Below are 70,122 nucleotides of genomic sequence, written 5' to 3'. Positions count from 1 at the left end.
AGTTGCAACCATGCAAATATATATTGTGGCAAAATTAGATGTTTGGATATTGAGATCATCTATATCTATAACATCTATAATTATAACAATAGATAAAGTGGATATTACTTATGGTAACCACTTTTGATTAATTTGTTTTTCAGACAATTATGTTCTTTAATTATTCTGTACTTCCTTTTTCTCTCTTTCAAGTAAAAGGTGAGCTTCAGTTTTATTAAAAATTAGCCTTTACCAAAGTATTTTATGTTAGAAACTGCTTCCACGTTGCTAATCTCCCTTATTCTTTTTCCCCTTGCGATGTGTGTGCAGTTATTACTCCTATCTTTTCCAAAACTTACCTCTCTCTCTCATTGTGTGCCTTCAAATCATGTTTATCTGCCCATCATCCATGGATTTCTTCTAACTCAATACACCACACTACAACAATACATTCTCAATCTCAATCTCAGGTATGATTCTTATCTTTTTTTCCTTCTTCCATTTATCCACACTCTCTTTCTACGTACACCTATTATCTATGACTACTTTCTTGAAACTCGTTTCTCATTTCCATGTACTGCGTGTAACCTTTTACTTTTGTCTTTCTCATCTCAATAAAGAAGGCATTTTCATTTTTCACATTACCGACGTGCTACTCCAAATTAGTCAAATTTCAGATCAGGTACTTGTTTTTCCTTAAAATTTAATCTCACTTTGTAAAATTTGAGTTATTTTTAATTTTTTCTCTCATACATTATACGTTTGCACTCATTAATTCATATTGCAATCAGGTTTTAAGTTTTAATTATTTTATCATTATTTTTAAACTAATGATTATAGTTTTTTTCCCCTTAGTACGTATATATAGTTGAATTGGGAAAGAGGATTCACATAAAAATTTAACCTGAAGAGCATGGATTGGTAAAATAGTGACAAGGAAAGGCTGCATATCCATGCAAAATGAAAGGCCCGAGAATACCTTTTTTGTTTTACAAATCCTTCCCCTTAAATTTTGCAAGTGCTAAACAATCAAAAGGGTGCGATTACTTATTGTAGTTTTACCATGGAATTTCAAAGTTGTCAACTGAATGATAAAATAATTCATTATTTATCAAATGAGTGACAAAAGAACTTCTACAGTTTTATAGGAACAGAGGCCTATTTTGTTTGGAAGAATTAAACTTTGTTTTTCCTATGAAATGATGTGGTTTCTCTCTTATGTAACATCCTTATCTCTGGAATGAATAATGTTTTTTTTTTCTTTTTTTGCTTAGTTATTTGTCTTTGCAGAGGAAGTGGATTGTGCACTTGATGTTACTTTTGGTTCCTTTCTACCTTTCTATCTTTGAAAAGAACTTCAGCACCAAGATTATTGTAGTTTTTCTATGGTCAATTAATTTTTTTTATGTGAGTTTTTCAGTTTTGTGTTCTCCAGTTTTTCCAATTTTTGTAGATTAACGATAATGATTTTTATATATTTGTGTGTTGTTCTTATAATCTAGTTTTGTAGTATTTTCTATCTATGGTTTGTCATTCATTGAGCAGAATGCAAAAAAGGGGTTTAAAGTTGTTAAGTTTTTCCCTGACTTTGAAAAATGGTTATTCATCCAGATATCTTTTGTTGGTAGGATCTTAATCATGTTATATTTTTAACGTATTATATTCATTAATTCCTAGATGTTGTAAGTTGTAACAATGTTGAATTTTGTCCTCACAGATAAATTTGGTATTGTTAATGTGATAGTTGTTAAATTAACCTTTTATTTTATTTTTATTTTTTCTTATTATTTTGTCTTTCTGTAAAAAAAATTGGAATATTTTTAAATTTTTTTATTTCTCCTCTTATTTTTCTATTATTATTAAAAAAATACTGTTTCATATTTTTCTATTTTATTTTCTCCTCTCATTTTTTAATTAAAAACTAAAAAATAATAATACAAATATATACAATTACCTGGACAATTTTGTTACATGTGTTGTAACATCAAAAATTAATTTATCAATTGTTAATGTCTTTTTCCTATCTTTTTTTAATTTTATATGCTACGATAAACATGTTTAATTATATGCTTTCTTTCCTTTTCTAACCATATTATTAATTAAAATATTTGATTATAAATATTTTAGTTTATTTTGTTTAAGCTCTGTATTAAATTATTTGAAATAATAAAAAAATTGGCATTTCATTTATTTTCATTCTCACTCTTTCAAAATTAGTTCTTAATTAAATATACTAAAAGTAAAAACATAAATGAATTATAGAGGCATAAGATTAGAAAATATTAAACTAAAATTAATATACACAATAATCAATACATAATAAAAATAATCATTACATTATATTAATTTTAATGAAATAAAAATATTATAACACAACAGAAATGCAATTACACAAGTGCTGTGGCGCATGTATTTCCGTTAGTAGGTTATAATGTTCAAATAAAAGACAATTTAATCACTTCTTGATTAAGAAATCCTTATAGAGTAAAATTGTAGACTGAGAGGCAGTTAGCATTTTCTCCATTTTTTGCCTTTTCAATATGCCAGGGACCCGAATGGTCCTGCAAGTAATTTTTAACTATGGGCAAGCACAAAATGATATAAGTTGAAAGAAAGGGGTTAGGATTATCCTTTAAAGTGGTCTTCCTTAATGCCATCAGTTTGAGAAAGAAATAAGTAGATTGCTTACTGAATGCATTGCATTGAAATATAAACCTTCTCTTTCTCTTAACTCTCCAAAGTTACAGGAAAGGGGTTAGTAATACTTGTTCCATGATATTCCCTACAGCTCTCTGGTTATAGAATATGGGCAACGTCATTGAATCATTTGCTTCGGGCTTAGGAAATGCTGTTGGCAAACTCTTTAATGCTCCAATTGAATATCTTTCCGGAAAGTCTTGCAGGTAAGAACATGCAGTGGTTATCAATAGTTCAATATCGCATGACTATGATATATCCATTCTAGTATACTGTATAGTCTTTTAGAATTTAGACGTTGCGGTTAAATATTGCTATTTCCACAACTAATAGAGCAGAGCCTCAACCGTATATTCTAGAGTAGTTGTGAAATGTTGTGTAGGTAGTTTTATAATTAAAATTCTTGTGGTTTGTGCTCCTTGTGCTTAAGAATAGTCTTTCTTCACTTTCCCACTTCATGCTTGATACATGTATATGTCTTTGGATATGTTTCAGCTCAGTGTGTGGACCAACATGGGATGTCATGTGCTATATCGAAAACTTTTGCGTTACCAATCTCCTGAAGCTAGCCATGGTATTTATGTTATTGTACATTGGTGAGTTCAACTGCTTGGTAGATTGCAACATGATCTTTTTTATTACTTAACATGAACATAGCCCCTATTATTTAATTTGACACGTCTGAAATTGGGTATGTGTGTTCTGTTTTCTTGCAGTTCTGTTGTTTCTCTATCTGGTGCATAAATTGGGCATATGTGGATGTCTTTGCCGGTCTTCTTGCAAAATGATATGGGTATGTTTCTCTTCTTGCTTCCATGCTTGGGAGTATTCTTGCTCTTTCTTGTGTCTTACGCTACACAAGCTCAAGAGAAGGAGAAGAAGAAGAAGGAGGTTCCGAGTGGACATGAATCAAGAGTTCTACTTTAAGAATGGAGAAGATTACACAGATGAAAGCCTTTCATACCATTTTCCAACGTCTGCAAAAACAAGCAGCTCAATTTCTCGTAGAAGGAGAGACTATAAAGGCTCCCACTTAAGGAGATCTTTGCAGCCTAGGAAACATCATGCTCGAGTTGAAATTGGTAGAGATCTTAGATATAAAATTAAAAGAAATCATAGTCACGGAGATCCCAGTTACACAAGCATTGTCACTAAGCATGGCAATTACATAGGCACAGTCCATGACATCAAGGTAACCCGTACATCTAAGTTTGCAAGAAAAGGAATAACTAAAAGGAAAAGAGTTCTTCCAAGGCAGAGAAGGTAGAATATTTTAGTAGAGGGTACACATACAACCACTTTGTATCAATGCATCTTTGTGATTTGGTAGGATGAAAAAGATTTTTTTTTTTAATTTCCTTGTTAGATATTCTTTCATAACAGGGAAAAAGGCATCAAGTAAAGATAAAGAAGATGACTTTGACAGCTGCACATTCAAAACACTTCTTATTGAAGTTTTCTTTTATCTTTTTTGGTTTTTTCCCTCTTGTGAAATAACTAGGAGAAAGGTTCTACAAAGCATTTTTGTTTCTTTGATTTTGATTTCTGTATCAAGAAATTGACAAATACTACTAAATAATGTAATACATAAATAAATGTTAAGAGCTGAGTATGCTAATTGATAGCTTCTTCTGTGGAATAAGGTATATTGCAGCTTAAGGAGAATGTTTTACTATTGCTTTGTATAAAGGTTGCCTTATCCAAAAAGAAAGTTCAAAGTTTATTATCGTTATATTTGGTAATGCCACGGTGGGATACCTTGGAATAGACAAGAATCAGGAATGTTAGGAATCCATGATAAAGGGTTACCATTACTTTACATTGAAGTTTGTTCATCTCCCAAAGAAATCTCAAAATTCATCCACTCAAATACCCCAATTGCATTTATCTGTTCTCAATCCACCAACTGCATTGGAACACCCTTTTCTCCTTCAATGGAAGGTGAGGAGGGGAAACAGTCTTCCCAAAAAAACCCTTACGTTGAACTAGAAGAAGTTGACTTTGATTTTATTCTAGCAATGAGCATGCAAGAACAAGAGAGAGAGTTCACAATGCTTTCAACTATTGAAAGTGAAAGTGATGAATATCTAAGTGACTCCTCTATAGATAATGATGATGATGGTGATCCTGACTTTATAGCGAGTCAAGAGTTTGAAACCGACCTTCGGTTTCTTGAAGGTGAAGGAAGCGACGATGATGATGAAGACATGGAAATGGAAGAAGATGAGATTGATCCAGACGAATTATCTTATGAAGAATTGATGGAGTTGGAAGAGTTTATAGGAGAAGAAACAAGAGGGTTATCAGCAAATGAAATCTCTTTGTGCTTGTACCCTTATACCTGCCAATGTGCTGAAAGCAAAAGTGGCATTGATCGTTGTGTGATTTGTCAGGTTGAATATGAAGAAGGTGAAGCACTAGTGGCACTTCAATGTGAGCACCCTTATCATTCAGATTGCATAAGAAAGTGGCTTCAAATTAAGAAGGTTTGTCCAATTTGTGGAAATGAAGTTTCAACTCCCAACTTGGCTTCGAACCCTTAGTTATTTAGTTTGGATTGAAAAATTAATGTGTGTACACTAATTATTGTAATCTGGATTTGCATGAAACTGTAGTTGAGAAAATAAACAAAGCATGGAAGCTTAACCATTACAAATAATCGCCCAAAATTAAATTCCTCATTGTTACCAATCCCTCTGGTTTATAACTTTCATCCCTGGAATTTCCTTGTAAAATTAATCTGCGAGTGCGTGGTACTGGAATATTAATGCTTAATTGGTGGTTGGTAGTGTAGATATGTTCCTAGTTTTAAATCCATTTAAATAGTACTGTATTCTCTAAATTGAAACGAAAGCATGAGTGCATATTTTGTAACTACTTATTTGCAGGAAATAATTATTCTTTTAAAAAAAATCTCAAACAAAAAAGCTTATTGTTTAAATGGATTTGGTCTCTAAAACAATCATTCATTCATTCCAAATTTAGTAGTTAAAGAAAGAAATAGTCATCAAATAATCTTTCAAGACCGTTAATGTTAATTATTTAGTCCTTCACCAATTTCAATTAAAATTTTAGGAAAAAAATTTAGTCGTTAATTATTTTATTGACGACTAAATTAGTATAATTTCATTTTTCAAAGACTAATTATATTCTAAAATTTGAAGTAAAGTGACTCAAGAACTTATTAAGTTCTTCATATTTATAATTTCAGTGATTATTTAATGACTGTTTTTCTTCAAAGATTAAATTGGGTAGACTGATTTTATACGTACCGAGATCAAATTGAATTCTTAATTAGAGAAACTCTAATAAAGCTGATTAAGTGAATCCTTTACATTAAGGAACTGTTCTTTCTTTTTCTTCTTCGTCTTCTTTTCTCTTCAAGGTGATTTATATTTTATAGCATGTTTTAATAATTATCGTTCCAAAGTATTCAAAAGTATGTTTGAAACAAAAGATATACAAAGACTGTTTAAAAGTACGTTTAGTGACTGAGAACATTAATTCAAATTAAACATGTGTGATTTAGTGTTTAGTTGACAAGGTGAGCAGTTTACGAATATAAAACAATTATTTATTACTTAAAAGGCTAATACTTTAATAATTTAATGGAGAAACAAAATTAAGTGCAAATAAAAAAAATGGATTGGTTAAGAATAGTATTATTAAAGTATAATGTAGGTCTTTATTACCTTTGGAGGATAATCTAAAAAAAAAAAGGAAAGAGAGATTAAAATATAGGTGAATTACTTAAATTTAATGTGCCATAGTGGGACTCACTTAAAAATCTAAAAGTGAATTATTTTAAATGAACACCATTGAAAATGATTTTACTCGTGTTTCTAAAGTTAATAATTGTTTCTTACGCCATTTTCTTTCCTTTTGTTTAGAGTTAATTATATATTATGATGGCACCCATTCAGGAATTTAAAAAATAAAAAAATAAAAAATCAACATTGCTTTAAGTTCAAATAAAATATCAATTATCAAATGTAAAATGACAACTCAGTGAGATCGTAATCTGTTCTTTTGTGGATCAAACAACCTCAAAGATTTGAAACAGTATCTCAATCTACGCTGAGAGTACTGTTATCAGAAAAATCCAAAATTTGTTTAAAAAAACATAATGCTTTTCCATTATCATGTAACATGCATGTTCGATGGAACATGTAGGAGGGGGGGTTCTCTATGTTCCTTTGGAGTCTGTCGGGCTGCAACTAGCAAAAGGCTAGATATATCAAGGCACTTTTTTGTCCAGTGCATTATAGGTGTTACAATGCACTTCAAATGTGTAAAAGAGATAAGATAATATTGAAAATTCACAGCACAATGCAAGAAAGAAAGAAAGAATTTGACAAACGTACAGATAAAATAAGGTTAGACTGTTGGAACCTGGAAGCATACCCATAATATAGTTGAAAATTGAGAAGAAGGAAAAAATATCATCCCCTAAAAAGTCGCCTCAAAGGTTACCTTAATAGGAAAACTATAATAAACAATCAATTAACAAATTTATCCATGCGTGGAAGCAGTAATTACTTTGTAAGTGTCCCAGAACAAATTGTCAATTTCTAATCATGACAAGACGACAAAAACAGATTGAATATGTAAAATGGAAAACTTACGGCATAAGCATTAAGCATGCATATATGCATCCAAATAGACGACTGAAATTTTGAGAGTAATTAAATGACCCCTGTCGTTGTAAAGGGATTAAATTACTAATTACACATGAAGGAATTAATGATATTAGTATTATATACTAGTACATAATATTTGTAAGTTATTAAAAGTAGTTTAAATTTTAGAATAATTTTCTCAATTTAAATTGTTCACATATATTACATATATAAGAACTTATTTTTCTTCGTGAATTACAATGTAGATTGGATCTAACTCATGTGATAGAGGTGCATGAAAATTGATAAATTAAAACCAGTGTGGAATGCAGTGAGAAATTGAGGCTTTTTTTATGACGGCCATCATTAGCATCTTTTGATATATCCTTTAAAATTTTGCGTGTTGTTTTATGAACATAAAAGGACTGGCGGCAAATAAAAGTCCAAATTTTGCCGCCCCTGGCGTGACTCGTTTTGTCAACAAGTTTCTCATCAAATATGGAAGGCGAGTGAGTAGAAACGAAGAAACAAAACGTGTTCAATTCATGTCGACTATAGCTGTTACTGTTTTACAACTGTATCACTCTCATGGGCTTTAATTTTCTGTAGGGAGAAAAAGTATATTATTATCGTTTCAAGAATCTAAAAGTAAGGGGAAATAGTAAGCATAGACCTCTAGTTTGAAAGGTCAAGCCAACCCACAATCCATCCAAGCCCTACTTGATTGAACCTAATTATGTTGCCTTTTCATGCTTCTGATAAAGTTAGGTGAATGTTTGGATTCACGTTATTAATATAAAAATCTCATTAAATTGGTGAATAACATGAAAGTTACATAGCATATTTGGAAGTCACTTTGGTCATTAATTAACTTTTTATCTCAATAAATTTGATTTGATGTCATATTTGGTTGTTCCTCAAAATACTTTTCTCAGTTAAGTTTGCTAGTAACTTGGTTTCAACCTAAAGCAACATCAAGGTTGCAAAAGCAAAAATTTTAAGAAAAAGTATTTTTACTTTAAATGAAAGAGTTATATTGGACCTTTACATATATGTGTGTGAAAGAGATTTTTTTTTTCACTTTATAAAAACTAAAAATAAATAATATATTTGTTGGTAAACCTGAATTTTAGTTATTTTATCTTTAGATTTAGATTGATCCTGAAAATTACTTTGAAAGTAAAAATATTATTGATTTGTATTTTTACTAGAGAAACTTGAAGTGAAAATACTTTTGATTATTATTATAAAAAAAATCATTTTGTTAACATACTTTTGAATAAAAAATATTTAAATATAAATCATATTATAATAATTTTTATTCGAATTTATGTTTGTAAACTTTATTTTAAGCATATAAATAATTGATAGTTTCTCTGTGTATGCAGAAAACTACAGCACCAACGTATGATCAAATGGACACTAAGCAAATAAAATAATGTTATAATGAGGCTAATTACAAGGTTTATTCTAAGAACAAATGTGGTTAAAGATGTTCCCCACTAATTGTTAAGGTGAGAAAGCATTTGCTGTAAAACATAAAATTAAGTTTGCTATAAACATTGCCTCAACAAAAATAGAAGTGGATATGCCACCATCTACAAATCCCCATGATTTGTGTCCTCAATATTCTTCAAGATTGTCGTTGTCATGAACTTGTTCATTGCGTTGAAATCTTGTGTGGAATAATTCGGGGACTTAAAGGGGACGACGACTTGTTCCTCGGATATCACGTTTTATTAAACTATATAATAAGAGAGTTGAATATTAATTAAAACAATTTAAGTTCTAAGCTATTATAATTGATTGCAAAGCATTATCTGCGTATTAGAATTTCTTAATGTTTGCTGTTGAATTGATTATTAAAGTTCTTAATTTAATTTTAATATATTATTGTCAATGCAAACTAAATTTATTTCATTATCAAATAATATGTTCCTACTTGTTACATTGTTTAATGAGACATATATTTCTCATTCTTGAAATTATTAATATGGTTAAGTTTTTCAAATAATTGCTAAAAAAATATTATAATGTCGATATACCCCAGTTATTCTTTCATTGATGTAAATTTATGTTTAAGTTTTTATTAATTCTTCTAAAAAGTTATTGAAATTCAATTTAGATATCGAAAAAAAATCGGTAGATTGAAATTTGAAAGAGGTAAATATTTAAAAATATATATAAAATCTAATTAAGATGATGAGAAGTTTTTTTTTAAAAAAAAAAAACTCAATGTTACTAAAGTAGCATATGAGAAGTCCTTTGGAACAATGTTTCAACCGATTGGATTTATGATCATTAGTTATTAATTTTATTGTTGTTGTTGCTGTGTAAAAAAAAAAAAAAAAGAGTGAAATGTGATCCTGGAATGTGGACCCAAGCATGGCATGACCAATTGAGCATAAAGACAGGAAGGTTGCAGTGAGCAAGACGCAGACCACCGAACACCGAAAGTGCATGAAATACATCCACCACTCACCCCACCTAAGCCCGTACGCCTCACATCACATGCTTATCTCTCTTCTTCGTTTCAACACAGAAACAAAATTATAGTTGAAATGACGCAAAATACAGAGAAATAAAACTGGGGCGCCGAATACTATCCATAAAAATAAGGACTCGGGTGCTTGCCAGGTAACTTCCTCTGCTCCACACGTGTAATCAATTTTCAAACTTCAAACTGCATACTTTCGAGCATTTAATGCTACTCAAATTTACCATTGTGAATGAAGCGGAAAACAATGACTATACAGCAGCAGAGAAATAAATAAAAATAGCCACTGTACAAGATTGTGATTCAAGTACGTGTATTTTCCTTTTTATAAATTGGATCGTATTCCAATCCATGTATATTTAGTTTTTATTCTTTTAACCTCGCTATTTTTGCTTCAGGTTAGAGATTTATGTATGTATTCCACTAGATTAGATCGTGTCGTAATCTTATCGAGTCTTCACCTAATTCAATCATTTTTTAGGGTGATCTCATCATAAAGTATCATGAATACAATTATATATCGAGATTATTGAGATACAATGAAACATTTTAATACGCATAGTACTATGACTCATGAATACAATTTTTTTATGATTTCAATCTCAAAAAAATAACATAGGTATCAATAATAATGACATAAAATCTATCTAGCTACCATTTGCCCATCCTTTGTATGCAATAAGGATCCTTTTTTTTTTCTTCTTCCCTTTGCCGTCATTCTTTTATGTTTTTTTTTCTCTCTCTCTCTAATTGTGCAAAGCACGAGTTCATCCCTGATTATAATTATAGATTATAATATGCCATCCTCTACTGAAAATTAATCTTATAATTGATTTAAAGGGAATACTCAAAATCTTACCACAAAGTCTAAAATATTAATCATAGTTACTAAAAAAAATTACAATACGTAAAAGCTAAACGATAAATGAAAAGGAAAAAAGAATGTGCAAGAGGATCTGCGCTAGAGATTACGCGGTGAGGTGGGGCCATATGTGGTAGAAGAAAAGCTACAAATCATAAATCACGCGAGATGATGATCCAACGCGAGTGCACATTCGTAACCCACGTGTACCTTCCATCCACTGTTCAATTTCTGCTACAAAAAGTCAAATCTCATGCTAACACCATGGACGCCGTGGGCCCCACACTTCCCTCCAAAACCAGTGTCGTAAGCAGTGACCTCCACACGCGCGCACCATAGTTGCTAGTGCGACACGTGTCCTCTTACCTATCACCCAACTCCTTTTCTTTCTTTTTCTAAAAACCTGCCATTGAAATAAAAGGAAATGTAAAAGGAATCAGAACACGATACAAAATAATAAGGAAATATACATTTCACAACTATATAATAGAGAATGACGGCCATTTTTTTAATTTTTTTTTACTTTAACCTTCTGTTAGCTTATTTAATATTAGTATTTATTAAATTCTAAAATTGTCACCTTAACTAATTAACCGTGGAATCATCAATTACACTAATACTAGACGATGTAGAATAAAAGACAAAAAAAAGGAAGATAAATGATCCAAGGGTAATGTAATAAAACTTTGAAAAAGTGAATAATAAAAAAGAAGCCAGCAGTGGCTAAACATGTGTATTCTAGAAACTAGTGGCTCCTGGCGGCACGTGTGGCGGTATCGGCTATAAATAAAGGGGTCTCTCTTATGTTCTAAGTTTGAAGCGGCGCCACCATAGTTGGTGTAGCTAGCGAGGGAGGGATATAGGGGGAAGCGTTTATTCATTCATTAAGATGGCATCGGAGCTTCAATTGCCCCCAGGCTTCAGATTCCATCCAACGGACCAGGAGCTGGTGTTGCACTATCTCTGCCGTAAATGCGCATCGCAGCCTATCGCCGTTCCCATCATCGCCGAAATCGACCTCTACAAATACGACCCCTGGGACCTACCCGGTAACATTATCTTCAACTTCTGATATATTCTTATTCTTAATTCTTAATTCATTCATTTTTTGAATTGTTATTGTACAGGATTGGCTTCCTACGGAGAGAAAGAGTGGTACTTCTTTTCACCACGGGACCGGAAATACCCGAACGGTTCCAGGCCGAACCGGGCGGCGGGAACCGGTTACTGGAAGGCAACCGGGGCGGATAAGCCCATTGGCCACCCCAAACCGGTTGGGATAAAAAAAGCTTTGGTGTTTTACGCAGGGAAAGCTCCGAAAGGGGACAAGAGCAATTGGATCATGCACGAGTATCGTCTCGCCGATGTAGATCGCTCCGTTCGTAAAAAGAACAGCCTAAGGGTACATACATACATGAATGATGATGCATGCCCTTTCTAGTTCAAGATTATTAGGATAGGATAATTGCATGAAATTACGACTTTGTCCTCACGTTGAAGCTGAGGATGATAATCATTTTCCATGCAAATTGCAAAATCTATGGCCGTAATATCTTAAATGTTATCTCACCGCGCAGAACCTTCACCAGTTGAAGACTTAGCCATCGCATTAAAAACAATAATTGATGTGGAAAGAGAAAAAATTAAAAATATAAAATCTTCTGCCAAATCGCAATTATCACTTTCTATTTTTAGAAATTATTCCTTCTTATCACTCTCACCTGCCACCGCCTGCGAGATTAAATTAATCTTACGTTGGTTTCCGATTATGCAGTTAGATGATTGGGTGCTTTGCCGTATTTACAACAAGAAGGGCACGATCGAGAAGTTCCAACCAAGCAGCGATGTTGTTGTTAGCCGAAAAATGGAATCATCGGAGATCGAAGACAGGAAGCCGGAGATTCTGAAAAGCGGAGGAGGTTGTCTTCTGCCGCCGGTTCCGCCGCCGCAATCGAAGGCGGCGGCGAAGACGGATTACATGTACTTCGACCCGTCGGATTCAATCCCGAAGCTGCACACGGACTCGAGCTGTTCGGAGCACGTGGTATCGCCGGAATTCGCGAGCGAGGTGCAGAGCGAGCCAAAGTGGAAGGAGTGGGAGAAAAGCCTCGAGTTTCCGTTTAATTACGTGGATGCCACTCTGAACAACAGCAACAGCTTCACGACGCAATTCCAGGGCAATAATCAGATGATGTCGCCGCTGCAGGACATGTTCATGTACTGGCCCAACAAGCCCTTCTGAACAAACCGATCCACGCCGCCCATTCGCATTTGCACGGTAGCACGAGACTCAAGGTCTATGAGTGTGCCTGTGCGACCACACACAGACGATTATTTATCAAGTTAGCTTAGCTAGGGCAAAGAAAGATAAAAACATTGAAGCTGGAAACGCATGTGTTTGTTGGGTCCACCGTCTGCACCGGTTCTTTTTGGTGTTTTGCTATGTGACGACGACGACGACGACGATGACGATCCAACGGTGCATGTTTGTTGACCTGTCCCTAGTAGTAGTAGCATGTGTACAGCTATTGTATGTAGAATGTAGATAGGTACACTACTACACGTTGTTGTCATGTGATCATAGAAGCTCTCTTACCGGGAAAAATAAAAATTGATAGAAGGATGGAAGGTGTATTTGGACCTTCCCTAATTAATATTTGTTGAATTATTATCATTAGTATGTGTTACATCTAATTTAGTAGGTGCTCCTTTCTCTTGTTTTTTAGGTCCTTTTTAATCGAGTATCGTGATATCCTACTGTGTGTTTACTTTTTTATTTTCTATCTTTAGTTTAATTTATTATGTAATAATGTAATTAATAGTCTAAAACAAGTTTAGCTTTTTTTTTCTTTTACGTCTTTCAAATATACTAATCCACTTTCGATCTCCTGGTTCGGGTTATTGATTTTGACAACTAATAGTTTTTTCTACTTGAATAAAAGAATCTAAGATGATGAAGATGGCCATTGTGTTTATTTCGATAAGTTGCACTTACGTAATTTTGCACAAATTCCGGAGTTTTTATGGACTGGAAAGAAAACATTTTATTAAAGGGAATCAAAATATTCAATATGGTCAAGCTATATTAAAGAAAATTCGTCACAATCTGAATTTTTAAAAGCAAAATGGGTTATAATCCATGTGCCGGAGTTCGTTTTGAAGAAGTGAAGGTGACAATTATTACTCATATTTCCATGTTCCGGACCGACAAAAGTTAACATTCTATTAATTTAAAATCCACAGAGCATGCATTATCCTTACCTACTACACAGGTAAAGAAATTTGATTAAAACTTATATCAAACTCAGAGGATCTCGAAACTAGCTAGCCTTACTTTGTATTAATTGGGTTGAAGAAATTTAAAACTTTAGAAACAAAAATATTCAGCTACAATTAGCTTTTAGTTGCTAAAAACTATAAATTATTTCTCAAGTCAAATTTTAAGATGACATGCATGATCTTGTCTAAATTGTGTTTATTTCTCTCGTATTAAATAATAAATAAGGGTTAAATATCAAATATTTATTAGGAGAAATATATACACAAAATTTATAAATCGTTGTTTATTACTATTTTCCTACACAAGTTGAATCTTTTTTTTTCAGTTTTAACAAATGATAATGGTCAGTCAATTTCTTTAGTTAATATCTCAGGCACGATTATCAATTTCCTCTATTTTTTTTCCCACTTGATATAGAAACTTGCTACGGAGATTGTTAAGGCTTTATTTGTAGGGAAAAGAAATAGACTAGAAATAGAATAGAATGGATAAAAATAAGAAAGGTAAATAAAAATAGGTGAAAATATAATGTACATAAAATCATGTAAAACGAATACTAGAAATTATCTTTCTGTTAAAAAATTTAACTGATTGTCTTTAGTGAGATATTTTCTTTCAATTATGTTTTATTTTTCATTCATGAGATTTAAATTCGATATCTTGCTTAGATGAATTGAATCCGATATTATTTTAACCAACGAATTGTTGATTAATGTTGCCATTTATAAAAATATAACTTTTTCTAATCATCCTTGATATGTATTAGTTGTAAAATTGTGTGTGTGCCTGCGTTAATTTTGCAAAGAATGCCTTAATCCACAAAGGAAGACATCTCCTTTTCTTTAAGTGGAAGACATCTCCTTTAAGTGTATGATTAGATTGGCCGTCGTGAGTTTAATAAAAATTGGGGTCTGTAAGCCCATTGTTTCCAATTCTGTTGAATGTAATTTCAAGACAAAAACCAAGTGGGAATGGGTTCCATTTGTTAGCTGATAGCTTTGCTCTTTCCACCTTTTAGGTTTAGAGTCTTATTTTTAATTATTATCCCCCCAAAACAGTATTTGACTATCCTTAAAAAAATGACTATATGAAAATAAAACACTTGGCCATAGTTAATTATCTAACTAAAAAAACGTAAAAGCACGAGGAAATTGACCAATCCATTAAACAACTCGAAGATAAGTGATGGACAAGCAAGCAATCTTACATCAATACCTATTAGCCGAATCAAGTGGACAAATGATAATTAGTCTACTGAGACGGATTAGTAATAACAAATAAAGTTGAACTGGACTTTAGATGTAAAATATACATATTGACTAGCTTATAAGATGTATTAAGATTGGTTTACGTAATATAATAAAGCAATAATTCTTTTCAATAAAAATAGTCAAGATGTCTGCTCAGAAACCAAACCAACATGCAGCATGGTAGATTCCTACAGATCCAAATATTCCAGTGCCAAAACATGTTCTCAGCGATCAACATGTTTATGTCCTTTTCTCCGGTACCATCCAAATTAAATCAATTCCTCCCTCCCCTGTTTGTCATTATAACATAACATTTGCTGCCTCGAATTGTCATGTGTTATGCTGAATTGTAATTTGTAGGGTCCATACGTTAGTAGAGGATACTTATAGATCAAGGGAAAAAAAATGGTCTAAGGCCTACTCTTTTATTAACGAAATACTAAAAAATTACCATAGCTCATCTTGGTGGTGCTCTCGTAACGAATTATTTTAAAAAATGGTCTTTCTAACTTCTAAGCTTCTGAATTTGGAACTTTCTATTTTTTGCACCTGCTCATTTGATCCCATTTTGGCCCTTCTTTCAACTAAAGTCTAACAACTTTTTCGTTTCTTTTAAGAAACTAGACCAAAAATGGGGGTGAATTGAGGTGATACTGTGCTTTGGGCAGAGAATGTTTAAGGAGTTGTTCGATATTTGTATTGAGTTTTGACACGGTAACTTCTTTTAAGTGCGGCTTAAATTTTCGTAAATGGTCCTTCACAATGATATTTATATAAATTACCATTTGTGCTCCCTCAACCTTTAAAATTTTAAGACAATAATTTCCTAATATTAAAAATCAAATGATTCGTTAACCCTTTTTTTTTAAAAAAAAAAAAATAGCACAAGGCAGTATGCCAAAAAATTATATACAATCCATGTCCAATGAAGCATGTAGCCTTTAATTTATGAGTGCGAGATCATATTACGTAATGCGTTATATCAACATCGATGGAGCTAGAAAATTATGTACTACTGCTTCTATTCACTTCTGAAACAACCTTAAATAAGACATGTAGAATTTAACTCTTTTTTTTTGTTAAATCGTTAGTTGGAAATTGGTTTACAATTGATAACCAGCTTCGGGTTACTACGCGCTTGCTGCCTCTATGTGGAAACACCTCACCTTTTCCATGCAAAATTTAATGCATTCCAAGGGTTTTCATTGTATTGATATCAAAATGGCTAATTGATCTTAACTTTCAAACCTAATGGTGTCATCTAAACTAGCAGCAGTAAATTTTAAAACGGAAGATGTCCCTACTTCAGAATTTTGTAAAGGTACTTGAAAGTTTAAAATTCATCTTAAGTTAAAAAAGATTAACACAGTTACTATCTTTACACAAACTGAGATCCTCTCAATCCCATTCTCAGTAGTGACAAGCCAGGCCTAGTAGTATGTGAAAGCAAATTTTCAGAAGTAGGCTATGTAGCAGCCGCAACCAGTGCAGATCTAGCACGTGAAAAAGAAGCAATAACCGATCCGAGCTGAAGCTTATCGTTGCACCCAAAACTTAATCTGTACCTGGAAGAGATGAAATTTTCATTCCCACTATCATAAGGGCCAATATAATTCCAAGATGAATGTAGCATCTTGCTAAACCGCTAAAGCATCATAATGTGTCTGGTACAGATAATAGAAGATGTGTGTAATATATATAAGTAAAATATTTTTTTCTGCTATTTTAAGATGTGTGTAATATATAAAAGAGGAATGCTAGCAAGTAGCAACACACATTAACATTTTTTACTATTAACACTCATATATATAAAGTGTCAACAGAATAAAACTGCTTATGTTATGTTCTCTATTAAAAGATCAGATAACCAACAGCCCATGATATGGGGAAGAAGAGATAGAGAAACTTTTTTCTTCTATCCAAGCCAAATTATTTTTCCTCTTTCATTATTGTGCTTGTTCACAACCACATACATAATTAGAGTTAGAAATAGGTTGGTTAGACCAAGTTAGACTTCACCTGAAAAGGCCAGTTTTTTTTTGTTGTTGTTAGACTGACTTGTGACCTATAATAGCTTTTTTAAAGCTCGGCCAAGCCTTTTATTAAGCATAAAAGCTTGACCTGCCCTAAAATCCTATTTAAAGGCCTTTCAAATAGTTGTACATATATATTTTATGTCTAAAGAAATGTTTGATGTAACCAACACATCTGTTCATTAGGCAAGGCAGAAGGACAATAGCATGTAAATAGTAGGGCAGAAATACATACTCTATATCCGCTAAATCATTCATCAACTGTACTCGAACAGCTGAAGGCATCTTAATCTTAAAAACAAACCTGCAATAACAATAAAATAAAAATAAGATGAAAAAAAAGTTGCCAGGAAGTTGGACAGTCAGTATGATGCATAAGACTCACAATGTCACTTCTCTGACAATATCAACCAGGGCCAACCCTTTCCTTGTCTTCATTTCATCTATTCCTATTTGAAATTAAAGCCAAATAAAAATCATAAATTGCTTATATATATTAAACACAAATAAAGGGTGACAGGTCACTCAATACTTTTAAAGCTATCTGCAAATTGTTCATTTAGAAGCCAGTAAGATATTTGCTCAATGTCTTTGGGCAATGGATTTCCAGTGCACAGGTAAACAGTTTCTTCTGTTATCTGCTGAGAAGCCATATGTGTTGACTGCACAAATATTAAAGCAACAGAATATGTCATTTGTGATCCATTGATACAAAAGAAACAAAACAATTCAGGATATAAATACAATTCATAACAATTTTCCCATGGTTAAAAATTGCAATTTGGTAGTGAAAGAAAATCACAGCAGTCAAAATCAAAGTTTAAGAACACTAATCACTAACCAGCATTTGGATCCAAAAATATATTGGAAAATTACTTAAGAAAAAAAGTTTCCTATATACTCATTCAGTCTAGTCACAAATCTTTATACAGTACATGTTCATAAAAAGGCAAGATGTCGTCTAGAAGCATTCCTAAATATCACATGCAACGAAATTGCATATGATATCAGCATCCTTGGCTACGATGGATTAAGGCCATAATATCTGGTATAAACCATGCTTCACCAAAAAAGAAATTATCATTTGGTAAATTTAGTTGACACAAACAGAAACACAAATTTACATGGTACACACAAATAATCAGTACATTGCACGTACATATTTACTAAAAATTATCTATCCCTAAATGCATTTTTTTGCAGATGAAATTGAGGAATCAAGGGATGAGGTTAGCTCTATACTTGAGCTTTGGAGAAAGACTTTGAATCAAAAGGTTTTCGCTTGAGTAAGAGCATGACAAAGTATATACATTGCAATTTTAGCAATAAACAAGAGGAAAACAATTTTGAGGTAAAAATTGGAGGTGTCAAACTACCAATTTCAAAGTTTAAGTATTTGGGATCAATATTACAAAATGATAGGAAAATTAATAAAGATTTCACACACATTATACAAGTCGGGTGGTTAAAAAGCCAAAAAACATCACGAGTTATTTGTGACTGTAAAATACCTACTAAGTTCAAAGAAAAGTTTACTTATAAATATATACGACTAGTTATACTCTAATATAGTCAGTATTAGACTTTAAAGAGTCAACAAAGGAGAAAAATAGGAGTAACAAAAATGAGAATGTTGACATAGATGCAGTGACATGAGAATGGACATTAGGACAAGATTCAAAATGATTGCATATAAGGAGATATTGGTGTAGCACTTATCAAGGGTAAGACAAAAATTTGGTTAAGGTGACTTGGGCATATGCAAAGAATGTCACTAGGCCCCCAGTGATAGAGTATATCACATGGTTTCTAACCCTATGAAAAGGGATAGAGGGAGACCAAGAACAGTGAAAACAATTATTAAAAGGGATCTCATGGTGAATAATATCCTTGAGAATTTGGTTGTTGACTGAGCCCAATGGTGTCTTGCAATCCAGTACTGACCTCACCTAATGGAATAAGGATATTGCTGTTGTAATGTATATTGCTAGCCAATAAATTAAAGTTGAAAGTTGTCAAGCAAGAATCTGCAACACAGAAGTCATTCAAGAGTTTTATATTTTCAGATCATGTAACATGCATAGTCATCTCTAAGTGAAAATACCGAAATTAATACTTGCTATCTCAAGTGTGTGATTCCATGTATACAAGTGTGTGATTCCATGTATACAAGTGTTGTATGATTCCATGTATACAAGTGTGTGATTCTAAACACATCTCAATATGTGCGTCCATCTAAGCAGCAGAAGGGCAGATGCTGAAACAGTATAGTACTCGTTTCCAAAATGGTGTTTGATTAATTACTTCTTCATTTGAAAAAAATAAACATCAAAATAAAAAGGACTAGCTGAGATAGATTTGTATATAAGAAAACTGAAGGCTATCAGCAAACTACCTGAAGAATATTCAAAGCCTTTCTCATATCACCATTGCTAAGCCGAACAAGAGCTGCTAAGCCACTGTCTTCAACATCAAGCCTAGTCAAATTACAAAATCACAATCATCATATTGCAAGTTATTAAGTCAAAAAATTGAACCATGTTACAAATGTTTAGAACAAATTAATAATATAGTGGAGTGATTATCCAATAGCAAGGGACCAGATGTGAGATGCATTAGAGGAAGGGGATTGGCATGTACAATTAATATGTTTCACATGAATTAGCACCTTTCAATATTATAACTTCCTTTCCACATTCAAAGACAGAGTATCTGATTAAAGCGGTGAGTTTTACTGCATGATTACCTTAATGGTTTCCTCAAAAAACTTTATCTACAGGACTCCTCAATAAGTTCAAAATCTAAGTGAACCATAGTTTGTGTTAAACAATTTAATCACTCTGGTTGACTAAAAAGAATTTATAAGATTCAAGGATTTATAACACTTGCAGTTGAACTGTACAAGCAGTACAGAGAGATGCACACACAAGTCAGGTCTTACTATTTTTAAAACCGTGGGATCTGCATGCGCTCTCTATATCTCTGACTGTACCTATGATTCAATTATCAGTATTAACTAGAGAATATAATATCCCTTTTCATGGAGTATTTCATAATACATATACAAATCAATGTAAGCACCAAAACTTTTATTCACATATACAACCAACATTCGTTAATCTTTTTCTTAATATCAAATGAAAGTTAAAGCTAAATTGCTCAAACCATGTTTTTCATTTGGCATTATAATTTTGTTTTGAATATTCAGATCTTTTACATAAAAAACTGGAGAAAAAAAGGTGCAGCGAAGAAACTTTTTCGAATAGGGTAATTACTATAATCAAATAAGAACGTGCTATAATTCTATGATGTACTGAATCTGAATGCAAATAAATGTGTATGCTAAGGTGAATGGAGTCAGGAGAGACAGAAAGCACATTTTCTCCCCTCCAAGCCCCTTCCCTCTGAATGACCTGCTTACCCAATAGAAACTGAATTTTACTTTGCACATGAAATCTTGTTTATGCACATTGCATTAGAAAAAGGTCAACAGTCAGAAAAAGACCAATCAGCAGCTTTCAGCAGATAAAATATTTAAAAGTGTTAAAATATTAATAAAATAAATTCAAACTTTTGAGATAAGCAATGAGAACTTCATTTGCTTCATTATCATTATATTGGCACTCAATATGCACAAATGTCTAGCTCGGAAATAGATTACAACAGAAATTCTCATAAAAAAGATTCCAGATAACGTAAAGTAACATGGCAAAAGACATTATCTGACTCAAACTACCACAAGCAGACTAGATAACAGAGAACTGGAAGCATACCCTTCAGCCTTAATAACATGTTTCAGTCTTTCAGTGACATGGACGGCATCAAGAGGGGCAAACCGAAACCGAGTGCATCTTGATTGAAGTGCAGGAATAATCTTGTTTACATGATTACAGATAAGTGCAAACCTAGTGCTTTTTGTATATTTCTCAATCACTGCATCAAAAGAAGATGAAGGATATTACAACTCAAGAAACTTGATTGATGCTGCATACTTAAGTTAGAGTATAAAAATGGGCACATACCTCTACGTAATGCAAATTGGGCATCCTTTGTCATGGCATCTGCTTCATCCAACAATACAAGTTTTACAGAGGACTTGACACTGAACAGAGAGTTTTAGATAGTCAGTTAAGGCAAAACTTGCAGTTCCAGTACACTTTCAGAACAACAAAAACCCAAAGGAAATGTTCAACTCTGGTTACACTTTCATCAATTAGCTTACAAACAAATGCACATCAGCACATTCAAGCAAAAGACAAAAAGGAAAGCAAGAAAAGAAAAGAATATAACAATAAAATAACCGAGGTTTTTGAAAATCAGAACCATCACAACTGAAAATTAAAATGAACAAAAAGGAATTATATAAATGTCCTCTTATCACCTATAATGTTTTATGTGTTAATATCTGTGTCAGGGGGTGAAACTGTTTACAATATAACTATCCTAGTTATCTAGCATTCAGCGGGGAAATTATACTAAAAAATGTGTCAAAATCTGCAAAGCTTATTTCACTAAATTACTCCAAGATTAGCAAGACACCGAACACCTTGCAGAATAGAGAATAAACCCAAATTTTATCACCTAAACTAAATTTCTGAATTGACCAATGGACTGGTATAGGAAGAGGGAACACCCAAATAAGTGCAGAACACTGAAAATAAGCAACACTGAACAGGAAACATGGGGAGCATATTAAAACTAAAAAATTCTGAAGCTTTAAAGTCCAATTATAATGAATTATATTGATGGCCACTATAGCTAAGGCAATCACCACATAAAAACAAAGTAACTCAAAGAATATCAATTTGACAGCCAAGTTAAAATTAGACAAACCAACAACACAAACTACAAAGAACTATTTACTGCAGTCATAAAAAAAGTAAACACAACTATATGGTAAAAATTATAAGTAGAGGAATAAAAGGCAGAGAAGACAACCCAAATGATAAGCTCTGAGTGCTAGCAAAATCTTGAATCTGCTGTCGCACGACATCAATTCCTCTATCATCTGATGCATTGAGCTCCAAAATCATATTTTGGTACTGTGAACCATATAGTTTGCGTGCCACAGCGAGAATCGTTGATGTTTTGCCCGTGCCAGGAGGGCCATACAACAGAAGATGGGGCAATCTGTTCTCAGTGGTCAGCCGATCAACTACAGAGAAATTTAAAACAAAGAACGATGAGCAATCTAAGTAACACCAACAATACTCAAATTGCAAATGGACATTGATTAAAAAAAATCACAAGATGTACAACTACAAGTCCCTTTTCATTTCCTAATTTTCACTAGACCAAACTAAAAATGAAACCGAAAAATAAAATAAAATAAAAATATGTAGCTCCCTCGCTAACCAAGTTTTACAATCCAACAACTATAATTCCACCACTTACACATACATAAAACGCTATGACGAGGATAGGTGGGAAAATTATTTTAAAAACAAAGTAATAAAAGTAACCCTATATCGAGCTTCTGATGAGCTGTTTCTGTGAGCAGCGAAAGAAGGAAGGTAAAGAAAAACCTCAATCATAAACCCTAGAGAGATAAAAGGCGGAGATAGAGTCTTACTGGTATCGACAATGTCACGATGAGCGGCGACGTCGTCGAGGGACAGAGGGCGATATTTTTCGACCCACGGAATGGCCTTGCCGGCGGCGGGAGGGTTGCTGGCGACGACGACACTTTTAGCTTTGTCGGGCCTCGCGGTGTAAGTGTGGTCGTCGCTGTCGATGTCCATATGATGGTTCGTCTCCGCCATTGTTAGGTCACGGTGATAATACGCACTTTCTTCGTTCAGTGCGTTGTTGAGAACTGAAATTTGCATTCACCGCTCACAAGTGACAGCAGAGGCTAGTGGCGCCAAACACATACTCTAGTTCTAGCGGATTAAAGACCTGGTGCAGTTCGCAATTTCCGGTTCCTACGGTTTTCTTCCTTTTCCTTTTTTTTTTTTAACTCTTTTAACATAGGGCAAATGTTATTTGATCTATGTAAATCGGCAACATTTTAATATTTGATTGAACAAAATTTTGATTTGACCTCTGTATGCGTATAAATGTGATAATTAATTTAAAAGAATAATAACTGTATTATATTCCGTCGAATAACTTAACTAACCAGTTAAATTAATTCTTAAATATTATAATTTATCAGATAAAATAATTCCACAAAATTTAATGGCACAACAAAACATAATTGTCTTATTTATTTTACATGTTATATATATATATATATATATATATATATATATTTTGAATTAGTGGAAATAATTTATTTTTTAAAATAAAGATACTCAAATATATTTTAATCCTTATAAAACGAGCATATTTTGATTTTAATTATGATAGAAAGTATTTTCTTCATTTATTATCTCTTTAAATTTTAAAATTATTGATTTTATAGAAAATGTTTCTAATCATTTTTTTAATTATTGAATTTTTGAAAAAAAATCTATTTATCTACTTTTATCAATTATTCTTTTGTCAATTATACCCTTACTTTCCACCTACTAGCTTTTAATTAATTTTATACATGTGCATTTGTTATAAAGTAGAATAAAAAAAAGATAGGATACTTAATAAAGAAGGGGAAGGAGTATTTTTTTTTTATACACAATTATCAAATTTTGGTCTCTTAAATTTCAATTACATTAGTTAAGTCTCATTGTTTCATTAAAAAAACAATAAATTTTGTTGGGATTAGAATCCTCTAATGTGAGTCTTATCATTTTAGAGTGCATGTAAAGTGAATTTATCTCCACCATTTGATAATTTTAGGTTTAAAATAAAAACAAGTTGCTTATTTGTTGCCAATAGCGCTCTTCTTAGGAGTTGAATGTAATTTGAAAGTGTACGAAACATTATCTGAATGGAAACGCAAACCCAATTTTGCATTCTAACATGCCATGCCTACAACTCGTTGACAATCCATAACATCATAAGTTGCACGACACCGGTTCGTTGGGCTTGTTTACTTGTATGTTGTTTTTTGTTTTGTGTTTTCCCTACTAAAATAAAATGCCATATCGTGAGTATCGACTGTCTCAACCCTCAACTAAAATCACAATTGATTGTTTTGACTTGGGAGGTCTGTGGTATATCACAATTGGCAGAGCTGTTTCTCGTTGTCATATATCACCATCTTGTCTTGTAAAGAAATGTCTGTTCAATGTTAAGAGTAAAAGAAAATGTATTACAATCAAGTCATCACTCATCAAATTAAATAAGAGAAAGGAAAACCATATTTTATACTTTTATTAGTATCGGACACTACTCACCTCCAATTATGTTAGTATTTCCTAGTCCTATTTCAGTGCCATCTAGAATCCCCAAGCAGACATTGCCATATTTCTGGAAAAGGGCAGCATGTTAGACAATAGACACATGGTAAATTCTTTTGTTCCTTTCATTTAGTCTTGAAAGGTGCTCAGAGTGACAATTAGATAAGCTTCTGGTGGTAGTTGCAGCAGGGAATTCTTTGATTTTGTGAACCTCAGTGCTATTGGCTTAAAATAGTTAGTGACATCATGGAGAGATTTGAAAGTCTTTGGATTCTTCCAACAAATTGGGAGCGATGGATCCTCAGTTGCTCTACTAAACGACTTTCCCTTTATATCATTAGTTATCTGAATCATAGATCAAGGATTTACTCATTGAAGATGGGAGATGATTAATTATCATAAGCCAAACAATACAATAACGAGGCTCCTTGGATTCCATATCTGACCAGATCAACAAGAGCTTTATGAGCATGGGAATTGAATTATGTGTAGGAGCTCCCACTATCACAGGTAAGTTCAAGACCCTTCACAGAAGTAGCCTTTCCATTGAAAAACATGTCTGCTGGACCTGTTTTGTAGTGTGGCCGTGTGTAAGTTCTCATTAGTAGCAATGTCTCATAATTTAACACTTACACTGAGGAATTCTGCAATAAGGGTGTCCAAACAACTCCAGATTGGGGAATGAGTTGATCTCCAAAGAATAAAAAGCCTCCTCCTCTCCGACTTAAGCAGTGGCCTACCACATTGCGAATTAGGCCAAGAGAGTGAAGCTGAGACAGAATGCTTGTCTTACCTGTTGCGAATCCCACATCGAGTGGTTAACCAACATGATTGCATTAATAAATCATGTAATCATGGCTTGGTTTGGGAATTGGGGAGTTATAACAAAATCTGTCCCCTATGTATTGGAATTTGGTATCTTATGACTTGATCATTTTTTTATTATAAATTATCCCTTTTTTTTTCTCGGCACATGAACTATCCTAATCTTTTTTATCCCACCCTGCCTTTGTTTCCCAGACAGAACATTAGAGAAGAGGGTTGAAATGGGAAAGTTTACAAATAATAAATTCATAAGTTCCTTTTTGAATTATACTCTCTATGGGTCATAGGAGCAAGTTAAAACAAAAATAAGATAGAACATTCCAATCCTCCTCATTTCTAGAAGAAAAAATTCGGGTTAAAAGGAGCGGATCCCCTATGCTGCTGTTTAGTCCCATAAATTAACCAAAAATTTAATGAAGAAAACTTCTCGCCAAGGTCACTAGCAATTGATGAAAAGATGGTTTGGCAAAAAGTAAGACACTCAGGATATTTGTAAACTCCTCAATATCTCAGCTGACCTATTATGCTACTACTTAAATGTGGACCACTACTAAGTAGATGATGAAGTTAAATTCATTGGAGGCTGAATGACCTTTGTTATTTGTTCCCTCTGATAAATTTCTCTACAGACATAATAAAGTAAATACATGTTTAAGCCTTACAAATATGTCAGGATTATCGATGATCAATTTGAAATTAGTAAAAGCACTGTGAAATAGATGGAGAGAAAACACTCACCGGCCAGAATTGGGCGTGCTAAAGATCCGCTAGTGAATTTAAGTGCAATATTATCTAGGACTAACACACCTAGAGAAGATCCTTGGTCTGCATACTCAACCTCATAGTCACATTGCTCATCTGGGTCAGCACAGGGTTCTGAGTGGATTGCAGCACACAAGCGATCTCCACATTTCACAAGTTTGCAATGGGGTTTATTAAGTTTATCACGAGGCTTAAAAAACACCCCAATTAAGGAAATCAACATCATCTTAAGATGACTGGTTAGTAATAAATAACTAGTTGATAATGTTTGTAAAGTGAAACTTACCAGGGTGCAACCTTGGCATGGTGCATCCCACTGAAACCAAGTGAGATCACTACCTGTGTCAATGTCAAGTTCATAAAGCTTTGGTGAGGTTCACCGAGTAATACCTGCACCCGGAGCACGTTACAATTAATTAGCACAGCTAAAATCATGACACAACCACAAGTTCAAAAGTATCTAAAAAAGATCCAAGCCCATAAAACCTTGAAAGTTTTAGAGAATAATAATGAGAGAGTTTATGTGACTTTTAGAAGAAGTTTGTGGAAAGGAACAGAGGAAGCATGGGACAAAACGGGCATGGCAGAAAGAGCAAAATTCCCCTGCCCCTCCTTTTCACGCTCATCTTCAGAAAAAGGGATTGATATTTTTTATATGCACTATAGAGAACAGTGAACTCAGAAAAGATGAGCAATGTGCTCGTCAGGATTATGATCAACCAACTTAACTGAAGCAAGAAAGGTTACAAACAGGTTTTATTATACAATTAGATGTTCTTACAGAAAACTGACTTAACCATCTACTCAACTAATATAACTGCCCAACTAACTTCTGATGAAGATGTTATCGTGATACTCATGGACACTTAAGAGGGCTCTTACTAAAGCGTGCTTAATAGGGAGAGACTAACATGGAATTTCTCACTTAGTCACTCCTAAGTCCTAACATTGAAATCACCTACCCTGTCGTTAAAGTTAATAAAATAAATATAAATGACTCTTATCTTCTTTATTGACAGCTTCTTTGTTGGATTTCTTAATAAGTGAATTTAATAGAATAAATTTTATATCTTAAAGCATTAAAAAAATAATTCAAAATCGTATTGCAAAATAAAATAAAAGGTCACTATTTTGAAAAGACTAAATTGACAGAAATCGAAAAACATAAATGACCAAATTATATTTTGTTACGATAAGAGACCAAATCAAATTAAAAAAAAAAAATAGGATAAAGGGTTAAATGTGTAAATTATTTTTTTTACAGCATGTGTAATTTATCCTTAATTACAAAGTGTTTACTTTTTATGTTAGTTGTTCTCATGAACACATTTTAAAAGGAGAGAAAACTTATAAACTCAAATCTCTCACGTAATAATATATCATCTAATAAAATTACATTAAAAAAGTGGTCTTTTATATAAATATATTAAATAAATAAGTATCACTAAAATTTCCGGTTATACACATTGTATTTGAGTTTTGTTTCCATAAAAAGAAAATGATTTTATATTTCATTGGAAACATTACAAAAGAAACTCAAGATAAAGGGATTCATTAGTTACAAAGTCTCAAGGATTGGATCAGGAGAATTCCAAACAGACAAAGATTGAACTTGAAAATGATTTTTTTTTTTCCATCAATAAGTAAGGTATTGCTAATATTTTCTAATTTTTTCGGCTGTAGTGGTTGGTTTCGGCGATCAATAAAATACTAACTAATGAATGTTTAACAATTTATCGGAATATTATTACCTTTGAAAATTGATCTCTTTATAAATATGGGTTTGAAACTTTTGAGAAGTTGGAAGTTTCCTGGGTTGGACTTTTGAGTGTAGAAAACTATTGGGTTGAAAATGCGTAAATGCTGATAGGTCTCTGCCACTTTCCAAGCTGATGATGACCAAATGATATTGAACCTCGTCATGATTTTCAATACTTACTTTGCAAGGTAATTTTATCTTAGGAATGGATTGAAAATCAACGTGTTCGGTTCCTAAATTAGAGAAATGCTAGATAAACTGTCACTAGAGAGGTGTTTATATGATAAAATTTGAGCATCGATAAAAAAAAATTATATAGAAACTTAACCCGACCTTGTATTAATTAAGAGAGAAAAATGTTATGTATTGAGTGGGTAAAATTTTATACAGTCATCTAATTATAATTATAATTATAATTTATTATATACAATAAATTTATTAATTTTTAAAGTAATTTACATCATGATTTCTGATTAAATAATAATATAAAATAATTTTATAGTGTATAAGCATTAAATTCATTAATTAAAGGGTAATGACTTTTTTTGGTAAGGTAATTAAAGGGTAATGGCTAGTTTAATTTCATAAATTGACGCGTTTGTAATCTAAAGAAATGTTATGTCAACAATGACTTGTGTATTTCGCGCATAGGTATTTTTTAATTAAAATTAAATTTACAAAAAAAAAGTGTGTAATTAATTTAAATAAGTGAGTAAAAAATATAAGTAACTTGAATTTATGAGAAAAAGAGCAAATACTAAAAAATTGTTTTTGAGGGTATAAATGATAAATATTTTTTTCATATAAAAATAAAACTAAAAGTAATTAAACTGGGATTTGAGGGGGGAAATCCAACTGTGAAATAGAAATTTGAACATAGTTAGAAAGTTGATAATTTTGTACAAAAATACAGATAAGTAATATAATAAAAAAGGTGTTTACGTTTAAGGATGGTAATTATATTTTTATTCTTATGAATAAGATATTTAACTAATAAATAAAATAATAGATTTTTGTAAGTGAATTCAAATTTATGATCCATCATAGATTTAAAAGAAAAAATTATCTATGTTACTTTAATTTATATAAAATAATATATTAATGAAGAACTCTTTATCGTCAATCATAAAATAAAAAATCTTTATCCTATAGAGTCTAGTTATAGCAAAATCAAACTTCACCATAACTGAACTTTATTTACAAGGGTGCATTTAGTATAAGGAAATTATTTTCATGTCTAGAAATATGGTCATGAGAAATCATGAATATCAGGAATTAGAACTATTTAAAATTTAATTTAAATTTAATTATATTAGATTTAAAATTTATTTCAATCACATTTTTTCTTACGTTCTTTTGTTTAATTTTGTTTTTTCGTCTCATTTTTCACAACTAATCGACCTAAGAATATCCATAGTCCATAGACATACTATTGTGTATATTCATTCATCTATCTCAACGTAATGTAGAGCATCCCTTTTCAGCCAATGTTAATGTTTACATCTGTAAATGCGTATGTTGTAGCTTATGAAAAACAAAATTATAGTTTGGACAAAAAAAATATAGTAAAATGTAAAAAAATAAAGTTTATATATAGATTATGTTGTACCATATATATGGGATTATATATGCTATCCCAACCATTTTACATCCTAACATTCCTTGCCTAACAACTCATTGACAATCTATAACATCATAAGTTGCAGGGCATTATTTTGCTAGGATTTCCTTATGAGAAAGCCCTATCAGCCATGTCAAGTCAACTTAAGAAAAAATTACATTAGAGAAGACCTATCACAATTGGCAGAGGCCCATCCAATCTGCTGTTTCTCGTTGTCATAAATCACTAACTTATCTTGTAAAGAGATGTCTGTCAAGAGAAAAACAAAATGCATTAAAATCAAATTATCAAATTAAAAAAGAGAAAGAAAAATAAGATTTCTTTGTATTTTATATTTTTATTGGTATCTGATACAGCTCACCTCCAATTATGTTAGTATTTCCTAGTCCAATTTCAGTGCCATCTAGAATCCCCAAGCAGACATTGCCATGTTTCTGGAAAAGGGCAGCATGTTAGACAATAGACACATATTTTCTTTTGTTCCTTTCATTTAAGAGAATGAAATATGTTGCTTATAGATTCATAGACTTAGAAGGTTCTCACAGTGACAATTAGATAAGCTTCTGGTGGTACTTGAAACAACGAATTCTTTGATTTTGTGAAGCTCAGTACTAGGGGCTTAAAATTGCTAGTGACGTCATGTAGAGATTTGAAAGGCTTTGGACCCTTCCAACAAATTGGTAGTGATGGATCCTCAGTTGCTCTACTCAAAGGCTTCCCCTTTATATCATTAGTTATCTGAATCACAAATCAATGATTACTAATTGGAGATGGGAGATGATTAATTATCATAAGCCAAACAATACAATAACAAGGCTCCTTGGATTCCATATCTGACCAGATCAACAAGAGCTTTATGAGCAAGGGAATTGAAGTATGTGTAGGAGCTCCCACTATCAAAGGTAAGTTCAAGACCCTTCACAGAAGTAGCCTTCCCATTAAAAAACATGTCTGCTGGACCTGTTTTGTAGTGTTTTCTGAAACAAAGACTATGTGTAAGTTCTCAATTTTCATGAGTAGAAATGTCTAGTAAGGAAACAAATAATGTATTTTAACACTTACAGCAAGGAAGAGGAACTCTGCAATATGGGTGTCCAAACAACTCCAGACTGTGGAATGAGTTGATCTCCAAAGAATAAAAAGCCCCCTCCTGTCCCACTTAAGCAGTGGCCAACGACATTACGAATTAGGCCTTTAGAATTAAGCTGAGACAAAATGCTTGCTCTGCCATTTCCAAGGCCAAGAACCCCTGCTGCGGAAGGTGGTGGATTATGACCAACATGAGTTTGATCATATCCACACCTACCATGCAACACATAAAAAAAAAAAAAAAAGAAGATGATTTATTTGGAAGAGATTAAAAACAAACATTGTCTTACTGGAACAAAAACAGAAAAACAGATTTGAACCTTACAAATATTTCACTAGCATATTATGATGAATGATCAAATTGAAAATATATAGTAAAAGCAATCAGCCAATGTATGTGAAATAGATGGGAGAGAAAACACTCACCCGAAGGCGAGCATGGAATGTGTTAAAGTTCCGTTGGTGAGTTTAAGTGGAATAATATCTCGAACTAAGACACCGAGAGAAGATCCTTGGTCTGCATACTCAACCTCATAGTCACATTGCTCATTTGGGTTAACACAGGGAGGGTTTGGTGCTGATTGGATTGCAGCACACAAGGGATCCACACATTTCACAAGGTTGCCATGTGGTTTATATTGTCGATCGCGAGGCTGAAAAAAAAAACACCCCAATTAAGGTAATGTACATCATCATTCATAATAAAAAGTAAGTAAAAGTTGTTGAGAATGTTGTATAGTGAAACTTACTAGGGTGCAACCTTTGCATGGCGCATCACACTGAACCCAAGTGAGATCACTACCTGTGTCAATGTCAAGTTCATAAGCCTTAGGGGGATTGCCAATGGCGAGGTTCACCGTGTAATACCTGCACCACAGGCCACAGCTCAAGTCATGACATATATATATATAAATCCAAGTCCAGCAAAACTTGAAAATTTTAGAGAATGATAAATTAAGAATTGTGGAGAGTTGATGTGGTATGACTTTTAGAACAAGTCAGAGGATGCATGAACATGAACATAAACATACCCAAGTGGATACACATTTCCTTTAATCTGAAAAGCAATAGAGGAAGCATGGGACAAAACAGAGATGGCAGAAAGGAGAAGAAGAAAGAGATAAAAGGTCATGAATGGAATTCCCCTGCCACTGTTTTTCACATCCATCTTCAGAATAGAGAATTGCTATGAACACAAAGAGATACTTGAGTTGAAGCAGACACTAACATGGCTTTATAGTAGTAGGGAGAGAAATAGCCCACACACTGGAATGGAATCTCCCACGTCATTACTAAGATTGAAATCACCAACTCTCTCCCGGGTGACAACCCATTTTTTAAAAAATAAGAATTAAATTGTTTATAAGAATTAAATTGTTTATAAGAATTAAATTTCAAAATAAATAAATTGTAGTGAAATTTATTTTTATTTTTAATGAAAATTATATTTTTTTATAGAATAATGAAAATTATCTAGTATTACTAGTTGGATAATAACATTCATAAATAATTTATTATAACATTTTCTTGCACGTAAATTAAGTTAAATTTTAAAATTAATTCGATCAACTATAATTTGGATAAGTTTTGTTATAAAATAAAATTTTTCATGAATTTAAAAATTACAAAAAGGTTTATATGATTTTTCATATTTCTATTTAATTTTAACATCACAAAATTTATCATTTGCTCTATGTTAGATTTTTTTTTTTTACATTTTCTAAAAAATATTTCCATGATGTTTCTGCAATAATATTCTTAAAACGATAAGAAACATGCTAAGAATTTTTATTAGTATTTCTTATTCTTAAATTTATTTATTTATTTATCACTTTTAGTAAGAAACTAATTCAAAATTTTATATAATTTTATTAAATGAGTTAATAAGGGTTATTTGGTATTTTGATAGCATTAAAACATTTCCCTCATGAGAAAAAATTTGTAAGAAATATTCTCAAAAACAATGTTTCCTAAGTTAAAAATTATACTAATAGTTATCTTGAATGAGAATGTTTTTAGAATCTAATTTTTAATGAGAGTTTTTCTTCAATCATGATGTTTTTAGAAATTTTTCTTAATCTTTTTTATCTTTTCTAATATATTATTTTCATATTGAATTTTAAAATATTTCAAAAAGAATTTACCTATAGTTAAAAATAAATTTGTATCATGATATAAATATTTATTACAATTTTAAAATATAACTTATATGTTATAAAATATTTATTTATTATGAATTTTAATTCAAATATATTTTACATATTACTAACTAATGAATGTTTAGCAATTAAATAAAATATCTATATATATTTAAAAATTGATCTCTCTCTCTATCCTTCAAAAAGAAAAGAAAAAATTGATCTCTTTATAAATTTGGGTTTGAAAGTTGCAAAGTTGAAAGCGACCAACGGAGAATTTGGAAGTTTCATGCGTAAAGCAAAATAGTGGCATGAAAATGCGTCAATGCGGATTAGTATGTCTCTTTCCGAATGATATTGAACATCGTCACGATTTTTAATATTTACTTCAAAAAGTAAATTTTATCTCAAGGATGAGTTGAAAATGAATGTGTTTGGTTCCTAATTTAAACAAATGCCAGTGTGTCTTTAGAGAAGTGTTTATATAGTAACTTTTTTACGTGAAAACTTAACGCGACCTTACCTTGTATTAGTTAAAGGGTAATGACTAGAAATCGACGCGTTCGTGATTTAAAGAAATGTTATGTAAAGAATGTACTTGTATGTATTTTGTGCGTCAGTCATTTTTAAATAAAATAAAATTACCAAAATTGAAATTCATAAAAAAATAGTTTATAATTAATTTAAATAAATAAGTCAAAAAAATAAGTAACTTTAATTTATTAGAAAAATAGAAAATACGAAAAAACGTTTTTGAATGTATAAATGAAAAATATGTTTTTAATATAACAATAAAACTTTAAAAGTAATTAAACTGGGATTTTAGAAGAAAAAAAATCAAAATCTAAAATAAAAAATTGAGAATTTTGTAACGAAATAAGAATAAGTAAATATAATATAAAAAATCATGTCAATGAATGATGATTTAGTTTCTTAGTATATTGATTTATTTTTATGAATAAGATATTGAATTAATATCTAAATTTATATATAAGAAATTAATGTAATATTATATAAAATAATAGATTCTTTTAGTGAACCAACTACTCAAGATGCTTTTAGTCAGAAACTATTAATTTAATATACTGATATTTATTTAAGAAATTAATATTTTTAATATTTTTTAAAACACATGAAAATATAAATCGAACATTTGACGCTCATATTTAAGAAGCAAAGAAGCAAAGTCTATGTAAGTTATATAAAATAATAGATTAATCAGAAAACTCTTTACCTATTAGAGGTTAATTATAGTGAAATCAAACTTTGCCTTATATCTATAAGAAATTCGAACCTTTGAGCAACTATTTTGGGAAAGATTGACCTAACCATTCCATTTTATCCTGACTGGAACATTAATTTGACAACTGTAATCTATAGCTAAAGTTTTTGCACCTCAAATATAATTTAAAAATAAATAAATTCATAAAGTATGGTTTTTTTAATGAAAATTATGTTTATTTTATTGTTGAACTTTTTTTTTACTTAATTACTTAATTTATAAGTTTTTTCAAACCTTTATTTTAATCAATTTGAATTTTATAGTAGAAATAAAAAGAATGAGCATTTTGTAGCCATTCAATTATCAACGGATAAAGAAGTTAAAAAAGGCTTAACTACTAATCAAATAGGTTATTTAATTTGAGACTTAAAAAGAACTAGAAAAATTTAGGTTAATTAATCAAGTTAAGTTGAACTAAGAAAAATGTAGGTTAACTAATCAAGTTAAATTTAACTAATAAATCTGTAGTTAATATAAAAAGTGGATCAACTTGACTCATCTTATTTTTCATGTCTTGATTTGTCAGGTTAGATTAGTTGAATCAAGTGATCCATTTCATTTTATCACAAATTAAAGATTAATTCTGTTCATGATACATAATTATTATTGATCCAAGAGTATGTTATAAATAATGAGAATCAAACACTAGTTCTCTCACTAAATAAATTATTTTCACTCATGTGAACACAATAAAGTCTTACACCGCTGTATCAATCCTTTGATGACAATTCCAATTAAGATTCACTCTCAATATATAAGTAATTAGATCTAATTTATACTTAAAATTCCTACTTTTATGAGTGATTAAAATAAATTTTAATATTATATTAAAAATTAACTTGAGTGCTTTTAGAATTTAAAACTTCAGAGTAAATGTCTAGATTAATTCTTTCAGCCGATGTTTAAATTTGTAAATGCGTATATTGTAGCTTGTGGAAGACAAAATTATAATTTGGACAAAAAAAAAAAAAAGAAGAAACAAAGTTATTATAGTAAATGAAAATCTGTATAGTAAATCATATATGCTATCCCAACCATTTTACATCCTAACCCTCCTTGCCTTGACAACTCATTGATAATCTATAACATAAGTTGCAGGGCACCAGTTTGCTAAGATTTCCTGCTGATAAAGCCCTATCGACAGTCTCAGCTAACGAAAAAAATTACATTAGATTGATTTATGACTTGGAAGATCTATCACAATTGGCAGAGGCCCATCCAATCTGTTGTTTCTCGTTGTCATAAATCACTAACTTATCTTGTAAAGAGATATCTGTCAAGAGCAAAACAAAATGTATTACAATCAATTATCAAATAAAAAAGAGAGAAAAACAAGACTTCCTCAAAATTTATTGGTGTTTGAAATTTTCTCACCTCCAATTATGTTAGTATTTCCTAGTCCTATTTCAGTGCCATCTAGAATTCCCAAGCAGACATTGCCATGTTTCTGAAAAAGGGTAGCATGTTAGACAATAGACACATAATTTCTTTTGTTCCTTTCACTAAAGAGAGGGAGAGATGTAGCTCGTAGATTCATAGTCTTAAAAAGGTGCTCACAGTGACAATTAGATAAGCTTCTGGTGGTAGCTGCAGCGGAGAATTCTTTGATTTTGTGAAGCTCAGTAGTAGTGGCTTAAAATTGCTAGTGACATCATGTAGAGATTTGAAAGGCTTTGGACCCTTCCAACAAATTGGTAGTGATGGATCCCCAGTTGCTCTACTCAATGGCTTTCCCCTTAAATCATTAGCTATCTGAATCACAGATCAAAAATTACTAACTGAAGATGGGAGGTAATTATCATTGGCCATACAATACAATAACAAGGCTCCTTGGATTCCATATCTCACCAGATTAACAAGAGCTTTATGAGCTTGGGAATTGAAGTATGTGTAGGAGCTCCCACTATCAAAGATAAGTTCAAGACCCTTCACAGAAGTAGTCTTTCTATCGAAAAACAGATCAGCTGGACCTGTTTTATAGTGTTGTCTGAAACAAAAGACTGTGTGTAAGTTCTCATGAGTAGCAATATCTCATAAGGAAACAAAATAGTCAAATCGTATCTATTTTAATTTTTAACACTTACGCGGAGGAACTCTGCAATAAGGGTGTCCAAACAACTCCAGATGGGGGAATGAGTTGATCTCCAAAGAATAAAAAGCCTCCTCCTCTCCCACTTAAGCAGTGGCCTACAACATTGCGAATTAGGCCAAGAGAGTGAAGCTGAGACAAAATGCTTGTTCTGCCATTTCCAAGGCCAAGAACCCCAGCTGTGGAAGGTGGGGGATTTTGACCATGATGCGTTTGATCATATCCACACCTAGCATTCAACAGAATAAGGAAATCTTGATTATTTAGGAAGGTGAATAGTTGTGGTTTTAAACAAAAGACAAGATAATAATATGTTTATGAAAAATGAAATTATAAATATTTTTTGTCTATCCCAAAAAATTAAATCATTTTCTTTTGGTTCCCCATTTATGAAAAAAGTGTCATAAAATGAGGGCTAATTTTATTTTTTTTTGAGAAGGACAACGACATATCTGACACATTTTATAAATGAATTAGTAAAAGAGACCATTATATTCTAAGAGATTTAAAACAAATATTGTCCTATGGAATCAAAAGCATAATCAAGCTTTACAAATGTTTCAGCATCATGAATGATCAATTTGAAATTAGTAAACCAAGCACTGTGAAATAGATGGAGAGTAAACACTCACCCGAAGGCCAGCATAGGGCGTGCTAAAGACCCGTTAGTGAATTTAAGGGGAATATTATCTCGGAGTAGCACACCGAGAGATGATCCTTGGTCTGCATACTCAACCTCATAGTCACATTGTTCATTTGGTCCAGCACAGTGATGGTTTGGTGCTGACTGGATTGCAGCACACAAGGGATCCACACATTTCACAAGGTCGCCATGGGGTTTATAAAGTCGATTGCGAGGCTAAAAAAAATCAATTAAGGAAATGAACATCATCATTCATCATAAGATGATTGGTTAGTAATTAGTAATAGTAAGTAAAAGTAGTTGAGAATGTTGTAAAGTGAAACTTACTAGGGTGCAACCTTTGCATGGTGCATCACACTGAACCCAAGTGAGATCACTACCGGTGTCAATGTCAAGATCATAAACCTTAGGGGGATTGCCAATGGCGAGGCTCACCGTGTAATACCTGCACATGAAGGATGAATTCATTCATTAACTTTTACAAAACAAACCATCATGTTACTATTACCTTTTTCTTGTTAGAAAGCCACTATGAGCAAGGATGATCATGGGGGGGGGGGGGGGAATAACACAAAAATGGGGGTGGAGGTGGGGTCTGGCAAAGTCAGACTACTTTTTTGTTTGATTCTTCTTTCTCTAAAAAATATATTCAGAAATTCATTGGTAGGATCATTGAATGAAAATCAAATTAGTTCGATATAAACGAGGATGATTCTGAAACTTCCTACGAAATTAGAAGAACTAGTCAGAGGAAAATGTTTGAGAGGAGTATTCAAAGGTCTAAAAGGGGAAAAGGGGATACAGAATCAGCATCCAAATCAGAAAAAAAAATAAAAAATACACCCTTTATTTATTTTTATTTAATGTAGGGATACAAAGAAAACTTTACAAACAATTAGCACAGTTCAAATCATAACAGAACCGCAAGTTCAAAACTTTCCGGAAAAAAATCCATGCCCAGAAAAAAATAAAAATCTTTAAAGTTTTGGAGAACAATAAAAAGAGAGTTTGTATGACTTTCAGAAGAAGATTGTTGAACAAGTCAGAGAATACATAACATATCATAACATAAGATAACATACCCAAGTGGATATACATTTCCTTTAATCTGAAAAGCAACAGAGGAACCAAGGGAAGAAGCAGAGCTTGAAGGTATTGGTTTCTTGGAGTTGAGAACCTGATTCGAGAAAGATGTTGGGAAAATGGCAGAAAGGAACAAAATGAGTAAAAGCGTCGCCAATGGAATTCCCTTACTTTTCACAACCATCTTCAGAGAAAAAAAAATGGATTGGTTTCTCAAAAATCAGAATTGAGAATTGTGATGAAAAACAAAGAGACGAGAAGGAAAAGGGGGAAAATTTGGAAACTTGAAGCAGAGAGAGAGAGGGCTCTGACTAAAGCGTGTCTGCGTGTTCATGACAGATTTCAATTTATAGGGAGAGAAAAAACACGCACACTGGAATGGAATCTTCTCACGTCATTACTATGACTTATTAAGGTTACGAGGAAAATTTGTCTGTCTTTTTCCTCTAAAATTTTAAAATAAAAAAGCCTAGTTAAATTTTTTGAGTAATCATAAAAGATAAAAACGAATCCTTTAAGTAACAAAAATTATAAAAAAATGTTACGAATTTAATTTCTTAAATATTTTTATTAGATACAATATATTAAATAAAAAAAGAGTTGCACGAACTTCATTTAATAATAAAAATGTTGAAATATATTGCTAATATTTTTATATGAGAATCTAACATTTTTTATCGTTGAACAAGTAAATTAACTGATATAATATTATATTAATTTAATAATCAATAGTCTTAAATTTAAACATTAAATATATAATTATGTTAAATATTTTAGAAAAAATATTGTCCATACATTTCTTATAAAAATCACCAGTGTCCTCATAAGAAAATCTAACGAATTTTCTCTACAAACATTATATTTAGGTATTGAATAGTAATTTTCGTCTCCTATGTTATGGACTTTTAAAAGTGCTAAACTATTGTTAGATGTTTGGGTTTTACTTCTATAAAAGAAATTCTTTTAAAAATTTGACCTTTTTTTTTAAAGAAAGAGAATAAATTACAGACAGTCAATACTTTTATTTATATTACAGATGGACAGTTGCTGTTGAATATATGTTCTTGGACAAACTGTTGTATTTTTGTCTCCTTCTAGCGTAGTAGCGTTTACAACTTAAGCAGCACGATTTAGACCCTCCTATTTGTAACACTAATATAATCAAGTACGTATGTAACATTTTAGACAAATGCTGTGGTGCAAATGTGCAATCCACAGATAGAAAGTCACCAAAGAAATAAGATACATATCACGTAACTTCATTTTGACTTGGAAACGTGTGGGAGAATATACATATACGAGTTCAGTTCAGGTTAATAAAATTAAGGCCGGTAGTTTTATAAATTTTCTTGATCAAATATTGGTAGATTTTGAAATTCAACAACAACTTTGGAAATACCACGTTTAAGTCCAATAAAAAATAATAATAAAGTTCACAAAAGCTATATATATATATATATATATACATATAAAAAACAGTGACTACGTTTCCTAATAACAGACGATGCTAATAAAAGGCTCTGTTCCAAATTTGGGACCATGCATTCAACCTGTTTGACATTGTGACTGTTGTTGCATCGATCTGATCTTCCCCGTTCCTTGATTTTTTTTCTCTCTCATGGTGGGCATTACCTGCGTGTTTGGCAAAAACTCTATTCGTGACCTTTGCAAACCATACAAATCCTTTATCAGAAGATGGTTTCGTCGTAACAAGAAATCATCATCCTCTAGCAGACATAACCCGCAACGCCAGAAACAAACACAACAGGTATATCCAATCTAGAAACACTCTTTTATTAATTCTTCATGGAAAATTAACGTTTCTAATTCGGTTCATCAAAAGTCAAAAGTCAAAGCAGTTTAGTATTTTGACTACTAGGTTGTTACATATATGATTATCCAATACAGTAAATCACGGTTGATTTTGTTAACAAAAAGTGGTTATAAATCAATTTTGAGAATGGCCTTTTCCATTTAATCATTGAGAATGGCTTTTTTCCTTATTTGGAAATTCTTAATTTGAATGCATGCTTGCATGTACATAGTTGGGTAATGTGAAAATCTAATAAAAATTCTTCTCCTGATATTAATTTCATTCATCAGGAACACATGAAAGAGGACAGAACCACGAATGGAATTCACGGCTTCAGATCGAATGGCAATGGTATGAGAAGCATTAATGATGATGATAGTCCAATGAGTTTAAGAGGATGTGGTTTATGTAGGCATAGAAGCTTAGATAATTCTTCGTGTTTTCCTTCTGAAAATTCTGGGTCTAGAAATAATGCAAGCAGAAAGATTAATCACCCGGCCTCAAGCAAGAGCTGCGATTTTATTCCAACCCCTTCTTCTTCATGGAACAGCAGCGGCAGTTTCAGAATGCCTCCACATGATCTGAAGTCACGGAATGCCAGTCGTAAGAGAGACACTCCAATCATGTATTCCAATTCATCTGGGATGCTAAAACCCCCACCAATTGAGAAAAGACTAGAATGCACTCTGGAAGACTTGTGCTATGGATGCAAGAAAAAAATCATGATCACAAGGGATGTCCTCACAGATACAGGGTTAGTCAGTAATTTCATATTCATCCAATCCCTTCATGTCATGTCATTCATTTGTATGTGTTCCTTGTTCCTTTCATCTTTCTGATTTTCACAATTCAGTGTTTGTCAATGTATATGCCAAAATATATCTAGAGAGAGTCCTGTTAATATACTATGGTTTCTTTTTGAAAGCATATTAGCTGGGTAAACTTTGAGAATGTATTAACAAATCTCAAGTTGTGATTTGCTAATATACACATACTAACAAAAAAGAAATGCTAGTCATTAGATTTATTCTTGTTGTACAATCTTTGTCTAACAAAATTTGAAATGTTAGTATAAAAACATTGAGTCTATCCTAACAGAATGATTCATCATACTAACATTGTCAAATGCTGATGGTATACATCAATTTGTTTGTCTATTGATCCTTACCATCTGTGTTTTATAGAATCATGACTCATTGTAGAGTAGACTTAATAATAATATTTGACAATGATTATATAATAGCAGGAGCAAGTCAAATGACTACAATTTTTTTTATATGAGCATATTAAGTGAGAGTGTGTGGGAGAAACGAATCATAACTATCTAATTCAAATAGACAGTCGAGATTAAAACTAATTAAAACAATCTCTGATCATTCATGAATGGTTGTACGACCAAGACTAACTCTCATCTCTCAGGCTCTCGCTAGATCGATATGTCTCCTATGTATATATGTGTACGGAAGTACATTTGCAAGATCAGGATTTCCACGATTATGTATTTGGAAAAAGCTTAATGAATATGTTTGGTATTTGTTCCATACAGGGGAATTGTTCAAGAGGAAGAACTGCTAACAATAAATGTGCAACCTGGATGGACGAAAGGAACAAAGATTACATTTGAAGGAAAAGGAAATGAGAGACCAGGAGCATACAGAGAAGATATAATATTTATCATCTCCGAGAAAAGGCACCAATTATTTAGAAGAGAAGGGGATGATTTGGAATTGGGTGTAGAAATTCCCTTAGTAAAGGCACTTACTGGGTGTACAATATTAGTCCCACTATTGGGTCGAGAGCACATGAATTTGACACTTGACAATATCATACACCCTGGCTTTGAGAAGATCATCCCTGGCCAAGGCATGCCAATCTCCAGAGAACCTGGCAAGAGAGGAGACTTGAAAATTACATTTCTAGTTGAGTTTCCAACAAAACTCACAGGCAATCAAAGATCCGAGGTTGTTCGTATTTTACAGAATTCAACGCCTTCTTAGATTTTAGATCCCCAAGAGTATACTACGATACCTTTTCTTTCTTTCATTTATTATTATTATTAGTGAATAGATTAAATTTCTCAATCTTTGGGGCACCATTAAGCCTTATAGTTGGTGGCATTATAAACTTAGGATGGAAAATCTAGTAATACCAGCTTAACTGAAAGGTTAAAAAAATATTTGCATTGTAATCTTGGCAGAGTAAGAACCTCCACAGAGTATACAAATCGAAAATTATGTATTGGAAATTCACTTTACTAATCACTCGATAGAAACCAGCTCTTGTTAGAGCTACTTTGTTCGCAAAAGTACAAAATTTGTGAGGATGATATATGCAAAATCCCGTGCTAGGCTATTCAGCACCTTAGATACAGGCATACTGCGCTATCTTCCTTATTGGTAACTATGTTTGAAAACTACGGTTATAATTATAGCAGGACAGTGTCGAAAGAAAGGAAAAGCACCAATAAAACTCGAACTCAATTTCATTATTAATAACAAAGCCCTCCAAAAGGAAAATAATGTAAGCACTTTGAGAGTAATATTTTCAAAGGTTCAATTTGATGGTGTGCCTGAACCACATGGTTTTTGTTAACTGGTAAAAGATACATCAATAGCACCTAGATTTCATGACAATATATACCCACGAGCCCGCGACCATTCAAACAAGGCATCGTACCAACCACGTGACAGCACCACAGCTTCATTGATCTCACAAAGATGAAAAAATAAATTGAATAAATAGTCATTTTTTATAGAGCGCCAATAAATTTATTCTCGAATAATGAAAATTCAAATTTTAATTTCGGAAAGCAAAAAAATGTGAAAAATTTATTCTTTATTCTAATGTCATGCTTACAACTATAAAAATGAAAGAAGAAAGATGAAGATTAAATTATATTTTATCTTTAAATTAAACGATTTAACAAATTAGTTCAATGAAAACGTACTACGTTTTGATCCAATCTATTTAACACTCATGTTTGACAATTATTTTTATGAAATTTTTATCTCTCCATACTTAAGCTCTTTAATGGATTTTTATCTCTTCGGAGCTAAAATTTAAATTTTAGAACATATTTATGAGTCTTATACATATTAAAAACAAAAATGACTATTTAATCAAATAAAACTTTCTCCCTAAATTTACGAAAAGTGCCGACAATTTAATTCAAACGTTACATACATATCTTCCACAAAGAAAACGAATGTTGTAGGTGGAATTTGTGGACGAATTTGTGAGCAAAATTTTTCCTAGTGTGCTGAGGTGGACAAATTTGTCATGAAAAATTTGATTATCTTCGACTCCATCACCAAAAAGCTCTGTAACATTGTCTATAGTCGCCGCCTGGCCCGACCTTCTCCCCCTCCTCTTCCAGTGGATCACCTCCCCCAACCCACACTTCCAAGAAATCTTGTTCCTTATTTTTGCGTTGAGATCCAAACCCAAAACACTCAAATCTGAAAAATTTCAGCCTCTATGCCACCTTCTGCACCGCCATCACCCACCTCCGACACCACCACCACCGTCAAGATTCGAGACATCATCACCCGGAGGCTAGAACTGCTAATCTGCGAAAAGAAGCCCTCTTCCTCTTAGCACGCTCTGGTAGTAGTAAGTGTCAAATGATGTTGGGGTCGGAGACAGTATCCTATGGTGTCCTGTGCCTTGAAAGTTGTAGAGAGGGTTTGAATCATCCATGAAAGCCATGGGAGAAATAAAGGGACAAAAATTGAAGAACGTGGCAAAGAAGATTTATTTTTCTTTCTGGATTTAAGAAGATGGCTTTTATTCTTGCAAAAAAAAAAAAGTAATTTATGGCAGTTTTTAATCGCCACAAATAGTGTTTTTTATGCAATTTGTAACAATTTTTAACCCAAAAAATTGTATTTTTGCTATGTTTTCGGCTTCTACCCTTTTGTTTTCAACTTCTACCAATATAGAGGTTTATTTATGTCAAGGAACAATTTTCAGCTTAATTTTCTAAGCTTCTACGAACACATAATATGTTTACCACACTTTCCGCACAATAACTCTCATTTCTTTCCCGGTTTCTAATGGAGAAGAAGGGAAAATGTACCATGGTTGATGCACCTCGTTCTCTACTCGCATCTGAGCTCATAGCGAAGTCAGAAGAAAACAGAGCAAGCGATTTTAGTTGTGTGTGTGTGTGAGAGAGATTTTGGTTTTGAGTTGATAAATTGATCTATCGGAATTTCAGATGACAATTTAATTCGCACAAGTCATCAGCATGCTCAACAAATTTCTCAGTGTCAAAACGATTTAATGATGTCATATAGACTTTGTCGTTTACGTTAACAAAAGAAATAAAAGGTACAATAAATTTATCATATTATTGAGAACTAAAATTTTATTTATTTTCAAAATTCAGGAACTCAAGTATCATTACTTTATACATCCAATAACTAAATTGGGTATTTAGCTGAAGGATGAATGTTGAATCATTGTGTTATTAGACGTGGACATGCCTTATCCTCTAAGAATTTTTGTTGCATCAGTTTATACAATTTGTTGTTAGGTACATATGATCATACCTTATCTAAAGAGACTTGATAGATCAGGATTGGAAATGTTAGATGTGGGTACGTCTCATCGAAATTGATCTTTTGTACTTATTATAAGAATAGCTAATCATAGAATTGATTTAGACTTCCATTTAGACTTAGGTGTGATAAGCCTTATTATTTGTATCTTGGATCAATATATAAGGTCCCACATATCGGTACATGGGAAAGAGATAGTGAGGAAATAAAAAAAAAAAAAAAAAGCTTTTCATTGTCAGAGTCTTTGTCATCCAAAGTCAATAAATGAGATTTTCTTCAAGAATTGAGAGTTTTTTCTTCTACAGGAGAAAGGCTTCTGAGAGGACATTTCTGTACATTCTCAATCTTTGTACATTTTATTCGATTACAGTAAAAAATTTGTTGTTGCGTGTAGTTTAGCCAATATTGGGTTAACCACTAGAATTTTTGTGTATTGATATTGTCCCCCTTATCTTGTTTATAGATAGTTGACTCCAAACACACAGCTTTCAATTCCAATATTAATAATACTGTGCTCTTCAAAATACATGTCAGATTCACAACACTACTATCAACATGAGAAACCAAAATCGCTAGCAAAATCTGGATTATAAATTTATGACATACATAAGAGCATGCATGCCTTGTCCTTCCGTGAAAGGCATGTTAATATGTGCATATATACACAGTATTTTATAGTATCACAGCCTGCATAGCCTCTAAAAGGCATTAGCCACATTACAACCGCAAGACATCTAACACAATCACGAAGAAAAGTAGCAATGATTATTTAATTTATTTTGCTTTTTTCATGCGCAACTCTCGCCTATTGGTTTTCTTCTAAAAAAACAAAAATAATAATAAAGCTACACAGCATGATGAAGTACAAAAAAACCAGAACGAAAGATACATAAAAAATAGCTAGGTTTCAAAACAAGTTAAGCTTAGGACCATCCGAAAAGAGCACGAATTATTCCGAGGATACGACCACCGACGAGAGCCTTCATCAATCTCAGTTTTGTATCCGTGTATGGTGGGTACCTTATTGCTGAATCCCCAGCAAAACTGCGATAAAGAACTGCTTTTTTGTGTGTAAAAGCATCAAAAGAGAACTTCCCATGGTATGCACCCATTCCACTCTCCCCAACTCCCCCAAATGGCAAGGTATCAACCACAAGCTGCACCAGGAAAAGGAGAATACACATGAAAAATGTTCAGATTTTAAGTTGATATGAAACAGAAAATAAGGATTTTTAAATAACAATGCAAAATGCCTATATCCATATCATATGTATAGATGGGGAAAAGTTCTTAAAATGAATCATAATCTATGACCAAAACATCTAAAATTGAAGAATTCATCAAATTCAATGTGAATCAACAGAAACAGAGATATGATTATTGCACACACATGCACCACGCACATTTTAAAAAAAAAAGTAACTCTTCTCTATCCTGAGAGAAACTGAAATATATATTCATTCAAAAATTATTTTCTTGACATTAACACAGAATTATCTATCCATTCAAGTTTAAAGGTATCCAAGGAAAAAAAATGATTTCATAGCAACAAGTTGTCAACAATCTGTTCAGGGATAAGAATCACATCAAAAGGCACACGCAAACTCATGCATATTCATGAATTTTTTTGAAAAGAACAAATATTACATGTAAGGCAGTGTCATTGACGAGCAAACCCCCGGCAGAAACATTCTTTACGAACTGCTCCTTGAACTTGTTGTCGGTTGTAAATACATATGCAGCGAGGGGCTTTGCTCCTGAGTTGATCACATCTATACTTTCTTCGAGCTTATTGACCTGTTCCACTCAAAAAAAAAAAGTATGAAAGTTGATCTTCCTTTGCTTTAGTTCATTGCTGAGAACTATTTAAATTATATCACCTCTTTCCACGTTATATAGTTTAACATTTAGCATAAAACTTTTGTAAATGTCCACAAAAAGACTAGCATCTCTAAGTAACACATAATCAATTGAAGTTTTCCCCAATATATCTTATTGCTGCTTTTCTAGTTGGGACTTGTGACTCTTATCACACCTGAAGAAGCACATATCAATTACTCTTGCAGGTTGAAAACATGTTGCAAAACTATGTGAACATTGTACCTATTAGACTATTGGAAAAGCAATCAAAGAACATAAATGAAATTTGAAGAAGAAAATATGCATCATACAAACAGTTCTTCATGTGCCTTTATTCATACCGTGATGATGGGAAGCAATGGACCAAATATCTCCTCACCCATTATCGAAGAATCTTGCGGAACATCCAATAAAATAGTGGGAGCAATCCTTCTGAAATTTTTGGGGCAATAAAAAGGCCAGTGTCAAGATCTATTGCATTTCTTTAATATTAATAAAAGGTCTCTCTATAAGGTCAAATTTAATCAAAAACAGATAAAGGGAGCTTACAATTTCTTTTCATCCTTTTCGCCTCCATAAACAATCTTGCCAGAAACCTTATCATCATTCAAGAGCTTTGACAAGCGAGCAAAGTGGTTGGAACTCACAATTCGAGACAAATCTTCAGATTCCAACGGGTTCCTTCCATAAAATGACTCCAATTCAGTCTTTAGGGTATCCACCTAGAAATAGGAGGAATCAAACAATAAATAAACAAAGACATGGATTCATAACTCCAATTACACATAGGGAAAATTTCATACCAACTTGGGAGCATAGTCTTTTGTTGTTATAACATAATCGGGAGAAATGCAGGCTTGTCCATTGTTCAATCCCCACTTGCCAGCAATTATTCGTCTAGCTGCTACCTGCAAATACATATTAACATAAGAATGAGTCTGAAAGAGGTTAAGGTAATAGCAAGTAATTGGGAAAACAAAAAGGCTTAGCTTAGGCAATAGTAGTACCAGCAAATTGTTGTTTGAATCAACAACAACAGGAGATTTTCCTCCAAGCTCCAGTACAACTGGTGTAAGGTGTTTTGCAGCCGCAGTCATCACTATTTTTCCCACTCTTCCATTACCTAAAAATCCAAGAATTATTCATACTACAAAATGTATACATAACTTGAATGAGACAAAAAAATTATTCTCTTGCTATTTTATGTTCAAATTATATATGCATTTACTTGGTTCCCTGAGGAGGGATTTCAAAATTACACGTGTATATATACATAAAAACAGACCAATTATAAAGAAAACTAGAATAATTAATGACAAAGAAGAAAAACCTGTGTAGAAAATCTTGTTCCACTTTTGCTGCAATAGTGCAGTTGTTTCATCAACTGCCCCCTCAACAACTCTTACAAATGAGTTATCCATATACTTCTCTATCAACTTTGCTAGTACTGATGAAGTGGCCGGAGCAATTTCTGATGGCTTTAGAACCACAGCATTACCAGCTGCTATAGCTCCAACTACTGGATCAAGGGACAACACTGGAATGATGGACAGAGAAAGGTAATAATGTAGTTAGTAGTTATCAATAACTTAATGTAGATTTTAAAAGAAAAAAGAAGAAAGGCTGAAAATGTCAGGTAAAAATATATAAAAATCAAGGTCAAGTAAATATTAACATACAGATTGGATAGTTCCATGCAGAGATGACTAACACGACACCCAGCGGTTCAGGTACTATTTCAGCTGAAGAAGGAAAAGTTCTGATTGACGTTTTAACCTGAAATTAAAAAGAACATTAGGTGAATCAAATTACTAATACACTATATAAGCAATATTATTTGTCAAATTCCTTCTCGGCGGAAGAAATTCAGATACAATGTACCTTTTCTGGCGTCATCCAATGTTTCAATTCCTTCAGTATGACTTCACATGAGTTTTTAAACATACCAATCTGCATGGCAAACTACATCAATAAAGAGTAGACTGAAAATATGATATTTAACGCAGTTGTATGTTAAAACTAGTTTTTTGCCCCACATTAGATCAGCTTCGTGTCCTTGTCGAAGAAGCTCCAAATTTCAAAATATGTTAAGTTGATAATATATTGCAAGTCTGAAGAAAGGTGGAATAATTAATATCATAAATGTGTAAAAATGGCTTTCCGGGTTCTTGCTTAAATTAGTGTTATGATTTAACTTATTTGATTGTTTTTTCAAAGTAATAAATCAAAACATGTACTAGTTAATTAATAAGGCATTGCCATATCATTGATACATACAGATATTTAATTATATAAAAATTGGCGATATATATAGTTATAATATGTCATTTTTTATGGATACTTACAGCACCTAAATTAAATATAGTATATGTATACAATAATCTATTTAGTTTTATGCATCATCATGTTTGCAGTTTAAAAATAACAGGAGGAGTATTATTTATATTCATTAAAAAAACATATTTATCATTTATATTTCATCAGAAAACGAACTATATTTAATTTTAAAGACTAGAATTTCACATGATACTTAAACCATAAAATATTCAGACCTTTCCTTAAAGTATCATAATATTTAAATATAAGATTTTAGTCAAGGATTGAATTAAACTAAACATATTTAAAAGTTTAGATTTTAAATACTTAAGAAACTAATTTAATAATAATGATAAAAAGAGCTATGAAGAATTTATTCCATGATAAAAAAATTGAAACACTATAACCCATAATTTTTATAAAATCCCGTTGAGAACTTTCCTCTTGTATTAATTTAATTTATTTAATAGAGAAATTCAGATAAGATCTAATGCTCATTTGTGGTCACTGCCTAGCCTCTTCTCACTTAAAAACCTATTCCTCCGACAGAATTATTATATGTACCATACAAATTGAAGTAGTAGGGATTATTCCACTGGCCGATGCATGTTAGAAATTGGAAAACTTTTGCGTGTTTAAATGTTTATTTCACCACGTGATTTACAGGAAAGAGACAAATACTAATACTTTAATATATGTATATATCGAATGTTAATCTTCCATCAGAAAACTCACAGTTAATCAATCTCAGTAATTTGTGGTCCGTGGAAAATTAACAAGCAGCCAAAACACTTTGTCGGTCCATTAAAAATATAACAAGCAGCCACAACACTTTGTCGGTCCGTATTATAAGCAGACAAAATCATTCATCAGGTAAAGATGGTTGACAACTTATAGCTCAATTCACACACGATTAAATCCTTTTAAGATTTTGAAATGCTTGATGAGGCGTTAGAAAATTTAATTTTTGATTGAATTATTAAATAATTAAATGATATATTGTGAGTGTAATTGAATAATATAGTATTATAGTTGAATATATTCATGATGGATGAAACTATTATAATTTTGAGTGGTTCACATATGTATTATACATTCTATATATCAACACCTATCATTATTTTTTATTTTATTTTATCACATCATATCTCTTATCACAGACCATTCTTCCTTCCTCTTTCTAAATATTATTAAAAAAATATAGGGTTATTAGAATGTGGATTCATTGATAATTTTCATACAAGTTTTTACTAAGGGTATAATTTGAATATATCTGACTTTTAACAAAGAGACATAAGTAATCCGTCCTATACCGTATACATTTCTATATAAAATGGTAGGATTTTAGATCTTTACATTTTTTTATATGAATTAAAAATTTGTCGTTACACATGATAGAAAACTTTTGATATTCTGTCAAAATTTTGATTTGTACACTTGTGTTTTAAACAAAATGAAAATCATGTCCGAAGAATCTATGACATTTAAAGACATTCAAGCAATTAAATTTTTCAAAAAAAAATAATAAATTATTATAAATTCCCACACTGTATTCGATTGACATGTACTAAAAAAAAAGTGAAACATAAATCGTAGAACAGAAATTAAGTTAAAGATCGGTGCCAAACATGAAGACAAGTACAGTACTAATTACTAATTAGTACCTCGTAGACGACGGTTTCGAGCGGAGGCTTGGCTAGGTCGGAACAAAGAGCACCGACGATCTGGTCCTCGTTTTCAACCACCGCCTTCAATAGAGCCTTCACTTGCGACACTCTCCATTCGTAACTTCGCGTGGTTCCTTTACCGAAGTTGTCCCTCAGCTCCTTCACCAAGGACGACGCCGTTTCCGCGCCAAACACATTCCTCTGTGTCTCCTCACCCGACATTACTATCACTATTTTCTCCGACAAAAAAGAAAGAAACAGGAGCTAGCAACGGTGAAATTGGATAGGTGGAAACTTGGGATATAAATTAGGAGGAGAGGTATATATGTGTGTGTAAATATAAAGGAGTTTAATGATTGAAAGAACAGTACCATACGTATATATATACTACACGAGAGAGACGCGTAATAATGAGCAATAAGAAGAGAAGAGATAGATAAGGATAGCGTGCGTGCTTGCTCCAATAATCAACGACGTGACTCTCTGAATCATACCATGGGAACATTATCTGTGCAGTGGCTTGGCGGTGAGAGAGCAACGCTAATGTGGCTCAGTAGGGTTCATATTTGTCGTTTTGAAGAAGTTGGTGCTCCTGAATGGGCCAGACAACTTTTTTTGTTCCCAATGTAACACGATTATCCTCAATCACGACTTTTTCGTTTCTCTCTTAACTTTTTTAATAATTGATATTTCTCAAATCAATTTTCCGTACAACTTGGAAATTTTGTTGTTTTCATATTTTATGTTGAGATATTTCAAAGCAAAGTTGACCATACCCTCTTCACTTTATTAATCTATTGAATAAAAATGAAAACACATTAGTGATTCTTACAATCTCTTAATTTTAAACACTCTATTAATATATTTTTTGTTTTTTCTATCACGTCATAAATTATATTATATTTATTTTTAATATATTTTTTTCTTTTTCTTTAAGTGTTAGATAACATTTTGAGTGTTTTTTAAACGTTTTCCTATGATTTAAGAGGAAGATAAACATAGAAAATAAATAAGATTGTAAGATTTACGTGAGATATGTGCGTATAAAAAATCAGGACTCTTAATCTATTTGCTTTCTTTCTTTTGAAGAAATCAATATTTTAATTTTTTTTTTAAAGTCGATCGATTTGTCCTTTTTTAAAAAATTTAAAAACTATGAAGTCTAGTCGGTGACGTGTATAGGCCTTGATAATTCACTATGATCAGTAAGACTGAACTTCCCTTTAGACATAGCCTATTCTTGATTAAATATTGTCTCTATATTTTCTTCATTGCCTTATCAACTTCTCCTTCAATGATAGTGAAGCTTTACAATTTGGACAATTAAAATAAAGTTATCTCGATGATAAAGTTTGGTAATGTGTTATCTCGATAATAAAGTTTGTTCCTACGAACTTAGCGCGTATGATGGCTGTGAAGGGGCTTGGAATAGGATGATCATCAATTTATTTTTATTACATGCAAAATTAGAAACAACTAAACAAACAAATTTCACTTAGGACAACTAAAACATAAATATAATCATGCAAGCAAACAATCAAATGGTGCAATTGATAATAATATAATCTTAAGATATGAAGTTTCTACATGAATGATAATGCATGGTGTCCAATAAAATTATACTGTGAGGAGATCAATATTTCTATTTTAGATATCACATGTTTCTAACTAATAATGAGTTGTATAGTGTCGAGTTGGGATATATAAGTTTTGCTATGGACAGTACAACACAAGAGTCACAAAGATAATTCAATTAAATATAAAAAAAAATACCAAAGGATATTCCCCAATCCTAAAATCAAAGAAGACTATTAGCAATTACAATTTACTGCACCTGACTGTCTAGAAATAAACTGATTTTTTAAAGATTATCAATTTTTTGTAATAGATGTTATTAACAAAATTAAATTTCTTATATATAGATAAACGCACCTGTTATATTTGTTTTAGCATCTTGATATAGGTCTTTTATTTTATTAGGAAGACTTTTGATTTTCTCTGATTGTGAGGTATGTCTTGTTTATTGTTGTATATAATGAAAGAAAAACCACGAATTAATATGAAAGAACAATATTTAAATTGAGAAGTAAAAAGAAAGATTCTTTATGCTCAATCTTTATTTCATGTGTTGTGGTTTCTGCCTAGGATTTTTTCCGGTTAAGTACTACCAAAAGCAAAATCACAGCAAAGCCCAAAATTAAAGTGAAAAAAATAGAATGTTGTAATGTACATATGCGTCACATGCGTGGCCAAAAGCCTAAAATCACGGCAAAGACTCACAATTATTTAATATTTTGCCTTTTTTTTACCCTTTTTTTCTTCATTTTTGGTGTTTATTAAAATTGGGTGTTCAAATTCTTTATGCATTTTAGGTTTTATTGTGTTGTTCCAAATTCTGAAAGTCAAGGAGTAAAATTATGTAAAAAAAAAAAGGGAACAAAATGCACACAAAAAAAACAGAAAATTAAGACAAAATACATGAAATTTTAAAATAAGAAGGAAATAAACAGTGCAATTTAATTCCCTTTTCATGTCCATTGTTAGTCAATAATCCCATATATTACTGCATCATCAGTCAACGTCTGCAATCAACCTGTCATATGAACGATTAACCTGCTACATCAGGGGTTAACAAGCCATAACAAACAATCAACTAACATCAAGTTAAAATGTGTAAAATTAATTTAAAAGTTAGGAGTGCAATAAAAAAAATGGGTGACGAAATTCATCGTGAAAGTTAGAAACTTAAATGTGCAATCATGCTTACTTTATATATAAATATGTTAAATTAATAATTTTTTAGAATGATTTTTTTTTCTTCTAAAAAAAGAATGATTATTTTTTATTTACTATACTTCAATTTTTTCGATCAACTAACATTAAGTTAAAATGTGTAAAATTAATTTAAAAGTTAGGGAACAAAATGTGCAATGAAAAATGGGTGACAAAATTCATAAAATCGGGAAAGTTAGAAACTTAAATGTACAATTATGCTTACTTTATATATACATATGTCAAATTAATATTTTTTTAGAATGATTTTTTTTTTCTTCTACAAAAAAATGATTATTTTTTATTTACTATACTTAAATTCTTTCGAGGGAAATTTACTACACTTAAATACTACCCACAACATTAAAAATATTTGTTTAACTAAACTAGTATAATATCAGTCCATTCGCATGGATTGCGTTTGCTTTTATTCCCATTTTTAAATTATTTTGTGTATATATAACTAAAACAATATATTATTACATTATTATATTTGTTTTAAAATGGCATATTTTATAAAATTAAAATAATTAGTCTAACTATTATCTATTGGGGTTTTTATTAGTTTTTAATATTTTTTAATTTACTATACATTTTTTAAAAGGATTCAATATACATTTTTAAACATTGGCATTTCGTGGAGACAAAGAAAAGGAGGAGATCATGATCTTTTGACTGGAAGCATGTGTTTACAGACACCTAACATCCATTGGAATGTGTTCGTCAATGGCCACTTTCGTCAAAAGAAAAATTCTTTATAGCTCTAAAACAAAATTTCCTATTTACATTTTTCAACAATGTTTATCAGAATTGCCTTTATAAGAGTCCTTTCACACGAGTAAAAATAAAATGTGGGATCGAAAGATTTGTTTCTTTTAAAAGGAATGCTATAAAGTTTAATTAGAATTTATGATGACTTATTAAACAATAACTATCAATAATGAACTCAAGACTCTTTATTCATATTATTTGATGTTTCCCCTACTTTTCTATCTTGTGGTTTAATGGCGGCCTGTTCTGGAGTGCACTTCTCCACCTGGGTTTTTTATCGTTTTGTTCTTGGGCGTTTAGCCCCTTAACATATAAAAATAAATAAATAAATCTGTTTGGTCCTTATATCTGCATTTATTTTTTAGTCCTTAATTATATTTAAAAGTTTTATATTTTAATTTTATACAAGATTTTACATTTAATATTTATAATAAATCTATTTTGTGACCGTTTTATACAGTCAAAAAATTAATAACAATGACTAAAATATAAAAAATATGCTCGTATAGGACAAAAAATTGAATTTATAAATATAAAGACTAAAATAAAAACTTGGCATAGGAATAAGAATCAAACACTTAAATCTTATGTTCTGTGATTTATAATTATGATATTGATATTTAAATTCTTTAAATAATAACTATAAAAGTAATAATATTATAATTAAATAGTTGTAAAAATGAAAAAAAATGTAATTCAATAATGATTAAGAAAAGGTAAGAAATGAAAAACCCAAACACTATTAAATTAAAATCGATAAATATGCATTAAATAAATAATTTTAAAATAATAAAAATATTAATTTCTATAATGTAAAATATAAATACTGTGTTCATTTGTTTTCATTTAAAAATAAACACACACTAAAAAACTTAGGCCCCGTTTGAGATGGATTTCTATTTCCAATTTTAAAATTATTAAATACTAAACTTAGTTTCAATTTTGAATGTTAAGTTTCAATGTCAATTTCAAAATTTTAAAAACGGTTGTAAGTTGAAAGTAGATAAAATAAATCTATTGTTCTATTTTATCGTGGAATTGGAGAGGACGCTAGTATCAAACTTTAGCACTTTCAATTAAGTTTTTGGCTAAAACGTTGGGACGGTGCTCTCTTTGGCACTATATCAAACTTTGCTATCAATGTAGTTCATTTTAATATATTTTATTTTATAACAATAGATAGCACTCACATGAATAAATGTTATCTTTATTATATGGTAATTGATAGCACAACCACACAATAGCAAATTATATTGCAGTATTAGTTTATTTATACCAGAAAATGAGCAAAATGAGATATAAACCATATTAAGAAACCATGATTTCATTAATAAATCCATTCATTCATTCAATGTTAAGACACCAGTTGTAACATCCATGTCGTCATCAACCTGCTAACTAAATTCTAATCTGGAACTGAAAACCAACTACATCAAAATATTCACATGGCTACAAAATCTAGCAACAAAATGACCTATACTAAACCCACTACATCAATTGACCCTACCAATTAATCACTACAAACACCAGCAACAGACACAATAGAATTCCAAGAAACCAAGTTCTGAGAATGTCTCGGTGACACAAATCACCAAACATGTTGTGTGCGTGACGAAGAGTGCCACACCAAGTTCCGAAATGGTAGCGTGGAGGGAAGCATCAATGGAGATAGAGGGAAGGTCGACAGACACAAGCTTTGAAAACAAAAGAGAAGGTGTAGTGGTTTGGGGTCCATCCCTTAATTTCATTTCATCACTTTCACTTGCCAATTTTCAACCTAATTCGTGTTCGTTCGTTCAAATTTTAGGTGCTTTGAGGGATACGTCAGTGATCGTGGTGACGCTGGACTTGGACGAGGTCTTCATCATCGCTAGGCTCTACACCAGAACCGACACTCATGTAATCCACATCAATCCGACCACGAGGGCAAGCTAGGGTTGAGGCCTTGGATTTCATCACCAACGGATCGCGGTTTGCCTGCAGGAGCAGGACGCTCGTGAGTAGAAGAGAGAGGGAGGAAGAGGGAATCGCGAGCGATCGACAGAATTGGTGCTGGAGGGTGGAGAGAGAAAGTGCCGAGAAGAAATAAATCTAATATGAAAGACTTTACGGTGAGATGAATCTAACAATAGTGGAGAGAGAAGAAATAAATCTAGTATGGAAGACTTACAATATATTTGCAAGGGTAAGATGAATCCAACAATATAAAAAAATTAGTTCACCATAAACCAACTACATAGTTGGACCACACTATCATTTGTCTATAATTTATAAGAATGTAAATAAATACATAAATTATTTTTTTGGCATACGATGCTTCTTATATGAATTATAGAGTTTCCTAGAGTATCACCGTCTATCATAAATTAACAATCCTTAAAATAATAAAATTGTATAAGTAATCGTAAAGTATTTAGTATTTATAAATTTAATCTTTAAGTTATATATTTTACTAATTTTTAATAGGTAATTTAAAAGATTTACTGACATTTTTTAAAAAAATAGTATAACTTTTAATACTTGAGAGGTTATATATATAATTTATTTATTTTAGGTACTATTTAAGAGAGAGAATAATATTTTAAGGATGAAATAGATAGTTGAAAAATACTATTAATATGTTTTTTTAATTTATTAATGATTGAAATATATAAAAATTATAAAATTTAATGAATCTCATAATTTATTTAATGATTTTCTCTTTCATTTTTATAGGTTTTAATAAATTTAGTTTAATTGCAAATTATCTCATCTCTACCGCTAAGGCGCTAAGCCAATCCCACCCTAGCTGGTAGGTGAATGCGTAAAAGGAAATAGGTGGAACTGGGAGCTGTATATAAGCGGACATAAGGTGCATTTACTTCCCAAACAAAATCGTGAATCGTATAACTCACTGCAAGGGTGGCCATCTGGCACATCATCTCATCATCCAAAACAGAAACAAAAGGAGAGGCAACGAAATAAACAAAAAAAATATATAAATATAAAGCTGGACCCAACAAAATGGCAGAGCGTGTGTCATTGCCTTTACCATCTCAGTCTCAACTCTCTCCAACAACCACAATGGCTCTCTTGGGCGCCGCCTCCTCCTCCGCTCGCATCATTCCCTCCGTCTCACTCTCTTCCTCTTCTCGCTCCTTCTTCTCACTCTCATCCTCTTCTTCCAAACTCCAATGCTTGCGCTCCTCTCCTCGTATTTCGCACCTCTTTCTCAATCAGGTTTTCCCTCTCTCTCTGAATGCCGCAATTCTGATTGTTTCTAGAATTTGAGCTTTTTTGCGTGAATCGCGCTTGTGATTTTTATTTTTATCAGCGAAGAGCGGAGGTTCGCGTTTCGAGTGGAGGATACGGAACTGTGTCGGCACCGAAGTCAGTTGCGTCTGATCCTGATCAGTTGAAGAGCGCCAGAGAAGATATCAAGGAGCTTCTCAACTCCAAGTTCTGCCATCCTATTCTCGTAATGTTCGCTTCTTTTTTATTTATTTTTTGTTTTTCATTTTAAAGATCACTGTGCTGCTTTGTTGCATTTGATTTAGCATTTCCTTTGATTTTAATGTAAACAAAATTAAATTAAAATAAAATAAGCGAACTTTCATTTGTCTGCTCTGCGTTTATGGAATTGAAGCGTCACAGGATTTCGCGGTACTTCCGAATATTTAGTCGTTTGGTGAAGAATGCTATTATTAGATAATCATCCTCTGCGCATGCAAGTATAAAATTCGTTAAATAATCAAATTCCGTGACCGCTGGTTTTCTTTCTTTTTTTGTTGTTGTCACGTTTACTTCTGCTCATGGACTTGCATACTTTCTTGATTTTAGGGTTTTGGATTTTTTTTTTTCAAATTGAATTTGTAAAGGCATTTATAAATTTTTTCCTCTTTAAATTTCATGATCACAAGTGTTATTGTCATGAAGCAGTTTCATCTATCAATGTGGAGATGAACCTCTTACATTATAACTTTTGTTTGTTTCATTGATGAGATTTTTTTTCTTCTATTTATTTCAATAGTTTACATTACATAAATTTCAATGTCAGATTCGTTTGGGATGGCATGATGCTGGTACTTATAATAAGAATATTGAGGAGTGGCCACAGAGAGGTGGAGCTAATGGTAGCTTAAGATTTGAAATTGAGCTGAAACATGGAGCCAATGCTGGTAATGATTCATTAAATATTGATTATTTCCGAATTTTGCTTATGGAGTAATATTCCCTGATGAATTGTCATATCAGGACTTGTAAATGCATTGAAACTTCTTCAGCCGATCAAAGACAAATATTCTGGTGTGACATATGCAGACTTATTTCAGTTGGCTGGTGCTACAGCTGTGGAGGTTATCTTAGTCCTATTTTGGCTTCAGGACTGACTATTGTTTATTTGAATTAATTGGATGATACATTGATCACTTTTTTGGAATTTCAGGAAGCTGGAGGCCCAAAAATCCCTATGAAATATGGAAGAGTGGATGTATCTGGACCTGAACAATGCCCTGAAGAAGGGAGACTTCCAGGTAATAACCATATATCCTGTGGGAGCTTAATTGCTATAGAAAACTCTCTTCTTTGCTTATCAGTTGGCCGTATGACCTGGATTGAGTAATCTACTGTTAATTTTGGAATAAAAAAAATAAGAAACAAATAGCTATTCATTTATAAGATATCTATTAATAAAATTGTTTTAGCATTTGAAGATGCAAGAAATGTGAGGTTATTTAACTAGCAGATGGTCACTTTGAACTTCTGGGCTCTTTAAGACATCTTGGATGTGCAGACCTGATTATCCTGTCCCGATTCCATAGATATATGTAATTGATTGCACAACTATTAAATTTGACTGCATAATGTGCTCATTTAAAGTAAGGAGTCTTGAGTGAATTTGACAATGGTTTCTTTTGGAGAGTTTTATTGACTCTAGGATTCTTAGAAATCCTCAGGTATTTTTGTGTGGTTATTTATTATGTGTAAATGTGTAATGCATATTACTTATTCTCCCTAGTAATGACCGCTAACGGAATTGTTATTGCTTCTTTAAATACTGTAGTGTTTTTTTTTTGGGAGGGGGGATTCCTCCTTGTTTGGTTATCAATTAAATAAAATAAATAAATTTTTAGAAAGAAAGATGCAAAGGGTTGTGATCCATTTTTTTTAATCATACAAAGATGCCCCAGCATATTAGCACACTATTTATCCTCCAGTTATAGGTTTCACTGTTTAGCACGATAATTATCAGCCAATTATAGGTAGGGTGTACATGGACTGGTTTGGACCTGAACCCAAGCCAACAATTTCTCACATCCTCCAAATTGAAGAATTGCAAACCAATTAGCCCAAAGCATGAAAATCAAGGTTGGGCTAGTTTTTTGGAGTAGACCTTTTTCACGTGCCCTTCCAAATTACCATCTCAAATGGTATATATGTGCCAAGTTAGTGAAAATTTACTGCTACTGAATTAGTGAGTTTTAATCATAGTGTTTCTTCTATAAAAACATCAAATAGGAAGAGGTGACACCAAAGAAATGTTAGATAAACCTTCAACAATCAGTTTGATACAACGAAGGCAGATTTTAAATATATATTAGTTCATATCTAATAAGTTTTTGGGCCTGAACTTGCTCAAAAGAAACAAAATATAAGCTTTAAACTACCATTTTATATTTAAATAAAAAGTTTCCCTACTTCTCATTTACATTAAGATACATTAATGTTAAACAATCAACATTTAATATTAAACTAGTTCAAACTCAAACTATAGACTAATTAAACATATTTTGAAAACTGATAGTAGTAGTGTAGAAAGGGAACATTCATGGGCTGATAAGATATAACGGACTGCTTACACATTCTGCCATTCTGTCACATTGATGTTTAAACAATGAACAGTTTAATGTTAAACTAGTTCAAACACTAGGGCTAATAAGAGATAAGGGAATTGCTTAATTAAAAATACTTTGCAAACTGAGTGAATATAAAAGTGAGGAAAAATAAAAACTTGACTTTCGTGGGCTAACAAGAGATAAGGGAATTGCCTTTTTTAACTTCTATTAATGCATTCTGCCATTCTGGTATTTCATGCTTCACAGCCAACAAAGGGTATCTATCTTGGCTTTTAGTAAGTAGGTAAGTTTAAAATCTTTTATTACACAAATTCAAAACCTGCCCCAACCTGACAAAAGTATCATTTGGATTTAGTTACTTTAGTTTTTCAGACCTTTTGGGTTTTGAACAGCCCCAGCTATAGGACTTTATTGATCATTGACCAGAAATTCAACTATGAAAACGACAGCAAAATTCTTATACCCATAATTGGTAGTCAGTCAAGACTTGAGCTAGTCACATTTTAAATTTTATATTGTTGAAGATATGTAAATGTAGATGTTTTCAACTTGAAAGCTAAAATTCTGTCTGTTTAGATGACATTCTTTTGCTCCTTCAACAGGATAATTGTGACTTAATTTAGGACAGTTTATCCTACATTGACTAACTTCTAGATATTTTTGGTATTTAGATGCTGGTCCCCCTTCACCTGCTGATCATTTGCGTCAAGTTTTCTACCATATGGGTTTGAATGACAAGGTAAATTTCCTGTGTGTCCCACAAGAATAAAGGTAGTATATTGGATTATAGTCAGATATCAGATTTTGACTTTTAAGTTACTGTATCTGCAGGAAATTGTTGCGTTATCTGGTGCACACACATTGGGGCGGTCTAGACCAGATCGCAGTGGTTGGGGAAAGCCTGAAACTAAATATACGGTATATTAGCTTCCTTTTGCCTGCAAGTTATAGGAAATTATTTTGTAAAAGTGTTTGAACTCTTTTCGAAGTTAAAACCATATTTTCCAATTTTAATTTTAATATTTGATGCTGTAATGCCCTTGAGCACAATAGGCTGTAGGTAGCAATCAGAAGTATAGATATTATGTTGTATGTTAAAACTTTTTATTGCTCATGTAGAAGATGACCACTTAAGCTCTTTCTCTCATTGCATAACTTAATTCCCACATAACAACTTAAAGACACTAGGCTGTGTATTTTTGAAATGATTGATGAAAAGATAATGTGTGCCACAAATATCTGAAGACTCTAGATTCATGTCAATTTTGTGACTTTCTTACTGTGTTTTTACCCAATCACCAAACGTCCGTTAGTGTTTTCTGCAAGGTGTCCAAGTTCCTCATATGCCTCTCACCTTGAGACTTTTCTTACAAGTTTCTGATTTAAATATTGATTGTCTTTTCTACTATACAAATAAAAAGTTTTGCATGTGCTCTAAATAGATCTTTGTGGCTTAATTCTTTCTTGGTTCATTGTAAATACAATTGTTCTCTGTTGCACTTTGAAATGAATACTTGATGAAAGGGAATGTCAAGGGGCACTGCAAGTACATATTAATTTATGGTTGAAATATTCTTCATCATCATCATCATCATCATGGTTTGTTTTAATCAATCACTCTGTTTTGGAGTGGAAGACATTATTGATGCAGCATCTCTAGAGGTCTAGCCTGAATTTTAGCTAGTGTGGTATTGCTGATAATCAACTAGTTTTCAATTATAGTTTTACTTAAACACAATAAAACAGCAGGAAATTCACATGTATTTCTCACTCTCACTCTACAGAAAGATGGACCAGGAGCACCCGGAGGACAATCCTGGACAGTGCAATGGTTGAAATTTGACAACTCTTACTTCAAGGTCAGAAATATATATATATGTATATATATATATATATATATATATATAGCTTTTTTTGGCAGGGAGGGGGTAGGGTGTTCTATAAGGGAGAGTTGTAGAGGAGAGTGGAGTTTGCTAGAATTTACTGTTTTTTTTTTTGTAACTGTGGTTACATACAGGACATCAAAGAAAAAAAGGATGAAGATCTATTGGTATTGCCAACTGATGCTGCTCTTTTTGAAGACCCATCCTTCAAGGTAATGTTTCTTGAGTTTTATTTCATGGCTATTACAATTAAATGCAAAAGTTTTGTGATATAACAAAATAACAAAAACTTTGTGAAATAATCAGGTATATGCTGAGAAATATGCTGAAGATCAGGAAGCATTCTTTAAAGATTATGCTGAAGCCCATGCAAAACTTAGCAACCTTGGAGCCAAATTTGATCCTCCAGAGGTCTGTTCATTTTGAGTTACTGTTACTGTGTTTTACAAATTAAGGTAGTTATGATTGTGTGACCAGTGATCTGGAGATTTGGTTCTTGTGGACTTAACTCCGTTACCTTTTTTGTCTCATGTCTGTGCATATTCAAGTAAAAAACGAGACAATTGACCTAGTTACTAAGTAAGAATGTTCTTTGCTATATTTGTCAGGGCATTGTGATAGATGATTCTCCAAATGCAGGGGCAGAGAAGTTTGTAGCAGCCAAGTACTCCACTGGAAAGGTTCTTATCTTACACAATTTATCAAATCTTACTATTCATTTAGTTGACATTCAGAGAAAATTTATTGCATATTTTTCCGTTAAAGACTTGCATAGGATGTATATTTGCATATTGTTCATTGTTTTACTTTTCCTGGTTTGGTGCAGGAATAAAAACAAGTGTCATGTTTTCTTGTGCCAGTATCTTTTAGTAATACAAGAAGAAGCTATTTTCAAATCACGTGATATCACATGTAAAATATGGAAGTTTTAAATGAAGAAGAAAGGAATAAATTCAATAGTGTGCCTATTTGAATTGCAGAGAGAACTGTCTGACGGTATGAAGCAGAAGATACGGGCTGAATATGAGGCGATTGGTGGAAGCCCAGATAAGCCTCTACAGTCAAACTATTTTCTAAATATCATAATTATTATTGCTGTTTTGGCATTTTTGACATCACTGCTTGGAAACTAGTTGGATTTTGTTCTTCTGATTTTTACTATAATTGCATTGGCATTTTGCACACTTGTTCTAACTTTTACATATGGCAGCAAGTAATTTATTGATTGAGCCAAAATAATCACTTGAAAATAGCGTATTATTGAATTAATAAATAATGTAATCTTTACTTGTTGTGGAATTTGGCGAGCTATTACAAAATCTGTCCCCAACGGGTTGGTAAAATGTAATCTAAATTAACCAAAAAATTAATGAAGAAAACTTCTGGTCGAGGTCACTAGCAATTGACGGAAAGATGGTAGGCAAAAAGTAAGGCACTCAGGGCAAATATCTCTGCTGACCATATGTGCTTCTACTTAAATGTGGACTACAACTAAATCTGGAGGTGGAGGTGGGAGTTTAAGTAGATAATGAAGTTATATGATTGTTTCATTGAATAAATTTCTCCGCATACAATGTTAGTTCTGGATTCTCTTAATGTCTAAGAAGGTTTTTAAGTTCTGATTCTATGAATGATTATCGAAGTCTAGTCTTCTAAAAGCTTTAATGCTTTGGTTTTATGTGGAAGTTGTATATCGTTCCAAAAATTTTCTTTAGAATTGAGTTCAGAAAGGTCATCCAATAATATTTTCTGACCATGTGAAATCTTGGCAATCCTTTGTAACTCACTCGTAGGTGTCATTTTAAATACTCTGACACTTTATACCATTTATTATCAGGCTTGCAAAAATAAATGAAACCCGTTAAATTGGTATTAAGACTGACATCATTTAGTGAGAACCACATAAGTTTCACCTAATAATAGGGTGTAAAATGATATTACTACGATAATATCATTCTTCTTTTTCCTTTACTTGGACCTTTGTGTGAGCTGTTTTATCTGTTGTAGACAAGTGTAGAAACTTTGATTGGGCTGAATGTAGGTTTTGCAAGTTGCAACTGATCATCAAGACTTCAAGTATTGTTACAATTTTTTTTTCCTATTAATCCTCTTTATACAAGTATTGATTGGAAAGTAAATGCATTTAAATTCTTAAAAATATAAATAGTATTGAATATCTTTTTCAATTAATGAATAGGAAATTAGAAAGATGTAGAGTGAGGGAGAGAGAGACAATCTTCTCTCGTGTAAAGAATTTCTCCAATAGATTTATTCTATACCACTTATATAGATGTAACCAATAAATTATTGTAAATGTTAAATAATTGACAATTATTCATAGTTTTGTGCAAAATGTTAATATATTTAATGTAAAATGATGTTCGTTAGTCTTTTATTATATTTGGATGGAGAAAAAATGAGTAAGGTGAAGGGTTGTTTTTAAGAAGATTTATCTGTTTGGGTTGGGAGTACCCTTAGAAAGCCTTTGAGTAAATTATACTAATAAGTTTTTGAGTTTCGTGAAAGTATATAATTTTTTAAAACACTTACAACAACTTTATAAGGAAACACAGTGGAATATCTTTTAAACGATTAAAAAGGGTAACGTAATGTATAAAGGGTGTTGGTGTAATGTATTTAAGAGAATTAGTATAGGAATAGGAAAAAATTGTATAATTTCACAAAACTTCAGGTAGTTAGTGCAGTTTACTCAGTCTTTATCTTCCCTCTGGTTCCTTTTTTTCATCTATTTCAAATGTATCTGAAGTGTCCATAAGATTTTTTTTTCTTTGTATTTCATTGCTTCAAATATTGAACCCCCTTCCGAAAAAATGTTGACGCATTCTAAATTTCCAATTTAGATTAGCATTTCCTGTTTGACTAAAAACGTGTTGTATAACATTATCCTGGTGTAGTTGGGTGTTTTCTTAAAGGACTTGTCACTTTCATGGAGCCATGAGGAGGTTGAACAGAAGTGAAAAAGAAATAACTTTTTCTTTGTAGTTTGAACTCAACTTCCTCCTAATGGCAAAACAAAGCACGCAGGGAAAAAAGGGTGCGGGGGGATTCTGGCAACCCTGTACTAACAAGATTAACAATTTGTTAATTTTCTTTTGATTTTAGTAATACCTTAATTCCTAAATCCATTTTGGTTGAACTGACTTTGGTTCCTTCCGGACCTTACCTACCCTCCTTTTATAAGTTTTATTCATATTCTGCAATTTATAAGTAGTAGGTGGTTACATTTCACTTTGCTTTCAATTATTTTCTGTTCTGCGTAATCTCATTTAATATGAGCGAGTTTACTTGACAATATATATATATATTATGATAATTTAAAACTGGTGACGCAAGTAGTCAGTCATAATTAAAAATAAATAAATTCATTAATCCCAAAAATCAAAGTTCTGCGAGTTGGAGATAATTTGACTTGTTTGTTTGTTTAATTACTCGTCGTTAGCCCACCTTTATTAGCGTCCAACTAGTTTGCAGAAAATAAGTAATCCTATTCAGGTGGGCAATATATACATATATATATATATATGATCAAACATGAGTTGATCTTTGGTGTTATATGCTATTTCGAAAGATTAACATTAAGAAATTATAAAACTTCCCACCTTACGTGTACAAAATAGAAATATAATCAAGCGAATATAGTGGCAAATGGGACATTCACCAAGGCAAATATTGCTTAATTCCATTTTTATATACGTGAGAGTTGATTGGCTTCTTGCTTCCTAATGCCTAGAAGTCTCTCTAGCACAAGGTTGCCAGGAATTTTAATTATAAAGAGATAACAATTTGATTTAAATTTAAAGATAATAGTATTATTATAACTAATATTTAAAAAAATTAAAACTTATTAGAATTTAAAATAAAATAATATAGTAGATGATAAAAAATTAGATTTTTAAATTATAATGACAAAATTGTAATTCAAAAAAGCATCATAATCTGTATTGTACTAAACTGAGTTTATACGCAACGTATTTCATAATGTTTTTTAAACGCATCATATAAAATGTTAATTTTAACCAAATGATTGTGTAAAAATGGTGATAGTGTGAAAATTATACAAAGTACTACTAGTATCAAATTTTGTCAACCAAATTGCTTGGTCAAAGTAGGAAAGTTGACCGGTGTTGGATGTGAACCAAAGTTGTTTGCAACTTGCTTTGATAATCAGAAAGTGCAAAGCTGCGAAAAATCAGTCTGTTTCCCGGCTAGGAACATGTGGGTTCTTGTATTAATTATAACTCTCGTAGATGCATCACATTTGGTAAGCTTTTTTGTTCTTGTAAATTATAAAGATTCTCTTTAACATTTCTCTTCAGCCTTAGTGATGAAAGGAAGTGCAAAGTTCACTTTTGTGGCACTTACCCTGTTACCCTGATAGTGATCAGCCATTGCAATTTACAACCTAAGAAAACCGTCAAAGTGGCGACACACGGGTACTGGACCAAAAAAAAAAGAAAAGTGGACGCACAGGTTCAGCTTGCTGAGATTTTGTTATTCTGATTTTTTTTTTTCTTTTTCAAATGGCTAAAACTCAAAGTTTCATATTATAATAATGGAGTTATTTTGACGTCGGCATCTTCTATTTTATTGGCTCTGACTACTCTCAATTTGATTACTTTTCTCCCTAAACTCAAGTTAGAATTTGTCAAGTAACACATTCACCCGTTTTCTATTGTGGAAGCATGCCATGCTTAATTTGATGGTTGCAAAGTTCAAACTCTTCTAAACAAAGGTTTGAGTTCATATTTCCACAGGCTTGAACCTAATACACGAACGTGTGAAGTAGGCAGTGTGAGCAACATTGACAAGTGTTTAATGATATGATTTATAGATATACTTTATTTTTGTGTATGAATTTGTAATGCTAATCTTCAGCACCCTTCATTTCACTTTTTGGAGGTTTGAAGTTTTCATGTATAGCGTGTAAATTTATAATCAGTTGATATAATGTAGGAGACATTACATCAATTATAATATTCTTTTTTAATACCTCCACAATTATTTTTTATTAGAGAAAATCTTACTCAAAGCAATGAGTTATAATATTAATGATGATGAGTTATAATACTAATGATGATAAATAGTTATTTGTTAACTAGATCATAATTTTTTCTTCATTAATTACCTCCAAAGATTATCCCGTGATCCTCTAAAAAAAGATTATCCCGCAATAAACAAACTCGATAAAAGTTAGTCAGGATATGATTAATCACAATATTCATGTCAATAAATAGTCGTTAAAGAATTCATAATTCGTGGCTTTATTACCTTTAAAGATTACCATATAGTAAAAATTTTAAACAACCCCATCTCTTTCATGATTACGAACTACGAAATCAACTAAACAGAAGATTGAAACAAACAAGAGCAAACGGATAATGTTATATGTTTTTTTTTTTTTACTAATGTTTAAATATTTTATAACGAGAGTAATGAGTATTGAATAAAAAATATTTAAAATTTTAAAAATATAATATTCTTGTAAAAGGATTAGTAAAAAAGTATTGGAAGAAATTTAAAATTATTCTAGATAAAATCCCGATAACTAATGTCTTAAAAGGAAATAAGAAACTAATAGATCAAATATTTTTTTATTATAGAGAATCATGTTGAAGTGTATTATAAATTTGAACAGAAATTAATTTTGATACATTGTTGGTATAAAGACTCTTGTGAATCAGTTAAAACTTATTCTAAATATGGCTAATGCATGCTCATTAGGGAGCATTTAGTAAGTATTAAATTTTAATGTATTTTTTCCTAAAAAATAATGTATTTTGTCTAAAATACTCTTATTTAATATAAGATACGATACAATATATTTTTCTAAATTAATATAAGTTGATACAGTACACTATATTTTTCTTCGAAACGTTGGCGACTTTCTATATACCCTTTTTTTGAAACTTATCATATTTTTTTATATTATATTCTTATCATACTCTTATATTGTCTCCTATCCTTTAATATTTTAACCAGCAAACAAGTCTTATATCAAACAAAAATTAATTCAAGGATTGATTATTAATTTTTAAAAGTTTTTTTAGTTGATTTAAAACATTTATTATTTAAAAAGATATATCAACGACGGATGAGAACAAATAAACTATTGGAGGTGCAAATATTCCGTGTTCCACCTTAAAATTTGTCTAATGTTTTGCTATGAAATTAAACTAAAAAGAAAAATCGATTCGTTCTTTTATTGGTCGACAGTGTTTGTAGTAGGGCATCCGAGTACTCGAAAAAGAAGCATAGGTGCTGCTAGGCTACGTTTTTTATCATGGCTCCAAAGCCCAATAAAATGAAACAAAGGTACATAACTTTTCCTTTGGATGACTTTTCGTACAAAGGTAATTAATTTTCTCAATTTATACACGTTTTTTGGTCATCCTCTTCAATTATGGCCCATCAATATATTTTAGATTTGTAGTTTTGCCTAAAATTTACAATTATCCAAGCAATGTTTCTCTACTTTTTTTCTCTTATCTGATGCATAGTAAATTAGTAACAACAATTATAATAATTGGAAAAGAGTACATTTCTTAAATTTAATCGAAATATAATGTGAGTATATATATATATATAATTATTCTATCAAACCATGAATGAACATAAGATTGAAAATTATTATTTCGTGTAATAGTTACTTTAAAATTCATATATAACATATTTTTTTAAGTAATTAAAAGTGTAAAAATATTCACAATATTGCATAATTAAATAAAATAGAAATTATATCCCCACATTGAGCCCTTCATCAGCTTAAATCACTTGGACCAAATTGCATGCACTTCTCTCTGTAGATTTGGCTTGAATGAGAGGGAATATTATCAATTTCTTAATCCAAAACTTTCTCTGTGTTCTTTGCTCTTGACAAAGGATGAAAATAAGTCAAGTTGCTCAACAAGGATTAGGACTTAAGTTACATCAGGCTTGGGACAGATTAGATTTTCTCAGAAAATAAATCAGATAATTTTTTTTATTAAAGCCTATTTATTGTTATTATATCAAATTTGCTATAATACATTAAATTCAATAAATTAATTTAACAACCTTAACTCAACTTTCGACTAACAACTTTCAAGAAAAAAAGTGATAAACATAATATATAATGTGATATAACAAAAAGAGATAGAGAAAAACAATAAAAAAAATTAATTGAGTGTTTAAAGTTATGATGAAAAACTTAATTGAATTAATTATAACCTAATAAATTAGAAGTTGAAAAACTGAAAAATTATAAGCTAGTTGGTTGAATTAATATTGTTTGATAAATTACTTGTAAAAGTTACTGTTAATTAGTTACTAAAGTTGCTGTTGTTACAACTAAAACCCTAACCCTGAAATTGGGTCCCCAATAAATGTTTGAGAAACGGTCAAACAATTCATGTTCAAAGCTTTCTAGCAAAGGAAAACAATTACAAAGCCATTTTTTCAGTTTGCAAAAAGACAAAGCGAACAAAGACAATGCATGCTGTATTGTATGTATGGGGACCCTCAAATGCTTCATTTTTCTCTATGAGCTTCACAAGAATTAGATTCTGTTTACGCGTTACGTTGTTGACAATTAAGGGAACCAAAAACTACCTCAAATCGTAAAAAAAAAATTGAATTCTATGTCCGTATCTTTTTTTTCTTTTTTCTTTTTTTAATTTTAGAAAAGGACACTAGTTTGAGACTTTGAAATTTGAATTGTTGGGACTTGTTCGAATTTGTAAAGAAGCCTCCCTTTCTTGACCTCGCCACTCCAAGACGACTTCTGTGTTTATGAATTTCATTATATTTTTTGGCTATTCGATCCCGTTCGTCAATAGGCAAGCAAATGTTGTCGTTCATTTCCTTCTAAGGGTGACAACCGATTATGCGGGTCTCACAAGTTTTCAAAATATAGACCAATTAAGGGGTGTTTGATTTGATTATTTTTTGTTTTCATTTTCAATGAAAATAAAAAACGGTGATAAAAATATATTTTGTTAGATTTTTTAAAACATTTTCGATAAAAATGAAAACAGGAAACAACCGAAAAATGAAAACAATACATTTTTCTTTTCAGTGTTTTCAGTTGAAAACAGAAATCTCATTTTACAAATTGACGTGATAATGAATGTAATTTTAAGCAAATACAAAAAGAAGTCAATATATCATAAATTTACAGTTTTTTATTTCATAAAAACAGAAAACAAGAAATTAAACCAAACATATTTTCAGAATTCTAATCTTTTGAAAATGAAAACAATTTTCAAAAAATAAAAACAAAAAATAAAAATACAAACCAAAAATACCCTTAATTTTTTGAATTCAACAATTAATCATTCATGAAAGTTTTTAAGTTTGTTTTTGTAAAAAAGAAAAACAATATACATTAAAAAATAATAATTAAATAGACTAGACAGTAATTTATGTTATTCTATTTTTGTCCTTATCCTTTTGTTTCAATTTAAGAATACACAATGAGGTAGTTAGTATATCTAATTATCTATCGATGTCAATGCACTTTTTTTTTTTTTTTGATGAATGACGATGTCAATGCAATGACAGCAAACAAGGGTCCGCGTTTTTAATTACAATAACAACTCAATCCATAGTTCTAAACACGGAGTACTTTATTTAATTTTTCTTTTTTGCTTACTATACGCGGAGTTCTATACATACACGAAAAATAAGAAAATCTCCACAATAGATTATTTATTTTTAGGTGTAATATCCATAATAGATTGATTATCTATTTTAAGGTATAATTAGACATCCCACTGGCCAGGGTCATGTTGTTGATTAATGGACTTATTAATTAAAGAAGTACTTTAAAAAATGGCTTCATTGCGTGGGTTTCTT

General features: G+C 31.7%; 8 protein-coding genes, 2 long non-coding RNA genes and 1 pseudogene across 13 annotated transcripts; 5 read left to right on the top strand and 6 right to left on the bottom strand.

The window, feature by feature from the left end:
* Nucleotides 1-4,427: 4,427 nt before the first annotated feature.
* On the top strand, nt 4,428-5,451 carry LOC114410416 (E3 ubiquitin ligase BIG BROTHER-related-like). Its single transcript, XM_028374355.1, has one exon. It carries the CDS (start codon nt 4,458-4,460, stop codon nt 5,217-5,219), a length of 762 nt encoding a protein of 253 aa, XP_028230156.1. The 5' UTR covers nt 4,428-4,457; the 3' UTR covers nt 5,220-5,451.
* Nucleotides 5,452-10,600: 5,149 nt separating this feature from the next.
* On the bottom strand, nt 10,601-12,496 carry LOC114410415. The gene is made up of 2 exons (XR_003666295.1): nt 12,376-12,496; nt 10,601-11,057 (listed from the first exon to the last, which is right to left on the bottom strand). It is a non-coding gene; the product is annotated as an uncharacterized LOC114410415 (long non-coding RNA).
* On the top strand, nt 11,418-13,429 carry LOC114410413 (NAC domain-containing protein 2-like). Its single transcript, XM_028374354.1, has 3 exons — nt 11,418-11,703; nt 11,782-12,056; nt 12,429-13,429. The coding sequence occupies exons 1-3, from the start codon at nt 11,544-11,546 to the stop codon at nt 12,894-12,896; spliced, it is 903 nt and encodes a 300-aa protein (XP_028230155.1). The 5' UTR covers nt 11,418-11,543; the 3' UTR covers nt 12,897-13,429.
* A 2,907-nt stretch (nt 13,430-16,336) lies between these two features.
* Nucleotides 16,337-23,157, bottom strand: LOC114410412 (replication factor C subunit 3-like). Its single transcript, XM_028374353.1, has 9 exons — nt 22,790-23,157; nt 22,156-22,372; nt 21,240-21,319; nt 20,991-21,150; nt 19,613-19,694; nt 17,750-17,879; nt 17,603-17,666; nt 17,453-17,521; nt 16,337-16,749 (listed from the first exon to the last, which is right to left on the bottom strand). The coding sequence occupies exons 1-9, from the start codon at nt 23,043-23,045 to the stop codon at nt 16,650-16,652; spliced, it is 1,158 nt and encodes a 385-aa protein (XP_028230154.1). The 5' UTR covers nt 23,046-23,157; the 3' UTR covers nt 16,337-16,649.
* Nucleotides 23,158-24,319: 1,162 nt separating this feature from the next.
* LOC114410925 lies at nt 24,320-28,010 on the bottom strand (annotated as a pseudogene).
* A 1,399-nt stretch (nt 28,011-29,409) lies between these two features.
* Nucleotides 29,410-31,764, bottom strand: LOC114410411 (aspartic proteinase Asp1-like). The gene is made up of 8 exons (XM_028374352.1): nt 31,588-31,764; nt 31,306-31,423; nt 30,983-31,209; nt 30,530-30,769; nt 30,306-30,444; nt 30,011-30,205; nt 29,829-29,901; nt 29,410-29,716 (listed from the first exon to the last, which is right to left on the bottom strand). The coding sequence occupies exons 1-8, from the start codon at nt 31,722-31,724 to the stop codon at nt 29,622-29,624; spliced, it is 1,224 nt and encodes a 407-aa protein (XP_028230153.1). The 5' UTR covers nt 31,725-31,764; the 3' UTR covers nt 29,410-29,621.
* Nucleotides 31,765-34,940: 3,176 nt separating this feature from the next.
* On the bottom strand, nt 34,941-38,120 carry LOC114410410 (aspartic proteinase Asp1-like). The gene is made up of 8 exons (XM_028374351.1): nt 37,791-38,120; nt 37,036-37,153; nt 36,698-36,924; nt 36,061-36,294; nt 35,825-35,963; nt 35,534-35,728; nt 35,351-35,423; nt 34,941-35,249 (listed from the first exon to the last, which is right to left on the bottom strand). Exons 1-8 carry the CDS (start codon nt 37,973-37,975, stop codon nt 35,155-35,157), a joined length of 1,266 nt encoding a protein of 421 aa, XP_028230152.1. The 5' UTR covers nt 37,976-38,120; the 3' UTR covers nt 34,941-35,154.
* A 1,229-nt stretch (nt 38,121-39,349) lies between these two features.
* LOC114410924 (chaperone protein DnaJ) lies at nt 39,350-41,601 on the top strand. Its single transcript, XM_028374820.1, has 3 exons — nt 39,350-39,559; nt 39,895-40,358; nt 41,151-41,601. The coding sequence occupies exons 1-3, from the start codon at nt 39,410-39,412 to the stop codon at nt 41,599-41,601; spliced, it is 1,065 nt and encodes a 354-aa protein (XP_028230621.1). The 5' UTR covers nt 39,350-39,409.
* A 3,121-nt stretch (nt 41,602-44,722) lies between these two features.
* Nucleotides 44,723-50,572, bottom strand: LOC114410409 (aldehyde dehydrogenase family 3 member H1-like). Of its 3 annotated transcripts, none has more exons than XM_028374349.1 (11): nt 50,381-50,572; nt 50,007-50,239; nt 47,908-47,976; nt 47,706-47,802; nt 47,357-47,563; nt 47,034-47,149; nt 46,830-46,934; nt 46,576-46,748; nt 46,368-46,458; nt 45,814-45,963; nt 44,723-45,323 (listed from the first exon to the last, which is right to left on the bottom strand). In XM_028374349.1, exons 2-11 carry the CDS (start codon nt 50,229-50,231, stop codon nt 45,090-45,092), a joined length of 1,467 nt encoding a protein of 488 aa, XP_028230150.1. In that variant the 5' UTR covers nt 50,232-50,239; nt 50,381-50,572; the 3' UTR covers nt 44,723-45,089. The 3 variants fall into 3 exon arrangements, with proteins under 3 accessions (XP_028230150.1, XP_028230151.1, XP_028230149.1); XM_028374350.1 differs by having other exon boundaries at nt 50,386-50,572; XM_028374348.1 differs by lacking the exon at nt 50,381-50,572 and having other exon boundaries at nt 50,007-50,370.
* Nucleotides 50,573-54,864: 4,292 nt separating this feature from the next.
* On the top strand, nt 54,865-55,896 carry LOC114410408. The gene is made up of 2 exons (XR_003666294.1): nt 54,865-55,266; nt 55,360-55,896. It is a non-coding gene; the product is annotated as an uncharacterized LOC114410408 (long non-coding RNA).
* A 551-nt stretch (nt 55,897-56,447) lies between these two features.
* On the top strand, nt 56,448-62,469 carry LOC114410407 (probable L-ascorbate peroxidase 6, chloroplastic/mitochondrial). Of its 2 annotated transcripts, none has more exons than XM_028374345.1 (12): nt 56,448-56,771; nt 56,866-57,009; nt 57,589-57,709; nt 57,786-57,886; nt 57,976-58,063; nt 60,058-60,125; nt 60,218-60,304; nt 61,171-61,245; nt 61,404-61,481; nt 61,576-61,680; nt 61,878-61,949; nt 62,250-62,469. In XM_028374345.1, exons 1-12 carry the CDS (start codon nt 56,556-56,558, stop codon nt 62,400-62,402), a joined length of 1,308 nt encoding a protein of 435 aa, XP_028230146.1. In that variant the 5' UTR covers nt 56,448-56,555; the 3' UTR covers nt 62,403-62,469. The 2 variants fall into 2 exon arrangements, with proteins under 2 accessions (XP_028230146.1, XP_028230147.1); XM_028374346.1 differs by having other exon boundaries at nt 56,451-56,771; nt 62,096-62,469.
* Nucleotides 62,470-70,122: the final 7,653 nt, after the last annotated feature.

The sequence above is a fragment of the Glycine soja genome, chromosome 4 (assembly GCF_004193775.1).
Source record: "Glycine soja cultivar W05 chromosome 4, ASM419377v2, whole genome shotgun sequence".
NCBI classification, from domain to species: domain Eukaryota; kingdom Viridiplantae; phylum Streptophyta; class Magnoliopsida; order Fabales; family Fabaceae; genus Glycine; species Glycine soja.
This window is presented reverse-complemented; position numbering and strand designations above follow the sequence as displayed.

What these genes read in the sequence shown, in the direction of transcription:
- LOC114410416 (XM_028374355.1), top strand. Translation starts at nt 4,458, where the DNA reads ATGTTAGGAATCCATGATAAAGGGTTACCATTACTTTACATTGAAGTT.
- LOC114410413 (XM_028374354.1), top strand. Translation starts at nt 11,544, where the DNA reads ATGGCATCGGAGCTTCAATTGCCCCCAGGCTTCAGATTCCATCCAACG. An exon ending in CGACCCCTGGGACCTACCCG is followed by an intron (nt 11,704 to 11,781) that starts GTAACATTATCT and finishes GTTATTGTACAG; the next exon opens with GATTGGCTTCCTACGGAGAG. An exon ending in GTAAAAAGAACAGCCTAAGG is followed by an intron (nt 12,057 to 12,428) that starts GTACATACATAC and finishes CCGATTATGCAG; the next exon opens with TTAGATGATTGGGTGCTTTG.
- LOC114410412 (XM_028374353.1), bottom strand. Translation starts at nt 23,045, where the DNA reads ATGCAAATTTCAGTTCTCAACAACGCACTGAACGAAGAAAGTGCGTAT. An exon ending in ATTTGCAGATAGCTTTAAAA is followed by an intron (nt 17,667 to 17,749) that starts GTATTGAGTGAC and finishes AATTTCAAATAG; the next exon opens with GAATAGATGAAATGAAGACA. An exon ending in ATTGTCAGAGAAGTGACATT is followed by an intron (nt 17,522 to 17,602) that starts GTGAGTCTTATG and finishes TTGTTATTGCAG; the next exon opens with GTTTGTTTTTAAGATTAAGA.
- LOC114410411 (XM_028374352.1), bottom strand. Translation starts at nt 31,724, where the DNA reads ATGGATGTGAAAAACAGTGGCAGGGGAATTCCATTCATGACCTTTTAT. An exon ending in ATAAAGCTCTTGTTGATCTG is followed by an intron (nt 30,206 to 30,305) that starts GTCAGATATGGA and finishes TTTGTGATTCAG; the next exon opens with ATAACTAATGATATAAAGGG. An exon ending in AAGCTTATCTAATTGTCACT is followed by an intron (nt 29,902 to 30,010) that starts GTGAGAACCTTC and finishes GCCCTTTTCCAG; the next exon opens with AAACATGGCAATGTCTGCTT.
- LOC114410410 (XM_028374351.1), bottom strand. Translation starts at nt 37,975, where the DNA reads ATGGTTGTGAAAAGTAAGGGAATTCCATTGGCGACGCTTTTACTCATT. An exon ending in CGCCCTATGCTGGCCTTCGG is followed by an intron (nt 36,295 to 36,697) that starts GTGAGTGTTTAC and finishes GTTGAATGCTAG; the next exon opens with GTGTGGATATGATCAAACGC. An exon ending in AAATACTAACATAATTGGAG is followed by an intron (nt 35,250 to 35,350) that starts GTGAGAAAATTT and finishes TGCTCTTGACAG; the next exon opens with ATATCTCTTTACAAGATAAG.
- LOC114410924 (XM_028374820.1), top strand. Translation starts at nt 39,410, where the DNA reads ATGGTGGGCATTACCTGCGTGTTTGGCAAAAACTCTATTCGTGACCTT. An exon ending in GCCAGAAACAAACACAACAG is followed by an intron (nt 39,560 to 39,894) that starts GTATATCCAATC and finishes TTCATTCATCAG; the next exon opens with GAACACATGAAAGAGGACAG. An exon ending in GATGTCCTCACAGATACAGG is followed by an intron (nt 40,359 to 41,150) that starts GTTAGTCAGTAA and finishes TGTTCCATACAG; the next exon opens with GGGAATTGTTCAAGAGGAAG.
- LOC114410409 (XM_028374349.1), bottom strand. Translation starts at nt 50,231, where the DNA reads ATGTCGGGTGAGGAGACACAGAGGAATGTGTTTGGCGCGGAAACGGCG. An exon ending in AAGACTATGCTCCCAAGTTG is followed by an intron (nt 46,749 to 46,829) that starts GTATGAAATTTT and finishes TCCTATTTCTAG; the next exon opens with GTGGATACCCTAAAGACTGA. An exon ending in CATTGCTTCCCATCATCACG is followed by an intron (nt 45,964 to 46,367) that starts GTATGAATAAAG and finishes TGAGTGGAACAG; the next exon opens with GTCAATAAGCTCGAAGAAAG.
- LOC114410407 (XM_028374345.1), top strand. Translation starts at nt 56,556, where the DNA reads ATGGCAGAGCGTGTGTCATTGCCTTTACCATCTCAGTCTCAACTCTCT. An exon ending in CGCACCTCTTTCTCAATCAG is followed by an intron (nt 56,772 to 56,865) that starts GTTTTCCCTCTC and finishes TATTTTTATCAG; the next exon opens with CGAAGAGCGGAGGTTCGCGT. An exon ending in AGTTCTGCCATCCTATTCTC is followed by an intron (nt 57,010 to 57,588) that starts GTAATGTTCGCT and finishes TTTCAATGTCAG; the next exon opens with ATTCGTTTGGGATGGCATGA.